Here is a 72,089-nt window from a genome sequence, read left to right as displayed (position 1 = left end):
ACATATACCACCATTCGATCTGAACTAAGGTGGAAACCAATAAACGCGCAGTTTCCCTCGAAGCTGCGCTCCCAGCCCCTTATACACACTTTCTTATTAATGCCCCACACAGATCACGCTGGTCTCACACAATTTTTCTAGTGAGATGGAAATTTACGGCAGATCTGAAGCAATTCCTCGGCGCACGTCTAAATCGCGCACGTGCACTGGCGGTACCTAGAAAGCATCTTTGAGTGGGATCTTTTGTGTAAGCGCAAAGACATCGCCTATTTTCCCGAGCTGAGAAGATTGAGTTTCTATCTACTACTTTCCTGTCGGGTTCCATAATTGAATAGCGTGTCGAGGAACGGATATTGCCTCGTTAAACGAGTATTGTCTCGGTAGGTGTAAATGCATGCATACCGTGCCTATTTACGCCTGCCACGAGGTTTGTCGAAGCGAGAAATGTACCGGCTTGTATCGGCTGGCTTCATTTCTTAGCGACTGTCTTCACGTTAGACAAATTAAGTAGCGTAAGGGTCTCATACCATAAATTAATAATCTTGTCCAGAACAGTGACAGTGTACGGCTTAGTGTTTCAAGCCAAGGGCGTAAGCTAGGAGACGCCTACAAGATGTCACCTAGCTTACGCGCTTGTACGGCAGCTTGATGCCAAAGGCATCGAGCTACCGTTTATGCCCCACAAGGTAATTTTATACCTGCATCCCTATAACAACCAACAACAACGCTTCCACATATAAAACGCATGTACGCCGGTACATACGCGCGCTCACAGATACATGCGAGCACACTAACACACACTCACCCACACATGAACATATGCACATGCACTCACCGACATAGAGCACGGTGATCCCTCGTCCAGCGACGCTAATGCCGCTGAGCGAGCCAATATTCACGCAGCAGAGATTAAGAGATGACTCGCATGACATTTCAGAATGAATGCGGGCGCGAGGCCCCGTTACCCCGACATAAGGCCGTCAAGGTATAGATGAAACCACGGGAACGTACAAGAACGTACACTAGAAAAATACACGGCTACTGGACAAAACCGGATACGCAACATGCGATTGGTGCACATCGGTTTGATTGGGCAACCAGGAGTCGACTAATTAAGCCCGACGTAAAGGTGAATACTTGGTATTGTGTTTTGCTTTAACTGCGTTTTGCTGTCGACTGGCATGTGTAAGAACCCGAGCAGAAGGATAGTAATCAGCAAAAGACACAAAATATGTGGTAGAAAACGGGATTGGAGACTGAGTATAGAGCCTCCCGAAAGCATTGTGGGATCTTACGCCATGGCCAGGGAAACTGGAAATAGCAAACAGAATCTGAATCTTGTTGCTTGCATCGAACAGATTTTTTTTGTTGATAACGGATAGGGTACAAAAAGCATTATAAAGCTTTTTCATTGTTTTATAAGCAACGTGCAACGTTCGCGCTAGAGAGCGTGTGTCAAGCGTTCAAGAGAAACTTTACGTCAGGCGTCACCTCTCGAGGAGTTTAAAACCAACATTTAAACTTACATTCTAGAAAGCCACAAGTGAATCCAGATCACTGTGAAATACGTAGCCTATCAGATTTTATTTATTGCTTTATTCCTAAATTTCGTAAACACAAAAAATAAGAAAATATAGCGGCCTCGAACTCTGTCCCTGCTTTCCTGGATTCGGATAAAAAGTTCGGTTAGAGTTCTGATATATTGAAACAAAAAAGAACAGTTGACCCAGTTACACGAGTCGTATAAAGCTGTAGATTTTCTCACTAGGGAGTACACCGACGACGCGCAAAACGCATTGCATCTTAGACGTGTTTAGTTTTGAATTCCCCGCGCTTCACACAGGGCAGTGCGGCTTGTCTAGTGACCGAGAACTTAGCACGACGTACTCGCTTTACCCATACTAAGACAGAATCATAATTAAAGCAGGCTGCACCTGCATTGCAACAAATGGTACGCTGGTCGAGTTGGTTAGAGTTCTTCCAGGCGTTTTACAGCTTCTTACAGTTTACATATTCTGTTCCTTCGAGTAAAAAGAATCAAAGCCACGTTTTCTAGTGAAAGATGGTTGAAACACGAAGATTTTTCTCATGCAACCTGAGTCAAAGTCAAAGCCAGAAATCCAAGCTACTTCGTCGGTGTCGGAATGGCGCATTGAACGGGAAGCCCGTTCAATATTGGAGTGTGTGTCTGATTCGGCAGAGCAGGTGGCCCTTATCCAAATTGACCTTTCAAAGGCATTTGATCGCGTTTCTCATGATTTTCTATTCGCACTATTGGCAGCGGTAAATCTAGGGGATGTGTTGTTAAAAGGCATTCAGCTTTGTTACAAACAGTGCACCACACAACTGGTCGTCAACCGCGTTCTGTCTAAGCCAGTTTCGATTAAGTCGTCTGTTAGACAGGGCTGCCCCCTTTCACCCTTGTTGTTTGCCTTATACCTCGAACCTCTGTGCCTTAGTATTCAGCAGAGTGAAAGAGTACGGGGCTTTTCATCGCTATCCTGTGAGGTTAAGGTCCTTGCTTACGCAGATGACATTGCCTATTTTTGTGCTGATAAAAAAAGCGTTCAAGAAGCCCTTAATCTCACCAGGCAGTTTTGTGGCGCGTCTGGAGCAGCTGTGAATATGGAAAAAACAAAGGGATTTTGGTTTGGTGAATGGGGTGCGAAACCGTCCTTATTTGGTGGCATTACTTGGGATAAGGACGCACTTCAATACCTAGGTGTACCTTTGCACCAAATACGAAACACCGGGCCTCATTGGTCATTGGCACTCCAAAAAGTCAAGCGAGCCTCTCAGGCATGGATGGGGCGAGAACTTTCTGTGTTTGCGCGTGCGCACGTTTGTAATGTCTTCCTTGTCGCAAAGCTTGTTTATGTGCTGCAAGTACTCCACTGTGCGCATTCTAAAGTGCAAGCTCTACATAGAGTTTTTGCAACATTTGTGTGGGGGTCCCAATGGGAACCTATGCGTAGGGACAATTTGTTTCTTCCATTAGTGTCTGGGGGTGCTGGGCTGATACATTTGTTTGTACACCAGCTTGTATCTCGCTTTTTCTTCTATAAGGTGACGCATCATCCACTTCTGCTCAACGTTATTCAACAGCGCATAAGTTTTCATTTACCGTTCTTGCTTGTCTCCACTGGTGAAGTCAGTACGAAACCGCCATGGGGGTTTTTAAAGGAGGTGGTTGACACCTTCAATTTCCTTACTGCGAGGTTTTCCCTGCAATATCTGTTTACCCTTTCCAGGAAGGCTTTGACGAACACTTTATTAGAAAGTCTGTTCCCAGTGCCGGTTTATCGCCAGCCTTACATTGGCCACCAGAAGGACAGTGTTTTGAAGCGGGTCACACGTATGTGTCTTCCTCCAAATGCAAAAACGTTTTTCTTTAAGCTGCATACATCAACACTCCCAGTGAAAACATGGTTGCGCGAGAAAGGAATGTCTATTCCTTGGTCTGACAATTGCCGTTTATGCAATCAACCTGAAACCATTGATCATTGTTTTGTTTTGTGCCGGGATGCGGTGTTTTTCTGGGATGTGTTGCAACGAACTCTTAAAAAGGACATGGACATTACCCCTTATACAATTCGGTTCTTGCCTTTTAGAGATGTTACTGGAGTGCCCTATGATATGTTTGTTGTCATCGGATTGTATAGCTTGTGGAAGTGCCGCATGACGGACAGGCACGCGGAACCCCCTCGCCCAACGAAGTCCATTTTTCGGGAGCAAACTGCGTTGGTGCGGAGCATTTATGCGGCGCAAAGTGACCCACCAGAATGGCTGCATCTGTTGGACGCGTGCGTCTGCTTGCCAGAGTTTTAACGGACGGTTTATTTTAGCTGCAATGGTGTGCATCTTCTTGGATGACTCCTAACTTTCGTAGGCTGTATTAAGGGAAGTTTTCCATGCAGTAAAAAAAAAAAAAAAAGTCGGAATGGCGCATTCGGATAGACGTCGGCTTCATAACGCGAGGGACGGAGGTTCGATTGCTAGCGCGGGAAGCGTTTTTTTTTTTTTTTTTTTTTTCTTGAAGCACTCGATGTGCCCTCGCTTGTCATCATCATCGTTTTGTGAAACCCATTGTGTAAAGTTGGCTTTCATGCAGTGCGTTTTACGCTATGAACTACGCCGTCAGTGAGGCATTGAAAACTTCGCTTTAATACGTGTTACGAGTCAACACCCGCCAGGTGTAGTTCGTCTCTGTCCGCCGGCATGTGCTGCTCTACTCCAATATCCAACTGCATTGTACGGAAGAAATAATCGCCAAGCTTGCCGCGCGGAATTTGGATACATCTAGTTCACTGCGCCGCAGAACCTGGATGTCACTTGTAGCCTGGAAAATATTTTCAAGGCAATCAATGCCACCTTTAAGGAAAGTTAATTCCGAAAAAAGGAACAAACACGGTTCGTGCTGCTCAGTGCACGGTCGTAGATTGGGTTTTAAGCCACCCCTACAGGGTTTCTTGAAGACGGCCGTGAATAGAAATCTCATTACAAAGTTTCGGTGGCATACAAACCTCGCCGTGTCATCTATATATATGTATACTAGCGCGTATTCCTATTTCGTGCAGGACGTACTCACATGAATTCGGATTTTCTCGCCTGAGAAGGACCGAGATATTTTTAATTACGCAATAAAGACGTGGAGCAGGAAATAAGGGAGAGAGAGCATAAAATAAGAGAAAATTTCTAACAATGTGAAAATGCATCAATTCAGCCAAATGACTGCGCGGAAGAAGAGCAGAAACGACGTACGTGGCTCAGCGAATCGATTTTTTTTGCGCAGTTCCGTCGATAAAAAGCGACGTAATTTATGCGTCACGTTGTTCTCAAAAGGCTAATGTCTGACAAAGCAGCCCGACTTTGAAGCGTGAAATTGCTGCCGTATGTGACGAGGCAACAATTTCAATTTTGCAGTCCCTTTTTTGTGTGTGTGCGCTGATATTCATGCGTCTTTGCAAATACGATAGCCTTTCTGGGTCTACCTAAACGCGAGAAAGTTGTCTGTCTGTCTGTCTGTCTGTCTGTCTGTCTGTCTGTCTGTCACCCTAATACTAATGGGAGCAGCCCACACTTAGACGAAGGAGTGAGATGTGCGTAATGACAGGTGCTGCTGTTCACATCTCTCCTTCGTCCTTCGTCTAATAGGCGCTGTTCACACTTCATCCACTCACGGGCCCTTTAAGGCCAACTGCACTCAGCCAAATTTACTTTGAACGTACAGTACGTGCAGTACGTACAGTACGTACAGTACGTACAGTACAGCCGGTAAAAGGCTTGTCTATAACACAGCGTTCGTACTCTCTGCCCTATCCTGCCCCGCCGGAGCGGCATTTGAATAAAACTACTGCGGAATTCTGAAGTCTTAGTCCTTCGCTTTTGCCTCCGGCATGTTTGGAACGAGTATGTTTCGGCAGTTTTCGGATGTAGCTGGTTGAAGTTGAAATCGCTGTTATAGACAAGCGTTTTACCGGCTGTACGTACGGTACGTACAGTACGTACAGTATGTACAGTATGTGCAGTACGTACAGCTCGACAAATGTCTTCCATTTGGTGGGAATTATGCTGAACACACATTGCAATTTTCTCACTCCTCCGTCCTCCCCGGTGGCTCACGCCATACTTACTCTCATTGATTTAGTCTCTCGATATTCTCTACATGGCGGTAACAACGATGTCTACATCTCCAGTACCTGCACTAAATGAAATTCTTAACAAGGCTACTGTCTTTCAATGGAACGCATGTGGTCTTCGCAGCCGCCTGTCAGACTTCCGGCAACCCGTCCAAAATCACCGTCTCCCATTTATAGCTATTTCAGAGTCCTGGCTGTCTTCCCAAATTCGCCTTTGTGGATACTCGATTTTCCAGTCCGCCACAGGCGCAGACCAAAGTAGGGTTGTACTTGCGATTCGGAACGACCGCACTTTCATGTCGCATCCTGTGCCCGAGGACTCGTCGATGAGTATGTCGTAGCAACGGTGCAAGATAAAAATATAACGTTCACCGTAATCGCAGGATATGTATCACCCAGTGCTAAGGTTTACTCCAAACGGCTTAGTACCCTACTCACGGTTACCCAGCCGCCACATGTGCTAACAGGCGACTTTAATGCTCATCACCCTGCTTGGCACAGGGACAAATTCACCGTGAGGGGTCGTCGCCTGCTGGACATGGCCAGTCAGGCAGGACTGGTGGTGGTTACCACTGGAACCCCGACACTCTTTCGTGGCCCGACCGCTAGTGCGTTGGACGTCACAATGGTCTCTTGCTTGTTGATGAACTCTGTAACCTGGTACGCCGACATTGAAACCCTTGGAAGTGACCATGTGCCAACATATATGCTTATCAAGGGTCTCGCGGGCGATCATTCCAATCCAAAGTTGCTAGGATAGATTCGAATGGCTTCAGGGCTCATTTAGAGTCTTCCAGCGACAAAATCACAGCTTACGGCGAGCTCGTGGAGGTTATAACAAAAACCGTTGCCGCAAGAACTGTTCAAGTTCAGCAATTGAAGTCGTGCTCTGTGGCGGACGCTGAATACGAACGACTCTTTGAGTCATCCGGCGCCAAGCAGAACGCCGTGTGCGAAGGACGTTATCACCGGACGATATCCGTGCTGCCCGGCTCAAACACATCGACAAGCTTGGCAAGTAGCAATGGAGGATGTTCTGCTCCCAGCTGGACTCACGCACCCTTTCTCGCACATCTGGCTTGTAGTCAGAAGCTTGAGGTCAGAGCCATGTCAGATGCGCCCATTTCCATCAGTGGCTCTACGTAGCGAACTCAGTGAGATTGAAGTGGCGGAAACGTACTTCAAAAAGATCATTTTTTCCTTCAACCTCCACTTTAGTGTCTATTCTCGCGATGGCTGGACTGTCTACGTCAAATGCTGTGATTTTCGACTGTCCTTTCAGCATGCGTGAGCTCCTTAATGCCTTAGCGTCTGTGAACCCATCGTTAGCACCAGGATCCGACACGATTACCTACTCCACCTTAGCCCAACATGGCGAGAAGGCCCTTCAGCAGTTACTCTCCATCTGCAATTTTTCCTGGAGCTCATGACACCTCGCAGCCAGCTGAAAGATCGGGCTTGTAAGACCAGTTTTCAAACCGGGCAAGTCATCAGCGGACGTGAACTCTTACCGACCAATAACACTTTTGAGCTGTGTTGGCAAGGTTATGGAAAATATGGTTTTCAAGCGCCTGGTCTAGGACCTTGAAAACAGGGCAATATATCCACCACAAATGTGGGCCTTCATGCGTGGAAAGAGTAGCATGGATAATGTTATTTTATCACGGGACGTAACCCAGCAAATGGCATTAAAGAACACTGCCGTAGCTGTCTTTCTAGACATCAAAGCTGCATTTGACAACCTCACCCATTATGCTATTTGCAGAGAAATGACGGCTGCAGACATCAGGGGACAGATTTTTACGTGGCTAAGTGCCTATCTCCAAGACAGGACGATATATATGACCGTTACTAGCGGAATTACTGCCCGCCACGCTATAAGACAAGGTGTTCCGCAAGGCGGTGTTCTTAGACCCGCTCTCTTTAACATCTGTCTTATTGGTCTCCCAAAAGTATTACCTTTTGGCGTGAATATATCATTGTATGCTGGGGACATATGTCTCTGGTGCTCAGGGAAAAACCGCCGAAGCATATGAGCAAAGCTGCAACTGGCGATCCAAAAATTGGCGCGAAACCTTAAAAAATGTGGTCTGGTTCTTTTGCCTGAAAATGTGCTGCGATGGCATTTACAAGACTCGACATGTCTCGTTATGCCCTGACTAGAGCAGGCTGCACCATACCGTATCTGCGATGCCATCGATTCTTGGGCATCGTATTTGACAGGTAAATGTCATGGACATATCATATTTGATGTCTCAAAGACAAACTACAGTCTTTCATGCACATCCTACGGATGCTTGCAGGCACCGCATGGGGTTGCTCGGTTGCTTCACTGCTACGACTCTACAACGCACTCTTTATTGGTCTGCTTCGCTACAGCCTGCCTGCCCTCGGTTCAGTGCCCAAGAGCAACGCCAAGCAACTAAATGCACTAGAGGCGCAAGCTCTGTGTATTTGCCTGGGACTCCCTAAGTGCACTTCAACGACGGGGACACTTTGTGAAGCGAGATGCCTCTCGGCCAGGGTACTATTAAATATCCGTATCTGCCTCCCCCATGTTAACGGTTCGTTTGCCCATCCTCTAGCTGATAGCTCCACAAGTCATACGCGGGAATTCCTTCCGCATTACTACCAACGTCCTACTAGACCCGAGTTACCGCCTTGGCAGTTTTCTACGTGATCAATAACAACAACAGTGCCTGGAGTCGGCAAAAAGTCAGCGATGCCCCCACCGGCATTGACCTACTACACACTTCAGCATATATCTCGCTGCTATGGTTGGTATACCCACGTATATGCTGATTGGTCTGTGACTTCCGAATCTTGGGCCATTGGTGTATGGGCACCATCTTCCGGAGCCTCTGTGAGCCAAAAGCTCAGTCCCAAGACTTAGGCTAAAAACTGAGATGGCAGCAGTAAGAGCTGCGCTGTAGATTGTGAAGGACTGCCTTCCAAAACACTGGGTAGTTTTTCTGGACTCCCGCTCTGCTCTACAAGTGCTTCTCAAGTGAGGGAGTATTCAAAGCCAACTGATTCAAAAAATCAACGTCATACACACGGAGGCACGGCGAAACGGACACACTATTTCGTTGCAGTGGTTACCAGGACACTGTGGCATTACGGGCAATGCTGCCTGATCGACTCGCGCGCGAGGGCTATTCCACGAGCTCACCAGCACAACTCGCTTTATCCAAGGAGAACGTAGACGGAATAGCCCCAACTCAAGGATGGCGCATGCAATTGCAGCACTGGCGCAACCCGGACCTGCAGTACGCCCCCCTTTACGCTCTCAAACAGCAGTGTACGTTTCGCATACCTCACGGTTTATCCAGGCAACATAGTGTTCTATACATTGACTGCGCCTCAAAGTAGTCCATACCAAAAGTTTGTTTGACAAAATCGACCGGGTGGCATCACCTCTGTGTCCGCTTTGCGGTGTACGAGAGGGCACTGAACAGCTGCTCTGTGTTTGTCCACGTTTGAACTTGGCGCGAATGACGGCGCGAGGTTTATTACGGGTGAAAACTCTCAACATGAAGGACTTTTTAGGCTCCTGGAACAGCGAAGATAGTGCGGTGCGGAGTTTTAAAGCTCTCGTGCGTTTTCTTAGAGACTCTGGACTCGACTCCAGCCTGTGACTGCCTCCGTCGCTTTTTTTTGCTTTTTTTTATGTGTGCCTGTGTGCATCTGGTCGATTTTCTTTCGTGTTTCCTTTTCTTAGTTGTATTGGTAAGGTTAGTATTTAAACATTATCCAGAAGCAAGCCCAGAATTATGCAGGGCTGACCTCTTCGGTCTCATTAAAGAATATTGTCTCTTTTTCTCTGATACGGTCAGCTCAGCGTTGTCGTTGATTTGGGCTCCCGTTGGTTAAGCGTGTGGCGTGATTAGCATGCCACCTGAGTGCTGACAGAGAATGCTTTCATCATAATCATCGTCGTCATCGTCGCTCAAGCGCACGACGCTAAACTACATTCCTCTACTACAACAAAGGAACCCATTACGCATGTGAAGACATCCCACTGTTTTTGCGGTGTTGGATTGATGTGCGCTATGTGGAAACCCATTGTGAAAAGCTGGCTTTCCCGCTGTGCTTTTATTACGATATAGCCGCAAATATGACATTGAAAGCTTCGCTTTAAAAAAGATGTAAAGGGGGAAAGTAGGATGACAGTTATGAGAGTACACATTCGGCGATTGGGCACTAATGTTTTCACAATCACTACGTCAAAACGAGGGCTCAGGTGTCCTGGGTAACTTGTGTGGTATTTACCTATGAAGTCAATTTAACCCAAGCTTCTACCTACGCGGTAATTCTTTTCCTTCTTCTGTAGCGCGCCTTATTTCTCACCTATTCCTCTTACGAACTACGCGCACTACACTCCATGCGCAAGTCACAGCCGGGCTCTATTTTCATAATTTCACCCAGCCCGCTGTCAGATAGACCGAAGGTTCCTGCATTCCAATATTCCTCGGTATTCGGGCCCGAACTTCCCACAGTGATACTCCCCAATCAATGTTTTTCCGTTAAGCTTGTGCTGCTATCCCGTTCCCCCAAATTTACGTTGCTGCCTGTTTACTGTCCTCAACAACGTTGTCACGCATGAGGATTCGGCCAGCATAAAGCAAAATAAAACATTCGTTCTTTAATACCGTCAGGTCGTTCAGGCTCATATCGCATTCCGGTGACGGCATCTGGTCCTCTTCAGGCAATATGTCAAAGGGCGGCAGTTGTCCTGCTCGCCCACAAAAAAAAAAAAAAAAAAAAAAAACAGCTCTCTTTATTCGATGCCCGCGAGACGCTTCCCAGGAGGTTGCAGGCAATGCGGGGCACGGCTGACCGCACCGCTACTTTAATCTTGTAACGATGGGGGCCTGGGCACAGGCCGAAAGCAAACTATATTGGTTCCGGGGAGACCGCGAGATTACTCCTTTGTGGTCAAAGTTTCGACCGATTCCAGTGTTGCAACGAGAAACGGAGAAATTGCAAAAGTCAATCCTTTTATGGCCTTCGCCTTCCTCTCGGCTTCGTCCAGGACGGCTGACAGAGGAACTGGGTCATAAAGCCGCTGTAGACGGACGAGCATGAAAAAAATTGGCGGTCAGCTTAACTTAGCCGGCTGAATTAGAAACCCTTGCATCGAGTGACTCGCTGAATTTAGTGGCGAGCACTGATATGCCTCATGGAACCTGACCGCCACGCTGTACAGCTCGCCCGAGTCGTGGAACAATGATTATAATCCGCAAACAAGCTCGAAATAAAATAAAACAGAGAACGTCCTAAGCTAGCAACCACTATAATTGTATACCCAGTTACGAAGTATACCAGCTTCTTAAGACACGAAAGCCATTATACGCTGCTATGTATACATTTGAGGATTAGGGTAAATTATAAACGCAAATTTATTTGTCAGCGATATTTACTGGAGCTGGCAAACATACATGGGTCAGATATACAAAATATTTAAGAGTGCAAATTGCATTGCAACCTTTTCTGGGTAGCTTAGATCACTCAATTTTGTTTTCTAATTTCTGGTTTTCTAATTTCTGCTCGAGACAATAAAACAGCGCACATTTGGTACCTTTCAAACTGGTTTCCTTTTTGCTATTCAAGTATTGTTGTATTATTTTCCTGGCGGTATTCTTCAATTTAACAATTTTATTTTGGAACTCACTGATAGCGGAATAAGTTGCTACAGTAGAACATGTAACTGCACTGCGGACGCCTCCCCGCGAAAAATAAACGGCAATATTATTTACATTAAGACAGGAATAAATGTGAACGAAGTTGTTTGCATACCGGGACTCGAAACGCGAATAAAATTTAGAGCAACAAGCAACACACGCCGATGGAATGGGAGCGCTACAATTGATATTTTTAAAAAGAAGAAATCTTCCCAAAAGTGCCGCCGCTTTAGTGTTATTTCCACGTTCATAGCATCCGCTGCGGCAGAGTTCCCGAGGATCTTTTGCGATCGATTCCACTGAGAGCATACGCAGAACATGAGCAAAGCACACCCCCAAAAGCAAAGCATACCACAGAATAAACATATTTGCGGTCTTGGTGGGCTTAATCGCATTCACAGCTTCGACAAAAGTATCGTCGCTGAACGAAGCGTGTGTGATCTGGCAAACACGCGCTTGTGGTTCCTTTCGGTCTCTTTTTTCAGCTTCGCCCCCGGAATGTGTTTAGGTATCACTGAAATGTTTCGATTGAAAAACGCCGAATATAGCGTTGCGGACGTTGTTGGGGGCGGTTGCCTATATATCTTCCTGAACTTTCATTTATTATTTGCTTTTTTTTAAGAAGAAGAAGAAGTTTATTAAAATGCAGTAGGGAAGTGTTTTCTTGCCTACTGCATTTCCTACTGCCTTGCCTACTGCCTACTTCACCTTTCTTCGGTTGCTTTATTTTGGGTTGGTAATGGTATCCTCTCCAAACAGCATTACACTTGCGTTAGCCGCGTTGTTCGACTCACTTAGTTCCACTGAAGAGAAGCGCAAGATGAGTTAAACGATAGCTCTAACTATCTGGCACAATGTTTCATTTCCTTGTAACAATATTTCTCTGGGGGGGATTTCAGCAACCATCTCAAAGGGTTCGTTATACATACTACACTTTATCTCCCAGTTATTGGTGACTATTATTGCAATACTTTGTTAAAAAGCAACATAAAATTCACAGCTAAAATCAGTTAAAGGAAGGCAAAAAAATTAGCAGTGGATTAGCTCGGCTATGCCAGGCTATGCGTAGCGTGAGCTAAGGTTCAGCTGGTTATTCAAAGCTTTCCTGGTGATCTAGGATTAGCTTGATTATCATGCTTACTGCTCCTTCAATGACACACACACGGTATACGCATAATGTGACACACGTATATTTACCAAGCGGCTCCGGCGCAGTGTCACCAATCGCCCCAGAGCTAAGCTGGTTCCATAGGCGCACGCCGGTGTTTCTGCGACGCACGAGCCATCGGTTCCAAACCCGGCCACCCCTCGCATGATCATCAAGTGGACCGGGCCGCCACATGCGGATAGTTCACAGCACCGACACACATGGGGGGTGGTGTGGCAGCGCAAACATCGGCCGTAACCTGGGTCGGCTCGGCTTGGTGCGCGACGAGCACAGATGCAGGCTTGCCTTGAAGCATCCCCACTATCTGCTGGGCACGCTGCTGCTGCTGAAGAATGTCCTTGTAGGAGGCCATGAGCCTCGCGAGGCTGCGGGAACGTCCAACGCGGCCCTGGGATGCCACAGCAGTGGGACGGCTGCGGGCCCACCTGGGCACGGACGTTGTCGTGTGCGGAGATTTTAACGCGCACAACTCAGCCTGGGGCAGGCCCCGCACCACCCGCAGGGGGCGAGAGTTACTCGATGCTACCACAGCCTGCGGCCTGCTCGTGGCCAACACAGGCAGCCCCACCTTCACCCGCCCTGGTCCCTTGGGCACGGTCCAGCTGTCTCACATTGACGTCACACTGGTGTCCCAGCGGTGTGCCTACACCTGGGAAACCGCCACCAGCACCTGGGGATCTGACCACTACCCCATCCTGGTCACCCCCAGGGGCGATCGCAGGCGGGCAGACACCAGGGTCTACGCCGTTACCAACTGGACCGCCTACCGCAAGGAGATGGCAGAGCGTCTGGAGGACCCAGAGCCCGATTTCCTGGCAGCTGTCGTGCAGAGCGCCAACAAGGCGACATTGCGGGGGGAGGTACCCCTCTACACGGCACTACCGGACCTGGAGCTCCTGAGACTCCGGGCTAGGCGCAACCAGCTGCAACGGCGGGCCATCCGGAGCAGGCGTCCGGAAGACTGGACGGCGTACCGGCGGGTGGATGCACAGTGCAGGAGGAGAGCCAAGCAGCGGCGGAGGCAGAGCTGGGAGTCGCTCTGCTTCTCCATGGACTCACGTAGAGATCCGGCCAAAGCTTGGAGAGTCTTCCGGGCCCTTCTCCAGCCTTCCGTCACCAACCGGCACCCCCTGCTGGCCTCCGCTATTTCCTTGCGCATCACTGAGGAGGCATTGGCAGAGCGGCTAGCCGACCAGTTCACCCCGGCTCTACCCGCCGCTGAAGTCCAGGTGCACGTGTTTCCGGTGGCTCCCCAGGACCCGCAAGTGGTGGCCATTTGTAGTGGTGACATCACACTCTGGGAACTGCGGGCCGCCCTGAATCGATGCCCCAAGCGGCGAAGCGCCCCTGGTTTTGACGGGGTGACATACCAAATGCTCCGGAACCTGGACATCACCCAGCTGCAGCCGCTGCTACAGCTCTTCAACCAGGTGTGGAGAGAGGGCAGCCTTCCACCTACTTGGCGGGTGGCCCTAGTCAGGCCGATGCTGAAGGTCGGTAGGCCGCCCACCGAGCCTGCATCGTACCGGCCGGTCTCCCTGACGTCCGCGGCGGGAAAGCTGATGGAGAACACGATCCTGGCCCGCCTCCAGTGGATTGCTGATCGTCGGGGCGTCTTCAAGGAGCAGCAAAGCGGTTTCAGGCGCCACCGCTGCACGGCTGACTCCCTGGGAGATGTGGTGTCTATGCTGGAGCAGGCCCGCCACGACAAGGAGGTGGCCTTCTTGCTCCTGCTGGACATGAAGTCGGCCTTCGACTCCGTCCCTCACATGGCCATCCTGGACGCCCTGGACAGCATGGGCGTTTCGGGGCACCTCCAAAGATACGTGAGGGCGTTCCTGACTAACCGGACCCTACGAGTCAGGGTGGGCCGAGCAACGAGCAGCCCAAGAGATGTCAGCTCGGGGGTTCCCCAGGGGAGTGTGCTCAGCCCATTCCTTTTCAACCTCGTCCTGGCTCCACTCCCGGACTGCATCCCAGCTGGGCTTGCATTTCCAGTGGGAATGGGAGTCTATGCTGACGACATCGCTATCTGGGCGCACGGACCAACGAGGCTACTCTCCAAGGTGAAGGCGTGTCTCCAGGGGGTGCTGTGGGCAGTCGCCGCCTTCCTGACAAGCCGTGGCCTGCAGCTCTCCGAGACGAAAACGCAGGCCATGATCTTCCACTCGAGGGGCTACAGAGCACGCAAGACGACACCGCCGCTCACCTTGAACGGTCAGACTCTTCCGTGGTGCACTAGCGCCAAGTATCTGGGGCTCCTGGTCGACTGCCAGTTGTCCGGGCTACCTGCGGTGAAGGCGCTTCGGAAACGCACAACGAGGGTCCACCAGGGCGTGCGGAAGCTGCTGGCGCATGGACAGGGCTGCACACACACCGTAGCCCTGAAGGTGTTCCACGGGATGGCATCGTCCGCCGTCCTCTATGCTCTGCCTTTAGTGGAACTAAAGCCGCGCCGGTGGGAGGAGCTGGAGGTGGATCAGCGCCGGGCTATCCGCCTCTGCTTGGGCCTTCCGAGCACATCTCCGGTGGCGGCGACATACACGGAGGCAGGCTTCTGGCCCATCCAGATGCGGGCCCTGCAGGTGGGTCTCCACCACATCCACCGCCTGCAGGGCACACCTGACGGCGTGGCACTCCTTGAGCGCTACCGCAGCCGGCTCAACTCTCGGATGGGCATGCTGCTCAGTACGTACGAGAGCCACATCGCGTTGCCGCAGCGGCCACGCCTGGAGCCACCACCCCCAGGCACGGGGCAGGCTCTACGCATTGTCACCACATTGCCGGGGGTCCGTAGTAAGAGGTCGACTCCACCCCAGGCCGTCCACCAAGAGGTGGCTGCCCTGATACAGGGCGACGCTGCCGGACATCTGCAAGTGTACACGGATGGATCTGTACAACAGTCGATGGGCAGAGCCGGAGCCTCCTGCACGGCCCTAGAACTCGGCATCAGCCAGGTGTGCAGCCTGCCCTTCCCTGCCTCATCCACCCACGCAGAGCTGGCTGGACTCCACTTGGCTGCAGATCTTCTTCTCAGGCAGGGCACCCAGGCCCGGGGGGCCATCATCCTGACTGACTCACGGTCTGCCCTCCTCCGTCTGCGTGCCGCCGAACAGCCAGCCAGCTCTAGCGGCTACGTTGAGCGATCGCTGGCGGCCAAGCTTCATGCGGTGGAAGCGCAGGGGTGTCCACTGCGACTTCACTGGCTGCCATCGCACGTGAACATAATCGGCAACGAGGTTGCAGACGCCTTGGCCAAAGGTGCTGCTCGCCAGGCAGGGGTTCCAGCCTCCCGGGATGTGGTGTCATTTGACGCTGCAAGGACTATCCTGGCACGAGTGGTGGAGGCCATGCATCCAGATTCCCGAGTAGTCAGTGGCCAGGCCCCACGGGTCTTGCCCGGACGCATTAGCAGAGACGCCCGGTCGCTCCTTCTTCGCCTGCGGCTCAATTGCTGCAACGTGGGAGCGCGCTTGCACCACCAAGGCCGCCGAGCATCCCCCACCTGCGCCGACTGCCCAGAGCCTGAGACGCTAGAGCACTTGCTGTGCTCTTGCCCGCAGCACGACACCGCAAGAGCACAACTCCGGGCCGAACTCCAGCGACTCGGTGCCCCAAGCCACAAGCTAGAAGACTTCCTGTTCCCCACGGGACCGGACGCCATCCGACGGGAGGTCTTCCAGCACGTAGTCAACTTCCTGGTTACAACAGGACTAGCGCTGCGTTTGTAGCCATCGAGTCATAGACTAAACGAACGCGATATAGACTATCTCCCAGTCTCCTACCGCTCTTCTCTTCCCCCTTGTCTCTTCCTATCCTTTGAAGCCCCAATCCCCTTCCCTGGACTGGGTCGTATGAGGGTGAACTCCCCGTTGAGTTCAACAATATCCCCAGGCCTTTTCTCTTCCCTCCTTGGTTAATAAATCACCCCCCCCCCCGCCACATGCGGAACGGAGGTCGGCGAAGACACCGGGCGCGTGGGGTGTGTGAGAGACGCCGGGCAGCGAGCAACGTTCTGTGCGCCGTGTGACGTCACTTCTCCTCGCGCATGCGCAGAACGTCTCTCCAGGAGCCACACAAAACTTCTCAACCTGGGCCAGTGTAGCTCACGCTACAAAAGAAAAGAATTGGTGCGTATTTACTTGCTCCACTGCAAATGTCGTCTTCAACGACCCTGTCCTCTCCTCTTCCAGTACCTCCCGCTCGTACCCTTCCATCTAGCTCTCCCATTAGGAATAAAACGGAGGTAGGTATCTGCGTTAAGATAGTGGCTTAGCATGCGGATTTAACTTTGCACCGACACCTTGTTTTTGCTGGAGTTTTAAGTGGCGTTTTGAAGGCTAGAAAGGGTGTTTTGATGCGCGGTTTCGCATGGTTGCGTCGATTATCCCGGTAGTATTTGTTTCGGCGTGAATTAATTCGGTGACAAACATTGAGACCATTTAGGCTTAGCTTAGATGAATTCAAAACGAGGAAATTTTAAGGAATTCTGTAAAATTCTTTGTACAAATTTTGAAGATTGAGGTGCCGTTGCCTTAAGAATTACGTCGCGGTAAATGCACGACTATAACATTTTAACGGCGGGGTTAGAGGGCGAAGTATGGTTTGTTTTCGTAGCAAACTTGTAGCCGGTTTGTTTTTAGTCAACTAAAAGTTAGATTGGAATAAAAGTCGACAGCAATGCTCCAGCCGGCAGCAGTAAAGCGCGCCACGCAGGCGCGGATATTGACAGATATTCTTATACAAGGAGTGATCATACTATATCGTTGTTGTTGCTGTTGTTGTTGTTGTTGTTGTTCTTCTTCTTCTTCTTCTTCTTGGGTAAGGCTCCTCTAGCCTTAAAAACACACCGGAAGTTTCTTCGTTCGTGTTGACATTGTGTAACTACCACCCCGAGCTGACTTTCGGTGAAAAGTTTTCATCGTCGCTGCGGCCGTTCCAGGATAGAGTCAGCCACCTCATAACCGATCCGCGTCCATTTCCGTCGGTATATTCACAAAGGGAAGCTACGGCAGAAGAACGGAAAGTTGGGCTAGTTGGTATGTGTTATTTGTATGTTTTTCAATAAACGAGTAGTTGCGAGTAAGCGCCGTGCTGTCTACTTCTTCCTTCGTCCTTGTTTGTTTGAGCGCTTCTGTATTCCACCAAAATGAAGCTACGCCATACTTTTGCGGAGTCCGGTAACCAGCGGGAACCAGCTTAACCTCCCTCTATTGTGAGCACCCAATTAAAACTAAATATTGACCCAGCAGACACGTCCCCTCAGACTCGAAAGTATCGGGGAAGTTTTCATAAAACTGCGCATTACATATTTTATGGTGTTTTTATTTACAGAACAAAAATAGTGAAGAGCAGAACGAGAAAGTTTCCTCCGTCGAGCTTTTATGTAAACAAAAAAAAAACGCATCCATATCGGTGCACTGTTTTTACAAAGGGTTAGTTAATGCGAGGAATAAAAAAAAAGAAAAAATCAAAGATTCATCAGAATCAACAAAAACTCACAACACATTAGCCGTTACCTTACAAGGCAGCTGATTAACACGGAATACGTTGACGTTCGTGTGTAAACAAGCACCGCTGTTTACATGCACTACCCGCCTGACTGAAATGGCTTTGCCCTTTCCCTTTAATGAAGCTACGCTCAAGCTATATGAAAATCAAGCTTCACCCACCTACGCTGCTACCTCCGCCATAAATAAGTTCCAACTTTTCTACAGGGCTTATGAGTCGCTTGGAGTATGATGACGTTAATATTCATTTCCTATATTCGAGCTCGTGGCTTAATTTGAGTCGGAGCGAACTTGTGCACTCGATGTTTTGTTTATTTTTTCGCGAAGTTAAGTGGCCGTTCTTACCAGTCGGAAGTCGCGCGGTATATTTTGATTGGACGGTAAAAGTCAGGGGCGGCGTGCCTTAATAAAATACAGCGCAAGAATAAAATGAATAAGACTTGGTAAAAAAAAAAAAAGAAACGAAAAACATGCCACTCTTCCGGGAAACTTCACTTATTTTTTGAAGGATGACATGCATGTTCTAACAGAGCCACATCCACTTCCACTTTCTTTTTAAATTCTCGCCAAAGGAACCGACAGGTGAGCAGCGAAGCTGCCCGTAATTAAGAGCGCATGTTGTCGCCGTACATTTCGCTTTTGATTTTCTTGTAAATATTGCAAAACAAAACAAAACACTGGCCGCGTATGAGCTTGCTCCGCTGCAAATTAAGTAGAAAGACGATGACGTCTCGTCCTTCCCTGCCACATAGCGCGTCCCCCTGCCTTCGCATTCACCAGTAATGGTCTTTCTCTGCCCTCTCCTTTACCTGAACCTCTCCTTGTCCATCCGCGGGTCCTCTTCGCTCCTCCCGTCGCAACCGTTCTCTTATTCCTACCTTCCACTTCATCTTCGTGCGGATTCTTTGATCGAATGTCAATGAAATAATCGGAAAACTTAGAAAATCGAGTGCGATTTCAACATGGAAGGAAAGTCCTCCTTTTTGAAGCACTGGGTTTGAAAACCGAGGAAAGCACCCGCCGCGGTGGCTCAGTGGCAGGACGTTGTGCTGCTGAGCCCAAGGACGCGGGTTCCATTCCCGGCCGCGGCGGCCGCTTTTCTGGTGGAGGCGAAAAGCAAAAACGCCCGTGTGTTCGAGATTTCAGCACACGCGAAAGATCCTCAGGCGGTCAAAATTAATCCAGAGCCCTACACTACGGCCCGCCTTATCGCCTGGGTAGGGTCGGCGCGTTACACTTCATATTGATTGATTGATTGATTGATTGATTGATTGATTGATTGATTGATTGATTGATTGATTGATTGATTGATTGATTGATTGATTGATTGATTGATTGTGGGGTTTAACGCGCCGACGCTGCACAGGCGATGAGGCGCGCCGTAGTTGAGGGTTCCGGATTAATTCTGACCACCTAGGGATCTTTAACGTGCGCCGAAAAAATTGAACGCGCGGGCGTTTTTGCTTTTCGCCTACATCAGAAAAGCGGCCGCCGCGGCCAGGAATGGAACCCGCTTCTTTGGCTCAGCAGCTCAACGCTATAGCCACTGAGCCGCCGGGGCGGGTTGAACCTCATAATCAATCAATCGACAACAGAGGAAAGCGTTAGCTGCTTTGCGGTGAAAATTTGTAAAGAGAGATTACAAGTACCTGGCTAAAAAAAATAGGCAGGAAACACGGTTACACAATCACCAGAACTATAGCTTCGGGGCAAAATCGAAAATTAATAATTGACTGTTGCTTCTTACCGCTTCCCTCTAAGGCTCAACTACTTACGCAGACGATATAGCATATACCATAACCCAAAATGTAACTTGACAGTTTTCAGCAGTTTGGCAGTGCACACTACCTAGTTTAGAAAAAAAAATGTACATGACGACATGACCCAAATAAAGCACGGCATTACTGATTTCTAGAAGATTACTCCAACAACCACGTGTTCTGCTGTTTTCGCACAGCCATATAACGTACTGTTTTGCGTCTTGACATGATCTCACAAACAACTCGCACATAGCGCCACCCTCTCAAGGTCGAAATCGGGTAGTTCGCAAAATCTCCTGTAACTTAAGGCACGAAAAATCAAGATTTGAGGCGCCTATAATAGGCACTGAGAAGTGCCATTTAGGCCAATATAGGTCCCAAATACTTTGTTTAGGCACACACAGGCTCAATTCGTATTTACTTCACTGGCGTATTTTATGACATTATGACAAAACAGCGGACAAGCGGACCGTGGGAAACTAATGTTATTTTGTTCGTGAAAATAATCCACACACTATTTGCTAATTTAAAACATTTACATGAAATGCAGGGCTATTCGATAAAAATTAAAGGCTTGAAAGCCATGAAAAACCATACCCATCTCAACGATTTGCTGCTTGAAGTTGTGGCTCGTTTCAGTTGGTGAACGCGCGAAAAAAAAAAAAAACACTAAACGTTCACTGAAGGCTATCGGCTTATACTTCGGGACGCTCCATGGCCTGCTTCCATTTGGAACATCCTAATGTTTGCTGCTCAGAGCCTACGCGAGTTCTTTAAGCACAGAAAATTCAGTTATTTTATGTCAGACAGAATTGCAGATTGTCAGACAGGAAGGGTTCTATCAGCAACCGGTCCTTCGGGGATGGTGGTGTATCTGTCATGGACCTTTGAAACGAGGTCAGCATTCTGGGTCATTGTGGCGGCCAAGCTCCCAGCTGTGGAAACGCTTTCTGCTCAGAGTCAGAAATAAGCACTCGAATGCGCCAAGGCACGTTAAATTGTAGCGGGGTGTAAATAATTTAGGCTGAGACGTTTTTGTCGACTGAAAACTGTTAATATACACGGCCGAGCGTTTTGCAGCAGTTTTCCGCATTTAGCCGAGTTTTTTTGGGTTAACAACGGGCTCTTGTGGGAAATGCACAATCGGTAACTGTTGGATGAAGACACAACTGTACCTTGAAGATCTTAACGGCAGATATTTATTCTTTTACAGGGCAAAACGACCTCCTCAGCTCTTCGCAGCACCGATGAATCCTGTGAATAGTACAGGGAAGTGCAATAACGCCGTACAAATTACTGAGCTATTCTGTTCTGCAGGAGCAGATGTCTAGGTAAGCTTCGGAAATAACACCAATCGGGAACCTTGCACTATATACCAATTATCAATATCAGACAGCACGCAAGATTCTTGGAAACTAATTTCCTCATTGATAGGCTTCCAAATGCTCTTGAAGGCTACCCGGCGCGGCAAATGACGGCTGTCACGATGAGAGTACTTGAAAAGTGTCCAGCCGCTCAATGATACAAGCTCCGTTTCTCGTTCCTTCTCAGTCCTACAATGGGCCTCCTCGACTGCCCGGGGCGCAATCCAGTGCTTGGTTTTCCCATGCACTTCTAAGGGACTCCCGGCTCAAACGCTGTCTCGGGCTACCCGCGGGCCATCCAGGACTGGTAAATCGAGGATGACATATCCTGCATCTTGCTGTCCGGTGGTGTTCCCGGGATCTGCACATGACTGTGCACGTGTTCGTTGCGTCACCTTAAAATTTTATATGACAGGTTTGCACGTGGTTTTTCCCCGGGGGGCGTTGTTGACCTACAGTGGCCGGTGAGCGGCTGTGTCGCGTTCATTTTCTTCCTTGCTTGCTTTTATTGCGTTAGAATTGAATAGGGCACATGAGCAAAAGTTTTCGCTGTAGGTCCGCGGACATAGCGCGTCAGAACAAAACGGCTCGTGTGGATAGCGCGGCGGCGTCGGGTTAGCGGTTGTGTCGCTGCGTACGGTCTCTGGCGGCTCGGTCGATGTGGCGAGGTCGAGGTGGCGGTGGCTCGTGCCGGGCTTTCCTTTTTCGGCGTTGTCGGCACGGCTCGCAGATTTGTCTCGCAAAATGGTGTGCTTCAAACACCCAGTTGCGGGCTTCTGAAGCGAGAACAGTCCTTGAGGAACAACGACTCGAAAAACGAAAAAAAGGGAGATATAACACAAAAAGGGCATTTGTGGGCGCTAAAAAGCCCACATAGGCCCATATAATCAAAAAGGCGCTAAAAAGCCTATGTAGTCCAAATAAGCACTTATAGGCACAACGAACTTTTTCTACCACCTCTTCCCTTGGTTCATGCTTATAAGTTAAATAGGCTTGATACGTACTCAAGGGGCAAATAGGCATTTTGCGTAAAGTTCCGGTCTCTACTCATGACACCATCCTTTTTCTTAATCTTAGGATTCTAACAAATGCGGACATTGTATCGCATCAAGTTGCCACCAGTAATTCGCGTATCTGTAATTCACGTATCTAAACACTTTGTAATGTTAGGATAAGACCATGGACACATTTCCTTAGTTTGTACAGTATAGGCATTGCAATGTTGGGATGAAGTTTTTTTGCGTGGAGAAAGAGAATGACTTTAATTGTGGTGACAATGTTAGCGGAGCAGTTGAGCCGATTTATTTAACTCATGCATCGTTCATTGTTAGCAGCTGCAAAAGGTTGGAAGTTTGGTTAGTTGGATAGCATTTACTTAAAAAACATCTTAAAAGAAACAAGACAGGTAGAAAACCCTAGCAAAAAATCGGTCGGCACCAGAATCCCGGGACGCTCGCCGCCGAGTCTGTACACAAAGCAGCCGCGTCGGCGGATTGCCTCGAAAGCGCGTCATCCCTATTTCATATTTGCCGCGCTTTTGAGGCGCTTTTTCAAAGAAAGTGCTACGAGTTGTGCCGCGCCTCCGCCAGATGGCGCCACGGGTCCCGCGACCGAGATAAGACGCAGTGAAACATCCCCCTCGCGAGGGGCACGATCAAATGCAGAGCATTTCCGGGGGCGCACGACGTCAAGTAGTTTGCGTTACGTTAATGTTGTTGCACTTGTGGCAACTGCTGAACAGAGAGCTCTCGTCAGCAGTAATTTGAATGAGTCAACGATATAAGGCGCGTTCGCAGCGTCCCATTCTGTGTCGGCTTTGTGGCGCAGTGGGTAGAGCACCATGTACATTGCGTTCCGCCCGCAGGGTCGAGGGAACGAAACCGGGCGCCGGATAGTATTTTTTTTATATAGTAGGGAGGGGTGCGGTGCGGACTACAGACGTCAACGCGGGTGACATCGTGAGTTACTGAAATGCTCTGCATTTAAAATGTTTTTTATGTATAAACGCTGGAAATTCGAGGAATCTTAAAAGCTACTAAGAGGAAGCTAGATATCGGCAAAGACAAAATGTACGCCCTCAGACACGAGTAGGGTAACATTACGCACAATAACCCGGACGAGATAATAAAAGTAGCAGAACCATTCTATACCAGGCTACAAGCCAGAGACGTTAGACGATGGGAAACTAGTGAGCGTAAAAGCTTAGCTTGCGACAGCCCACTAGTAACTAGAAAGGAAGTAGAAAAGGCTCTCCAGGGTATCGCTTTCCCCTCGACTTCGCGTGCTTTTTCATGACGCGTGGCTTCTTAAGATACCCCGACAGTGGAATGGCCAAACCTTGTTTCAACAGGGCCTCCCTGGACCAAAATGGTTGTTAGTTCACATTTCATGCTGTCTTCAGTGGTTATTACGGCGTCGAGCTTCACAACGGCTATGGATGTAATAAAGGGTAGAAGCCGAGCAAGTTGCACAGCGGGAAATATTTTTGTCTTCTAAGCGTTCCCCAAAAGTTAGTCCTATCTCTTAAGGCAGCGTTTAGTTACACTCTTGTCGCGGTCTCCCGTGAGACTGCCGCTGCTGCTGTAGCGTTCTTGCCGGATGGGTCGCTTGCTTTTATCTTACACCAGATAACGCCAGGTTCCGCGTATCGTGTTAACGGGAGCGGGAAAGTGACCGGTGGGGTTGGGGGAAGCGGCACCTGGGGAACTTATACACCAGAGAACGCTGAACTCCCCGTAGGACGCCCAAAGGGCCGGACGGAGAAGACTGGCGAATACAGTGCCGGAGGAAGCCCGATATCACACGCGTGTCACGTTCTCTGCGCTTGAAGCTGGTGGCGTCATCGCCAAAGAAATTGAGACGTTGAACGTTCCGCGCTGTGTCTCGTATTTCACGGTGCACTCGCCACTACTCAGCGTTATGAAAAAGTCAGCAAACACTCCAGACTCGAAAACGCTATAAAAAATGCCCCATGCAAGTTCATTTCAACCCAGGTACACCACGACGACAGCTTCGCGTTACGTCGATTTCCGCCCATGACTGCGATCCGCTTATTTTTCTAGAGTACTTTTCTCCTCTTCTCCTGTTAAAAACAAAAGACAAACAAGGTGACGAGCCAGGAACGTAATGTTTTATGCGGAGGCTACGCAGTTCAGAAACGCGACTTTCCACGCAAAAAAGTGCCTCAAATAATAATGTACTTCTTCGACCGGCTTGATCATAGCCTTGAAAATTTCAGGTGGGCCTTTCCGGAAGAGGTATCTGCACGGAAATATCAGAGACAACCAATTTGTAGAAGCGTCCTAGTTCTCAAGATGTACTTCGACCGCTGCGGCACGTGTAGCAGTGTCTGATCGGCTGTCGTATGCATGGACTCCGAAATTCCCGTTTCCTTTGGGGGTAATGGGGCAGCGCATAAATGGAGCTGCGGAAGGAGCAACCTGAAGGTAGTTTGCTGAGGATATGCTTTTTATTTACTCATAACTTCATAATTCAAGCTCGTACATTGTTCTGTTTTTTTTTAACACGAAAGTGTTTTATTCTGGGATACACAGATTTCACTGACGTCATATCCATCACGGAAATGATACCAGTACAACGAAGCAAAAGGCCTGTAGAAGGTGCACCCCTGCACACAGGGTCTTCTCGTGGGGAAGCAACCTTTAGGACTAAAGAGTACGTTATAATTAGGGTTGTTCGTTTTATATTGTAACACGAAAATGTTTTATGCCGGGAAACACCAAGATTTGCCTGACGTCATATCCATGACGGAAATGACGGCAGTACACATCTGCCGAAGCGACCCGTCAGAAGGACGCCGCTCGCCGAGCACATCCACAAAACAGCCGCCGACCCGCAAATCATGCTCAGCTACAGTTTTCGCTGCGCATTTCACTTTCGTGTTTTACCGATTCCTATGACAGAGGAATCAACCACAGTTTTTTCGTAGTCTTGTGTATTTGGTGGCATTCTTCTTGCTTATGATACTATCATAATATGTATGTAAGTGATCCATTTCTTCCTATAGCCTATGTCCCTGACAGTTGGCATAGCAGGAGGTCCCCAACTCCGGGACCTCCTCCTGAAATCGTGTATTGCGGACATTTTCGTCTAACGCCAACTGAGGTAAACGAAAAATGAAAAATGATAATGAAAGATACGCATGGCCAGCGGACACCAGAAAAAGACGTCTGAGTGCCCACGCGCCACTTGTCTTGTCCCTTTAAAACAAACACCGTCAGGAAAAAAAAAATTCAAGGGGCTTTAGCGTTCACATGATTTAGGCAAGTTTGCGCCACAGCCGCTGTGCTAGTAAATGCATTAGTAGTTTAAACCCAATTTGTGTACCTTCGTGAGAGCCCTCAACGATAGTCATTTTACTAAATTTTGTCTTTTCTGCCAACGAATTTAAATTCAGTTATCAAAAGTAGGCCGACCAAGCCGGGCGTAGTGCCCCCGGGTTATAGCAAAGTGCAACGGTGGACGTTCACAGCGTCCACTTCCGGTATGGCCCCAATTTGCCCCGATTGGGGAGTGGTCGTGCTTTGGTAGCTCGATAGGAAAGAGCGACTGGAACAGGACGAACAAAAACAAACGGGTTAAAACGGCACGTGTTACCCTTAGGCGCGTATCTAGCGCTTTCACATCCATTAAGGTCGGAACAACCGCTCAAGGAATGTCCTCCAGTGTCATGCTGGAGAATACTGGCATATGCTATATGCGATTAAGCGTCGTGTCTACAAGGTTCCCCATCTATCATGCACCAAGATTTAAAAAAAAGCAAAGGCGTTGCTCGAAGAAAATGTAATGCATAAGGTTTCCAGCACAGTGGAGAAGCGGAGAGTAATATTTCGTTAATGAGACCATTAATTACCTGTAATTAATGATCTAAATCTGGAAGTACTGCCTTGATCTTTACGTGTCGATGAGGCACTTGTACGTACCCACGAGAGGCATCAATCTGAAGAATTTTCAGCTACAAACTAATTGCGTACTCATTTATTCTGACTTATAAAGAAGCCCCGCGAAATATAAAAATACCACGTGACGGCGCTCCCGTGCGCATCATAAACCAGCGCCCTCAAATAAGCTGACTGAAGCTGCTCTGCCCGTCACACGTCCCAAACGACAGCGCATCATCTTGATAAGGGCATGCATGGAGCCATAAAGTTTTATGCAATAACAACTAGAGAGGAATCTGGCGCTGCCATCGTCCGCCGCGATGGGCGTGATGGGTAGTTCTGGATCCGGATGGACATTCTATCGCTTTCGGAAGTTATTATGGATTGAATCGTGGAGCTAGTTTCATTTTCGTTTTGGCGCATTTGCTTATGTTGGAAGTAGCGCTGAAAAATACCTTTCTCTTTGAACTGAATGTTGCAGGCGCACTGATGCCGCCCTGAGTGGAAATGTTTAGTAAATATAGTAGTTGCGAATCTGGTGGGCTTTGCATTCATTGCCCGCACTGCGAGCCCGAAAACACAAATGACGGCGCTGTGTGCGGCGAAGTTGTTTGCGAATTAGGAGTTTCGGCGCTGCTTGATTTTAGATTTTAGAAGCCGACGATGGTTGCGAACTGCTTGGAAGAGCCACACTTTTCGTGCGAATGCCGGCTCCTACGGCGTAGACCAGCAATACCGGCAGCTGATAGGAACGGATCTTGATGAATGTCACTAATTCAGGCTAGAATAACTCCTCCAAAGGTAATCCGTCTCGTTTCTTTTAGGAGCACAAAACATTTTTTTGGTATTAAAAACTACAAGCGCCGAAAATTTTGCAAATAGTTTTTAAAGAAGTCCGCGTCCTGCTTTAGTTGGCGGCAAATGGCAAACCTACTCCACAAACCTCCTCGACTCCGCGTGTGCTGTTTATTTAAACGCGCCATTTATTCCGTACAAAACCAGTTTTTTGTCACTAACTTTCTTGTTCGCCATGTAATTTGTAAACGGCGACCCGGGCAAGAAGTTTTTTCGTCGAAAAAAAAAAAACAATTTGCCCAGCCATAGGCCCGTTTCGGTACTACGCAATCCTGTTCCATAACTACCCATCATTCTCATCGAAGCGTAAGCGCCGTCTCGATGTTCGCGTTGACACTAGCCCCAGTTTCCCCTCTCTTGTATGAAACTCTATGGAACGAGCAGCAATAGCAAGTTTCGGGCGGTGCGTGTGGCAGATAAGGCACAAACTCGGTCACGATTTCTTCTTTCTTTCTTTTTTTATTTCGTTCTGGATAACTCAGACGCAGCCAGTTTGAGGGCGTTGCATTACGATGCGCGCGGGTGCACCGTCACGTGGTATTTTTCATATTTCGCGGGGTTTCTTTATAAGTCAGAGTAAATGAGCAACCAATTAGTTCGCCGCTGAAAATACTGAATATTGATGCCTCTCGTGGGTACCTACAAGGGTCTCGTTGACACGTCAATAATTCGTGCAGTACTTCTCGATTTAGATAATTATTATAATAAATTAGTTAAATATAAAAAAACTCAAAATCTAAAAAAATATAAAAACATTAATTAAAAAAAACTCCAGTGTACTGGAAACATGCGCTGGGTTTTCTTCGAGCAACCGATTGTTATTTTTTGAAGTCCTGGTGCATGATAGCTGTGACAGCCTGTATATCCCCGGTCCCTACGCACGCTGCTGAGTGCTTTTACCAATAAGGTGTAACGTGAAGGGTGCTGGGTAATCATTTATTAGCGGTACACTTCAGTGCGCTCTCGCGTACATAGCTGTTACCTCAGTTAGCATAATGTATGTCACACAGCAATGAGTTGCAAATAATTCAGCCGCTTAATGGCGCTTATAAATGTACGTATAAAACCGTTCACAGCAAACTTCTGCACGCATTAGGCAGCGGGCGCGCGCTACTCGAGGGGCTGGTGCCCGCTCACTCGAATTCAACCGCGACGCAGAGCGAATCGTTGGCGACGAAGCCGGTGAGCTCCAGCTGGTTCCAGCCCACTGGGCGTGCTCGCAACGGCACGTTGCTGCTCTCGGGCGACGGCTTCTTGACGCACTCGAAGCGGCCAGTGTCACCGGGGACCCACGCGGCCAGCGTCAGGCTCTTGCGCTCGTCCACAGGGTGCACCAGCGTCAGGATCACCTGCGGGTTCGATACGTGGTTAGCAATGTATAAAGACGCCGAAGATTAAAATAAACGATTGGAACAAGATTTGAAGGCAGCTTAAAAAGGCCCATGAGGATAGAATACAAGCTTGGTTCATTTTAAAACGACTGAATTGGTCCCGGTAACAATGATGCCAATTGCATCGCGAACTTATTAAAGAAAATGTATTTACCAGTGGCGACTCCCCCGCCACTTTGTGTCTCTCGTCGTTGTAATGCAGCTGGGAGTTGAATTACCAAAGCCTGGCTCGTTCAAACTGAACAAAGTTGTATTTTGTTTTTATATCCCCGTTAAAGAGACCCTGCGATGCTTTTTTGAACTTTTTTTTTCTCTAAATCTTAAATGCGTTCAGAGCGTAGTCCACAAACGTATGTAGTACTCAGAATAGATGGTCACGATGTACATGAGCCAAGGATTACTGCTTTATGCTCCTCAGATATCTTGGAAATCTGCTGAAAAAAAATTTATCTCTTTCCTGAGTATTGGAGTTCTTTGAGAGCTCGAACTACGTCATTACAGCAATGTAGCGGTTATTGGCCTGTTTTTTTTTTGTTGTTGTTGTTGTTGCTGTTGCAGCAATAAATGCATTCGATAGCTACTTTAGAAAGAACCCACAAAGCTAGGCAGAAACGGAAGGCGACGAGCAAATCACGCAGTGCCGCTCCGAGCTGTTGATGAATTTAGCTTTGAAAATGCTTCCAGACGCGCCGGAAAGAGTGAAAACATTTATCGGAAGCGTTGCAGAGTCCCTTTAAGACTGTTCACAAGGGTTCATTCGTATTCTAAAAGGGGTACACGCCAACGTGTCATATTTGCTCGTTTGTAGCCTTGTGGATCTGTGTCACTTGTGAAAATCCATAGACGATTGAAGATGGGATTCCCCGGAATCTGGCCGACGTCTATGTCTCGTGCGGGTTTTAGTTGCCGCTCTAAATGACCTCCCCCTTGACGCATGTTCCTTTATACGGGTCGTTTCGTCTATTAAAAATAACGGCTGCTCTCTTAGGCTGTCTTAGGAGGTATGCCAGCAACTACGTAATAACTGTCATTCATCCTGGTGCTGTATCTTATAGACGCCTCTGAGCCTTATGATAAATTGGAAGTGGCTACATTTTTTCTTTTCCTTAACTGGTGCTTTTTATGTTTGTCTGCTTGGTTTTATTCCCCGATTCTATGCTAAATTATTGGAAATCGTTTTGGTTGCCTCCACTCAAGTTGGGTGCACTCATTATAACTGCATTCGCAATTTCAGATTCGTTCTATGTTTGCTCAGCCTTTTATGCCCCCCCCCCCCCCCCCGAAGAAACATCTTTTGAAAAGCCGCTTAGATCAATTTAACGTCGGACGGATTTTTATCCCATGAGTCAATATAAGGTTATTATGACCGCTCTGTGCTACTGTGCGCCTGAGTTAAATAGGTGCCACCACAGGTCTTGTTTGGTGCACTTCGCTTTGTGCAGCTTCTGTAATGAAGTCGAGTCCGACAGGAACCACTTATTGTTCTGGCGACGATTTTCAAGCCTCGTACACTTGCTCCTTCACTTCGCAGTCTCGGGTTTTCCACCTCAAAGTTGGCTCTTTCATTCGGGGCTTTAGAGGCGGAATTGTGCCGCGGTGATGTTTGCTCTGCCCTCCTGAGATGCATTGAAAAGTCTAATTGGTTCCCGCTATAATTGATTTCTTTTATTGTTGCAACTTAAGGAATTCCTAATTATTCAGCTCATCTGGGCCCTTCTCTTTTTTTTTTTTTTTTGCTTCTTTACATTGGCCTAGAAAACGCTTCCGTATGTATCGTTATGTAGGCCCCTGCAGCCAATTAAGAACGTTTTTAACCGCTGTTGAATGGCCAATCCTCTATTTGGTATGTGTCTTTCACTAATAATTCTCAACATCAAAATCATCATCATCGTCGTCGTCGTCATCGCAATCACCACCAACATCATCATAGGCTGCGTTTCAATTCGCGGACAGCTTGGTAGAAAGATTACGAAGCAGCCTAATTAGACGTTTAAAGGAAACAGAATTGAAACGGCGCAGCGCTTACCGTAGAGTTTCATAATAATATATACTAGAGGGAAATCTGTCGCTGCAGTCGCGGGCCGCCGTGGGCGGCGCCATTACCGCTAGCGACGTTCCTCGCCTACTTGGCTTAGCTAGCCGTATGGCTTCTGTTTTGTCTTGAAGCCAAAATCAACAAACAAGGGTAACATTTTTTTCTTGTTCATGGTGCATTAAGCTTCTACATAATCACTGACAAATTAATCTTTTTGGATGTTCAATTTTATAATAACAAACCAAATTTGAGGAACGTTCTACAGTAATATTGTTGCTTTTTTGCAGCCAGAGCCAACTTTTCAGCGTCTTCATGAGCCATGCCAAGGACAAGTGGAACGTGCCTGCCCGTTACATGACGGAACGCTCGCTGAAGCGCGGCTCTCCTAGAAAGTGGCGCCTGATTACTTTCTAGTATATATTAGTATGAAACTCTCTGGCGCTTACCAACTCAGACGACAACTTTGTAGCAGACATGTTGAGGAACGCAAGCCGCAGGTTTCGTAAACAACATTACCGTTATTATTACAAACATCGTGTGATTTAAACACAAAACAAAAGCATCTTCCCCGCTAGAAAATTATAATAAATATTTCAATAAAATAACAAGTTAATTTTTCACAACATTGGTACACAAAAACGTGGCGCTTGCGCCACATAGTAGCTTAGGCATCGTTGCTGACTTCCATGCTCCCTTCGAAGCAGCCTTCGTTGACTGCTTCGTTCGAATCGGAACGGGGCTTAACAAGACGGACTGTCCGCGAAGACGGCAATGAAGCCGTCTAAAGGGGAAATTGGAACGCACCCATAGTCACCAACACCAACGCCATCATCATCATCACCGTAGTCGCCGTCGTAATCGTTCTCGTCATCATCATGTACTTCGAAAAGTATTACCTGGCTGACTCCCGGTTGACGGTAAAGTCAATTGCGTTTCTGAGGCCTGTCGTCAGGACGGCTAAAACCACGGGAATCGTCCTTATGTCCAAGCACCAGATCACGATTACCTACAACACGCCGATGACAGATGTCGGGCCGTATATCCCTCCATCCGATTTTTGCCCAAATCATTGCCTTAACCGAGGGCGGGGACGCCTCACTCGCGCCTCCAACATCCTTCCACCATCCAGTTCCTACAACGCAACCACATTTTCAATTTGTATGGCTGTACAAGCTGTCATTTTATTGCTGGATTGAACTTAGACTCGTTCGCATTCAGAACTTCTCTTGTCATGGTGTCCCGCTACCCAAACATTTAGGCCATCTTCTTTATCCGTTTGTTGGTTGTGCCTCATTGCCGTTTTTATAGCACCGCATACAAATATTTCTATAGATATTTCTTGTTTATTTTCTTCCGATTCAATACACGATTTTCTCACTCCATCATTCGTACACTCACTCACTCGCACACTCACTCCACATTCCGCTACACATTCCGCTACACCCATCGTTGTTTTTGGGTGACGATGCCATGGTTTCTGTGAAACGCGTTTTTAAGTATTTGTCAGATAAAGTTTTGTCAGATCAAAGTTACAAAACCTCATTTCCTATTATTCATAATTAAAACTGGCCCTATACACCTGCCATCACCATTGCCTTTTGTTGATATAACCATTTTTTTGGTTTACACGTTTTAATACCTACCTTTTTGTAGTGATCACTTTTGTTTCCGCTCTTTGCCCTAGCTGGCCTTGCGCCAACAACATCAACAGTCATCATCATCATCATCATCCACTCTCACTCATACACTCACTCACTCACTCACTCACTCACTCACTCACTCACTCACTCACTCACTCACTCACTCACTCACTCACTCACTCACTCTTGATTTCTGAAACCTCGTGCCGCAGCTTGTGATGCTCTCCCCCGTTACATCGTCTTGAGACCCCCCGTAACCTAACAACATCAGAGAAAGAAATGCTAAAAGTACAGAGGGCGAAAAGAAGGGCCAACTTCAGGAAATGCAAATTGCACCGCTTTATAAAAAGGCTCTGCAAACGACAATATTCAGACTTTTTTTTAGTGTGAAGTACGCGTCGACTATAGAAAGAAATTAACGCAAATTCCTTGGAAACAAGTGCAAAAAGCGCACGAGACAAAAACAAATAAATCACGAGGGAGATGCAAATTTCACCAGCTTCGAGCCCGCGCTGGAAACGACTATATGCGCCCCCTTTCTTCCCCACGTATACGCCGATTTTAAAAAGAAATTGGCTCAAATTTCTTGGAAACAGATGTTAAAAGCGCACAGGAGATAAAAAAAGAACAAACCTTAAAGGATAAGGAAATTGCGCTGTCTTGTAAAACGTGGAGTGTTAACGACAATATGCGCACTTCTTTTTGTCACTGGGTACGAAAACTGGGCTTTTTGTCACTGGGTAAGAAAAAATGCGCTCAAATTTCTTTGAAACGAATGCTAGAAGCACCCAGGAGGTAAAAAAAGAGCAAACCTCGAAGGAATTGCAAATGACACTGCCTAATAAAAAAACTAACTGAAAAGGACAGCATGCGCCTTCTTGAGAAAGAAATCCGCTCAACTTCTTTATAAACGAATGCTAAAAGCGCGCAAGAGGTACAAAAGAGCAAGCCTCAAAGGAAAAGCAAATTACGTGGCCTTGTAAACACGCGCAGCGGTGTATACCTGCACCAAGCTGTCGTTTCCCCGTAGCTGCGTGCCTCTTCGTGGAAAATCAAGCTCACGGCCTCGTGTCTGACCCCGGTCAACCTTGCGATTCGACCACGAAATGAAGCTCGGCGGTCGCTATTGGGATCTAAAGTAACCCACACGGGGTAATTTTATTAACATAGTATACGAGCGGCTCGGAAGACGGTGACGTCACTGTTTCCCCTGCGGGTAGGAGCAAAGGTACCACGCGTTATTTCAGCTGCCGTGTCTTGCCACATCTCAGAGTTACCTTAACGTAATTACAGGGTGGGATGTCGAGACGATTATTTTGACTGTGAAATGAAACAGACGTACGTACACTGGCGCCATCTATTCGGGAACTCGGGACGAAGAGGAACACGAAAGTAAAATGAAAACACAAACACCAGAGATACGGGGAATCCAGTCCAAACTTAGTTTTTAAGCCATGCGTGGGGGCGAAGCTGGTATACGGGTTCTAGGTATCTTACTGTTTCAGACTGGAATCGTTACCTACGCCGATGACGATCATCCGTGCATGCTCACGAGATGCGTAGTATGGAACAATGTACGGAAAGCAAGCACACACTATTGTTCCATACTACGCATTTCGCGATTTCATTTCTCCCTTCTTCTCCATACTTTGCTAACTCGTCTCTTTTCTGTACTACGTATTATTTCATTCATATTGTGCAAACAGCGCGAAGACACCGGACTTTACAAAGAAGAGGACAGGACGCGAGCTGAAGGCGTCGTCAAAGTCCGTCGTCTTGCGCTGTTCGCACAATATGAACCAATATTATGTTGCCCAAGTGTCAGTCCTGGGTTGTTTCATGTTCCGCAAGGCAAAATATTAGAGTTGAGAAAAACGAACTATGTCCCACATAACCTATTCTTGTTGCAGCTATCAAAAAGTCCTCGAAGACATCTAAGCACTTCTTATGAGTGGTACATGCGCTAGAATTAATGCCCAATTTAATTCCGCTGATAAGTCCTACGAGTTTAACTCTGCGAGTAACATTTTTTTACTTTCGAGAATGCACGGCTCCCGAATTCCCGAACGATTCCCGCACTCCCCCTCTCGCGGGGACGCGAACGCGCGCCCTGCGCGGGGGTCCATTCAGGGAGACGCGTCCAGAACGCCGAAGGCGTTGGCCGAAGGTATACGTGACGCTTTCTTTACCATCCGGCTGCCACTCTGTTGCGCCGGCGAAAGCCCACCAGCCCTCCCGGCTGCCTTCCCGTGCCTTAGGCTGCTCCTGTTGTCCCTACGCTTGCATATAGTAAGGCCGTACCTACCACTCGACGATCACGCCATGCGGTACGCGCCTGTGAGCGAAGGGACCGCGTCTCCTTCGCTGCTGCGAGCCGATCTGGCCAGCACGGCGATGCGCGCGCACAACAGTTGAGCCGCGCCCCCGGGTTTTTCCCTGACCGAAGAGCGGTCATGGCTCTGCGCTGACGACGCGCACACCTGCGCGTGGTGCCCCATCGCCCCGTTCACCTCAAGGGAAGTACGTACTTGTACTGTAAATTATGTAACTGGGACGTTGGTGTAAAATAAACATCTTCCCTCCGTACGCTGGGCATATTCCTCTGTCGCCCCTACTCCACCTGCCCAATAGAGGCGGTGTTGAGTTGGCGCGACGGCGTTTCAGTATCGTGAGCGTGCTCAGTTAGCTCGGACCCATGGTGGTTCCTCGCAGTGTGCATGAGTGCATGCCTTGTGCAATGCAAGGGTTGTGCATATTGTGAGGTAGAGAGAGACCACAACGCTCTTTTCTTTTATTCTTTTCGCACCATGGGCCATTTTAGGAGACGTTGCGCTGTTACAGCCGCCGCACGGCGGATTTCCCGCTCAATGAGCCATTTAGGACTTTCGCCTTGAAGGGTTCGCTTTTGGGTGTAACACGCCGCCGATCTACCTGGGTGCGGACAATTTCGGAATGACAACATGTGTCCTGAAATTAATGATTAAAAAGTCTTTTTGCGAGTTTTTAAGGGTTATGGCGTAGCTACTTTTGCATGTAATGTTCGCACAACAGTGTAAACCGTATCCAAAACTATATTGTTGAGACAATCACTTGCTCACTCACTCGTACACTCGCGCATACATACATGCTTACATACATACATACATACATACATACATACATACATACATACATACATACATACATGAATACGCACATACATACATGCAAACATGCATCTCAAATGCATACATACATACATACATACATAAGTACGCACATACATGCATGCAAACATGCATCTCAAATGCATACCTACATACATACATACATACATACATACATACATACATACATACATACATACATACATACATACATACATACATACATACATACATGCATACATACATACATGCATGCATACGCACATACATACATGCATACATGCCAACCGCACGTATGTAAGTACGTACGTACAAGCACGCAAGCATACACACGCATACTCACATTAACACCCCGTTTAGGTGGCTGCCTAAGTGCGTTCTACGCGTTCCTACCAATTACGGCGTGTGTTTTTCATAGCTACAGGATTTTTCGCGGTCGCATGCGGTGCTGCGTTTCAAGGTGCATGCATGCACCACGGGGAAGGAGAGGAAGGCTGCGAAGCGCCACTTCTACGCAGAGTGTTGTCACCTGCAGTCCGAAGGGCCAGGCCACGAAGCTGTCCCAGCTTCCGGCGCAGAAGGCCACTCCCAGCTCGAGATGGACGAGGTCGTCTTTCGTGACGAACTTGCTCTGCAGCTTGAAGGTGTAGCCGGCCAGGACGCACGCCGGCGATAGCTCGCTGGCAGACGCTGCGCCGCACAGTAGCGCCTTGCGCTTGTACACGCCGTCCAAGCACACGTACACCCGGTGGACGACGTTTCGGACCCCTCCTCCAGTGGCCCTCCCAGGCACAGCCGACGGAATGTGAACCTTGGCCAGCTGAGTGTTAGACACGCCTTTCTTCAGCGCCTCCTGCATCAGGGTGTAGCCCGCAGTATTGTTTGGCCTTCGGACACTGACTCGTACGTCTCCCTCCCTCCCTCCCTCTCAAATACACGCATACTAGTCTTATTAGCAAGTCCCATTACTTTTGTTGCTGGATCCATCCTAGTGTCCACTACAGGATGCACAGATTAGAGGCTCTAAAGCTGCAGCCCGATGGTGACGAGCATTATCGACGCCAGTAGTCCATCTCATTTCTATTTAAAAGCGTCTAGGGTAAACCCCTTTGATTTTGCCGTGCGTCAACTAAAGGAAATGACGCGTCAAAAAGCGGACACTGCCTTGCCTTTCTGTTTTTTTTGCCTGAAACCGGGAATCTGAAGTCGTTAGTGTTAGGCGCCAGATCAGGGGGATTCCGCCGACCCCACCGAAGTTACGCCAGGTCGCGTTCGCCATTCGTCCCATTATCCGGTCGCCGACACACGTCGTGCTTGCGCTGTTTACGAGTTCTTAATTAGCTTATGCTCGTCTTGGACTCATTAAATAGTGGACGATCGGTTCTTGCCTATCTTCTTTACCTAGCCGCTTGCGCAATTGTCACAAGTTGAGGGGTGTGCATGGCAGCATTTGACCTCGAATGACCCCCCCCCCCCCCCCCCCGCCCACCTACAACCATGGCTCAAAGGCCACTTGCTATGAGCGGGAGGTTTCTGATTCAAATTTAGCCCCACGATAATTGAAGTTCCAATGGCGATTAGATGCGAAGAGAAAACCGCGAACATGAAGCCTTTTCTTAAAAGTAACAGAACCGCGCTAGTGTTATACCAGTACTGCTAAGGGAGACGCAAAAAAAAGTTATATGCTATATGCAAGTCAGGATGACGCTGCATCCACAGCTGAATCTGTTTAAAGCTAAAAAATACACATACATTTTCTTTGCCTCCTTCCTCGCCTACTTCTCGTCTACCGAAAGTTACCAATAGTCTCGCACGCGTCCACGTCAACTAGTCACGAGACCATGTAACTTTTGAGCACTGAGGCTGGCACGTACCTTGATAGGGCGTGACGTACGTACTTGCACGATCCTAACGTACATATTTTTTTAAACAGCGAAGCTGTTTAGCAAATCGTTATTTTGCGTGTCCGCAGTTAAAAATAAAAAAAAGAAATTGCCGAGCGCAAGTGAGCACGGGCCCCGCGGCGACCGCCCGGCAGTTAAAAAACCAAAGAAAATGCCGAGCGCTCGTGTGTGCGTGCCTGGAGGTGACTGCCCAGCGCCCGCGGCGCACGTTTTGCGAGCCGAGCATGCCCACTTAGGGAGATTGGGCAAGGTAGGCAAAAAAAAAAAAAAAAAGAAAAAAAGACTCTAGAGTTTGCTGTAATCGTGGCACCAGTTGCTTGGAGCGAGAAAAACTCCAGCGTTCGCCGTAATCGTGCACCAACACTTTCTCTGAACGAGAAATACACGTCATAGCGTTCGACCCTCCAGGGTGGTGTCCAATGATTACCACTTCCAAAAAAATGAAGGATACTGACACTTATAGCGACAATAATCGAGCAAGGGTCGTTGCGGCAGAAAAGAAGCAGCAAATCGGCTGCAATCGTGAAGTTAACCTGTAGTGATGGTCGTGAAGATTGCGAACAGCTTCGCTGCATTCAAGTTTTACGCGTTAGTGTAAGCTTCCTTTATTTTTTGTTCGCTAAAAGTAGCCTTAAAATTTGCGTACGTGTTACAATCCAGCTCAAAACCGAAATGGGCTTTGAATGTTGCCCGCTTTAGCTTTAATGCGAGCAGGAGTCGGTTAAATAAGCTTACGAAGCACAAGGTATTTTGATGTCACAGTTGCGTGCATAAAAAAAAAACGTCTTCTGCCAGGCAACTGAGGTCATGTTCTTTACATCTGCGCGGTAGGATCAACTTCAAATTACGTTTTTGAATTTTCATAAGCAAGCACAACTGCGCGTTACGACTGGAGGCGCGTCAGACTCGTGCAGATAGGCTACGTTAGTACTGCAGCAAGTTACTTCCCTTGAAGAACGGTGGAAACCAGCCTTGAAGACGCGTACACAAGGAGAGAGCAGGACAGCACAAACGCTGTTCTTTTGTTTTTCTCCTGCTCTCTCCTTGCCCTCTCCTGCTCTCACCTTGTGTACGCTCTCTCGTGATCTCTCCTTGTGTACGTGTCTCCAAGGCTGGTTTCCGTCGTCCTTCAAAGTATGTACCAACAGGCCCGCGTGAGAGTCAGACGCGCAAGCGATGCGGTTTTCTTTCATGCAAGTATGTTCCGTACCTGCAATGCTTTCATTTCCTTCGCGTACCCATCGAAAGACTCGACGAGGTCGTTGACTTTGTCCTGGATGGCCGCCTTCTTGAGCGACATCCCGGACATGGCTGCTTCGACGTCCACCTTGATCTTTCTAAGCTCGTCCAGCACGGAGCCGGTCTCCGTGGGCCGCTGCATGAGCGTGCCGTCGAGGCACGAGCCCAGGCTGTGCTCCAGGATCCTCATCTGCGGCACTCCTCTGCCGCACTTGGGGCACGTCACCTCGAAGTAGTCGCAGTCGCTCTTGATGTGTTCCTGCGTACGTCGAGAAGGGCTGTAATGGGCTCCCATCTAACATTGGCCTGGCAGCCTAAAAAAGCTTCTCTGAACACACCTCCTCCTCCTCTATATCCAACACTGCGCTACACGGAGCGCTCCAGTTTCAGAAAAGGTAGTAACGATCCCAACTACATTTCTCTTTTTTACTTTGAACTAGAACAATCATTTTTAACAGCGAAGCTGTTCTTGGTCGAGGCTTTTATGGGACGAAATGTGGTAACGCGGTCGCAGCGTTGTGGAGAGGGCAAGAGCCAAGCATACATGCAGCAATTTAGAAGAATGCTTGAACGAGACGCTTATTTAGGCAAAGCTTTCCTCAACTACCATATCTTGCGGCAACGTTTATACTTGTCAACATGGCTGTGCAAAAAAAAAAAAAAAAAAAAAATCATTGAGCCCCTTTGAGGCAAGATATCAATACATAATTGACATTTGAGTAGTTCTCTTAATTAAAAATACACGGCTGCTTCATTTTCCGGATAGAGAATTTTAAAAATTATCATATTCATCATCATCAACAGCCTATTAGGTACACTGCAGGACGAAGGCCTACCCCATCCACCTCCAACCGCTCCTGTCCTGCGCTGCTCAAGCCCACTCTTTGCCTTCGAATTTCCGTATTTCTTCCCTCCATCGAGTTATTGAGCTTCCCTCCTCCTACACCCGTCTCTCGGTATATATTCTGTTACAATGGTGGTCCACCAGTTGTTATTTCGTCTCACTACGTGGCCAGCCATTTCGTTTTCTTCACTTTGTTTTCTTTACTTTAGCTTTGATATCCCCTACTAGAGTTTGTTCTCTGATCCACGAAGCTTTTTTTTTGTCGTCCTTAACGTTACTCCCACTATTCTTCTTTCCGTGGTCCGCTGAGCCAACCGAAGTTTGCTTTCAAGCTGTTTAGTAAGGCGCCAAGTTTCGCTCCACATGGCATCACCGCAGGACGCATTGGTTGCATATTCTTCTTTTCAGTGATAGAAGTAGCTTAGTTTCCGTTTCGTGAGAGTGCTTGCCGAGTGTACACCAGCCCATACCTGTTCGGCGCCGGATTTCTCTCTCGTGGTTGGTATCAGCACAGACAACCTGTCTGAGGTAGTTGTAATATTCTACTTCTTCTATTTTTTCGTTACATGAGCTAGCAAAGACGCTTTCGGCATGTTTATTTATCCTTACTTTAGATTTATTCATCTCTATTTTGAGCCCCACGGCCACGCTTTCTGATTGTAGTTGAAGAATTGTTCGCAGGTGTTCTGCAGACTCATATAGCAAGACTATGTCGTCTGCAAACCTCAAATGGCTGAATTATCTAGTGTAGTATCCGTTCATCCTTAATCCGGTGTTTTTTTTTTTTTTTAGTCACGCCACCTGAATACCACCTTCCGACATGCTGTGTACAGTTTCGCGAGATGGTACTTCCCTGTCGTACGCCCTTTCGAATGGGGAATTTGTCGCTTTGCTTGGGAAGAAGTATCATGCCCGTACATCTTTTCTATATGTCAGAAAGGAGTCTCATGTAGGCCCCCGCTATTCCCTGGTATTTCAGTGCTCCCAGCACTGCAGCGGTGCTAACTAAATAAGACGCTTTATCGTAGTGTATAAATGCTGTGTTAAAGGGGTTGTTATACTCTACAGATTTTTCTATTACTTGATTGACGCCTTAATACTGTTTCAAGTTCAAAAGTAACAAAAGGCTCCAGTAGGCGGCATGAGCAGTGGAACATGGCACAAATGAATTGGCGCGAACGGGAATCGATCTGCTGGCTTTGAGAAGCTCTAGGAAGCTTAGCCTTGCGATTAGGGAACCCCAGGCAGCTTCACAGGTAACATCAGTGATCACAGCGTTAAGTCAGTGAAGCTGGGCCAATTTTTTTTACTGGGCTGTCAGTTCACTGCGACGTGGTACTTATAACAGATCACTATTTTCTTGCAAACATACAAGCATAAAATGAGTTAAAACGTGTTTCTATTTCCGTCCTGCATGTCTCACGGCACCATCACTCCGTGATTTCACTTCTTTTTTCCGTAGTTGCGTTTTTATCAACACCGTTTTTTTGTGAGCTGCAGCAAACGCACAAAAGAAAAAAAAAAAATCCCGGGCCATCTCCACTACCGTGAAACCTGGGGAGGAGCGAAGCATGCAGTGTGTTAGTATTCTTGGCACCTTGGCGTTTTTGCAAGCAGAGATGAAACCGTTGGGGGGTAGAGGTATACAGCTTTACTGTAAAAGTTTCTTGTCTTAGAAGCACAAAGCTCTCCAGCGCGAGGCGTAAGAGTGTCTCGATGTTTTTTTAAAGACGATTGTCTTTCTTGGGCTACTTAAACACAGAAATCTTGGTCTGTCTGTATGTCTTTCTGTCCGTCTGTCTGTCTGTGACTCGATTCAGCCTCCCGGCCAAAGTGAAATTGTTATTGCGCAATAGCCCATGCAGCACAGGACTGTTCGGCCTAAAACAGGCCGGTGTACTTTGGCCGGTGATTTTCTGTCCGGCCGTTTTCCGGCAGCCATGTTCGGCCCATGTCCAAATGTGGGCCTTTTGGCCGTATACGGCCGTACTCCCATGGCTGTCCAACGGCCAGTGTCCGTCGGCCAGTCGACCGGCTTACGGTCATACGGCCAGATTCCAGCCGTAGGGCTCCGGCCATTCCAAAGCCACCCGTGTACGGCCGAAGTACGTCCGCCGGAGGACAGCCGAGATGCGGTCGTCAGACTCCAGCCGGACTACAGCTACCGGAAATACGGCCGTGCTACGGGCATTGGAGTTCAGCCACAGTACGTCAGCTGTACTGAGGCCGGTCACTGCATGTCGCGCAAGCAGATCACTCATTCGCGCAGTGCAGAAACAGCACAAACCCAGCATTAGGGTACAATGCAGCCACATCAAAGTGAGCTCGCGCGCAACCACCAGCCGTCAAGCTTTCAGCGCAGCCTTGCTTAATTACCAGCCTCAGTTGACAGCAAAATTCATTTATTAAACAGTGCTCACAAATTGTCGTTCCTTTAATTGCTGTGCCTCATTTACTGCCGAACACAGAAAATATTCAGTTCTTTGTAGAGCTTGAATAGATGTATTGTCCAGGTCCTGATATCCTCTGTGGGGCGGTTTACCTGTAATAAACGGGGAAAGAGGAGGGGGGGGGGGGGGGAGGGCGCATACTTTAGTGGGTTGAATTTCAGAGAGACAAATTGCGCCGCTTTTAGCCAATTTCTTTTAGGGCAATATTCCGGAACACTTTCATGCTATGACTACATAAACTATTTTTATAACAGTTGCTTGACCAATTTTGATGTATATAAAACCGGCGTGAATGCCTTTCCGAAGCGTTTTGGTTCTCAAAAAAACACTCAGGAGCATTTAATATAACTCCTTCACAAAAAAGTATGTCCAGTTTTTGCCCATTTTTCTTGCAAAGACATTTTCTACTCGATCAACTTTTCTGAAGATCTTGCGCTGGGCTGATCCTAAGAAGGAGCGAACAGGTACTTTCAATTTCAATCTATTTTAATGTTGTTTTCATGAGTATACGTCCACACCACTTAATAGTCCAAAAGAGCTTAATTTTCTTCTAATGTCTAACTACGTTCAAAAAATTCTAGACGCGTTGCGAATGACGCCCTGCTTCAGGTGGCTGCAGTTGTATCCCTTTGTGTTCACGCAAGGAAAGGCGTAAAACTAGAGTTACATAATTTGTTTCGAAACCAATAACATAGCAATGGTAGCATGTATAGAGGAAGCCTTGCATACTGCAACGAATGGGGCAATAAATATTTTATTGGTCAAGGTTGAATGCGTAGGGTTCTCAACCCGTCGGAGGCAAACTTGCGCCTCTGGAAGTTTATTTATTTATTTATTTATTTATTTATTTATTTATTTATTTATTTATTTATTTATTTATTTGTTTATTTATTTATTTGATGGCTGCTTGCCTTTGCATGCATTACAGAAGGGAGATACATAACACTAAGCATTAAATATGAGACAAAATAACAAAATAATTCTACAAAGCGCGCTGAAAATCGTCAATATAAACAGTTAATGCAATCATACGTCGAAGATAATTACACTGCAGTATTGATGTAAAATAAAATGAATCGCGCAAGGCGTCACCTTTAAAGGAAAGTTAATAATTTGCTTTAAGCTAGCGGTCCCACTTAGCGATATGTAGAATGGCGCTTGGACATACTTCTCCCCTTCTACAACAGTTTTCGAATGATAGATATTACTAAAAAAGTTAAACCTGTGGTTTCGTCTGTGATCTTTCACGTCCTGCCATTTCAGTTTACTTTTACTTTCTGTCATGCTAGGTTGAGCGCGCCAATTACCTAATACGAATCGCACTGACATATTCTGTATGTTTTCGAGCGTATCAACGAGCTCTTTGGTGTAGGGATCCACGAAAACACATGCGTACTCCAAGATTGAGCGCACATGAGTGAAATACGGTTGTTCTTTTCAGTTAGATGGAGGTTCACTGAAATTTCTTCTCAGAAAGCCAAAAACATATGCAGCCGTGACTTTTATGGTGTGAACCTGCCTATTTAACCTCTAACCACTCCCTAAATAAACTCCTAGGTATTTATATTCCTCGGCCGTTGTCACAGCAGCTTAATTTACGGTATACGTACCCAATTGGAATGAAGGTTTTCTTGTAAAGGTGCCGTTAACACACTGTTTAACATCCAAAAACTTTTCTGAACCAGCACACCAGGATGTTATTAAATGCGAATAAGGCTGCAGGTATACGGAATCACGTTCATTCGCTATAGTCCGGTTAACTACACAGTACTTTTGAACAAAGCTGTAAGGCCAATAGTAATAACAATGCAAAAACCGATTCATTCAGTTCATAGGATGAAATCTACTACGCAGAAGGTGATATGCAACACCATCATTTGCTTTTCTGCAGTCCAAGAATATACAGTCAAGCACTTTAAGCTTATCTATTGCAAGAGCCAAATCGTGCGTGAACTCAACAATCTGCGTTGAGCAAGAAAATCCTGACAAAATCCGTGTTTGCTAGGATGCTGGCGATTATGTTTAACCAAATGAGTCATGTCCCAAGAGTAGCTAAGCTCACCTTCAAACATCGGAACTAAATTAACAGCTAGGCTTCGTCAGTGACAAGGCTCTGTTGTTATCGCAAATTTAAAATAATTTTTTTTTTCTAAATAGGCAGTCGTAAAATCCCCTGAAGTAACATAGTGCAGGGCATGAAGTTGATCCTACCAATGCACGAGCGAGTCTCTTCTACGTTTATCACCAACAACATGGTGCAACATTGCTTGTCGCAGTTTAATTGTAAGCAGAATAACTTCCGCTTTTGCTCGCACCTGCCTTTCTTTGGTGGGGAGTCCTTGACATGGTGCGGTTTAGCTCCTGCGTGGTTGCCGCTTGCTCGACGCCCTTGAAGGCCAGTTATTTTGGTGAACCATCTCCATCTCGGATCGGACATCTCTGGCGGATCGATGTCTCCAATGCTCTCCATTTCTTGAGCGGGCGAATAGCCTCGAGATGATGCGTCGACGAAGCCGGCGGCAGAAGCGTGGTAGCGGCGATGACTGGCGAGGCTTAGCTCACCCGTCGGTGTGGCACAGTCTTCTTGTGGCAATAAATGACATTTCGATGGCCTAAAAGGTTCCTGCTAATGTCCAGTGAGTCCTTGCACCTTGCCCGTTCACCGAGAACACTCATTACTGTTTGACAAACGATGTTTGTTCATTTAAAACGTAGAAACACGGAGCGGATGAAAAACGCGTCCCCGTCGTTCGGCTCCCTAACGGCTTTTTGTCCCCCCAGGAAAAAACCGGTCGGTCTCCTTCCAAACACGTCTGTGCATGAATTCTCGGCGCCCAGGCGCGAGCCGTTGTTCGGCTGGATGCCGTTTGCCGAAAAAAGGACGTATAACCAGATAACTTAGGTAGGCCGGTCTCCTCTTGAACACCGGTTGCCAAATATTCTGTGGCTATTCGCTTGCCGTAATTCGGCCGAGGACAGCTAACCGAATGCAAAACGTATATTCTGGGGCCGTACGTCCGCCGGACGCGCGCTTCACCGTTGAAACAACGAATGCACGGCAGCCGCGCTCCGGCCGGTCTCCTTTCGAACACCAACTGCCGCAAGAATACGCATATTCTGTGGCCGGTCGCTTTCCGTGCTTCGGCCGATTACCGCTTCCCGAAGAAAAAACGGATGCCCTAAGGCCGTACTTCGGCCGTTCTCTTTCTCAACATCGGCAGCCGTAAGAGAACTGAATATCTCGCAGCCGGTTAGCTGCCGTTGTGCGTCCGGACACGGGTGGACGGAAAAATGCCGAAGCGCTGGTTGCCGAATGTTGGCCGTTCAACGCATGATCAGTGGCTGCCAGAACCTGGATGCTGGCCGGACATGCCAGAAAGCGGCCATAGACGGGCCGGTCTTGGGGCACACTTTCTGTGCCGCCTGGGAGTCATATACTCACAGCCACATGTAAACGTCTAAGCCCGGTTTATATGTTCATACTTGTCAACTTTGTTTAACAAGAACAAGACATTACGCAAATATAAGACAAGAAATTAGTACACAAGGGATATTTACAGTGTTCCTTTATTAAAAAAATTATGGATGCTTGGTTTTTCGATAGCAAATTATATTCTACATCTACTGGAGAAAACCGCCGCCTCCTGGCGGCATATGAAAAATCACGCGGCAACAGCAACGAAAGGCTCTACTAGCTAGGTCCCACGTTCTGCTTGGAACGCACGTGGAGCACGGCCACGCGGCTCTATAAACCTTCTAGTCGGCCGCCTCCATTCACGCGCGTCTCCGGCGTACTGCAGCGCTCGCATCGAGGAACCCGACCTGTAGCAGTGGAACGCGGTAAATTCAAATCGCCTTGCGCAAACGTGTAGTGTGTTTACCTTGGAATGAGCGCGACGGTACAGGAACAGCATGAGAGGTGAGCGGGAAAGCAAAGGGGGGCATTTCCTTGGCAAATGTCTACAAAGACTATCGTCTTTTGACGACATTTGCAACGAAAGGAGCAGATACGCGGCCAATTTTTTAGTACGCGTTACGTTGTAGCGCGAAACGTAAACGAGTTTCCCGGAGTTTTAGTGCCATCACTAGATGAAACGACGATTACGACGACGACAAGAGGCGCCAGCAGCCCCAGCCCCTAAAAAAAGAAAGCAACTGCATTATTGCACTTATAATTTTGGCGTCCGCTTGCCGTACATGGCAGCCACTAGAAATTCCGTTATATCTATAAATACATGCAAATTTCGTTATATCTACTAATTAACGAATATACTTTATGGACGTTTTAATTTTCGACTTTCCAGCCTGCCTGCGTGCGAGCTTCAGAATGAATTAAAAAGAGAGCAAAATTGTCCCGGCGCTGGAGGGGAAATTACTTCACCCCTGCATCAACAGTGAATAAAAGGAAACTGATCGACTGTGACCTCACTATCTTCCACTTCACAGGCAACAGAAAGCGTGTGGTGCCGGCCGTAAATGATGAGATTGAAAGCTGCACACTGCCGAAAGAAGGAAAGAAAGACGAGCGAATTTGTGGAGCACAATGACAGCGCTCACGATTCATCATAGAAGCCGGGGACAACGTCATAGTCACGGTTTTTGGAAGCAGTTTCGCTTTGGAGGGAGGTGCAGTGTTGAACTCACTCATCGTGTGGCTCCCGCAACAATTTAATTTTAGTTTATTTTACTGTGAGGTTGGTTGGCCCGTGTGGAGGTAGGAGCACCAGTATCGGAGTTGCGGCTTGTAGCTGTATGGCCATTGCAATGAAGCCTACCTTTCCCCAGTTTTCTAACAGCATCCTTTCAAGCTGAAATCATGGGCAAACTCTCAAGGAAGAAGAACCCTGTGTAGCTGGTCGGTGAGTGACAATAAAAGTTACTGAAATTTTTAACATCGTGACTAGGCATAGATTCAGAGTGTGCCGGAAATATTCAGCTGACGTTTACTTTTATAAAAGGCGTCATTCAAACACCGATTAACCAAACAAACTCAGAACGAATCCTCGATCTTAGTATTTTTGTCCTAAAGTAAAGACAAGCTATGTGAATCGAGGAAAACTGATTCGGGATATGCCGAAAAGACTTAAGGTGTCCGAACGTTTGAAATCTGCAGTAAACAGATATTCAATCCAGCTCAAGATATGCGACGTTGTTTTTCTAAGTGGGTGGTATTAGATATTTTCGTAAGAACAAGACTGAGACCCTAATAGAAAATTATAATTAAACGTGCATCGTATTATTTTTCTATTTTAGCTTTGCACAAGCAACAGATATCACGCAGGTTGGCCGCGACCCCATGTCAACCTCTGCGCGTTCCTTCTGCGGAGTGTCGACGCCAGAGCGACCCCCCAACGAACAACGTCATTATCACCATCAACAGCCCACTAGGTCCCCTGCAGGACGAAGGACTCTCCTGTCGACCTCCAACCGCTCCTGTCCCGCAGCGCTCGAGTCCATTCTTTGCCCCAAAATTTCCATATTTCTTCCCTTCATCGAGTAATTGGCCTCCCTCGTTTTCCACCCACCTCTCGGCATCCACTGCGTCACCCTTGTATTCCACCTGTTGGCGTCTCGTCTAACTACGTGGCCAGCCCAATACCTGCCGGCAAATCCGCGCACTAGACTCATCGCTAGCGGGCGAACATTGCGCTGTACGTACCATGAAGTCGACAAGCTTTCCCATGAAGGTGCAACCGCGGCTGGAGTTGACGCACAGGACCACGCGGTCATTCAGCTGGCCTTCGGTGAGCTCCAACTCCAGCACTTGGTCCTCAACGAAGGCTTTCTTGTCAACAGGGCAGGTGCTGTCCTTCAGTTTTAGCTGGCCAAAGCAGCTCTTGCAGAAGACGTGCGAGCAGGGCAGCAGCTTGCTGAAGCGCGATACCACGCCGCAAAGGTTGCAGATCCGGATGTCCGGAAGGTGTTCCACGAACTCCAGAGGCCTCCAGTCCAGGACCGTCCCGAAGCCGCATAAGTAGCGAGCCGTCGCCATGGTCTCCCGAGAAGCAAGGATTGTATTCGCTAGCCGTGTACAGGTGACCTGTACGTGTGGACCAAAACTTCGTTTGAGTACTTCGCGTCCTAGCAAACCACGTGAGGCGACCAAGAAAAAGATAGTCCAGCTTTTAAACAAGAGCAGGATACTTTAGTACATACCTCAATCTGCCCGCGAAATTATCGTTTAATTTCAAAAGGCAAACTGTCTGGTGTCTTCGACTATTCGGATCTCAAGACTCCTGGCCTCGCATGCGATGTCTGTTCAACGAAGAGCAGAGCGATATATGAACCATACTGCGCTTCAAAACAACTATTTCAATCTCTTACTCTCTCCTCTATCGCTCCTGAGAAAAACAATATCGGTTTTCATGACGTCGAATCAACAATGGTGTTCTGTGGCCACAGCATGGAAGAAGACGCCACAGGAAGCACGGTGGAAAAACGGCAAAGGAAGTTCTGCCAGCCCGCTCCCTTCTCTCTGCGCTCTTAGATAGCCCTACGCAGGTAGCTCATAGACGCCTGACCGGAATTCGCAAGGCAAGCATGTGAACAAGACACCCAAACGCCGATTGCCGGTCACCGGACCTACTGCAGGTGCCGAACAATTCCCCTCCCCCCCCCCACTAAAGAAAACAGCGCCGGCCTCCGCGCTCACTTACAGCCTTAGAGGGCGAAGTTGATTGCCTCTCCCGTGGCTGCTGCAAGCGTCGCATTGTCTGGGAGCTTGGCGTCTCACCGGTGGTTCCGTGTGTGCGAGCGCGAATTTCATCCTACCAAAAAGAATTCTCCCACCCTCGATAAAAATGTCCATTACCACCACCATCTCCCTCCGTCCCCGCCTCCCTCCCACGCCATTACACGACCGCAAGCACGAGCGGTCAGTTTCGGATCAAGCCATGTTCACCCCCTGCGTTCGTGATGAGGGCTGTGATATGTGGAGAACAGGATGTCATATCTGAGCCGTTGTAGACAGCTTGCTTCACCTAATTATGCGGCACTAAACAGGACTTTGAGGGAAATTGTCAAAGACAAAAATTTACCAATCCTTGGCACTCACATGCACTGCGTTTGCTTCATTTCTTGGGATTACATTATATCGTTCGCCAAATATAAACTTACGCAATTATTTTGGCGAGTATGCTCTATCTAGTATAAATCTGCACAACGCGACATCGAACCCAGAGGGAGAAAATAACTTTACAACGAGTATCCAAATAAGAGAGGAAGGGGGTCCTCAATTCAAGACTTCATTGAAGACTGCTTGAACGGCCCTTTCCATCATTCTAAGCAGCTGGGTTCGCGTGGCATAAAAATAAGAATTACATACCTTTTTCAACTTCCAAGGCAGGCCGAAGCATAAAATACTTCGTGGTTGGGGAAGCGCTAGGTCACTTTAAACCCTACAGGAAAGATTTTCGTCAACGCATAAATTACTACTACAGCTTTTCTTGGCGATTTTTTCTTTCAGTGCGCAAGAAAGGAGAGGGGGGGTGGGTTGCCTCTTTCCCCATGACCCCCATTCGTCGAGACGCTGCTCGTGAGAAATCATGTTGAGTTGCTTGGGTCTGTCGTTGTTCGTCACTAACTTTCGCTCTGACCTCCTGCGCAGCCCACTTCGGCGCTGATTTGTCAGCGCCGTCTTCCACGCTCACGGCGGCATTACCACATTCCCCGGGCTCCATTCAGTTTCGCTTTCCGCTCAAACCCCTCTCCTGCCTGCAGTCACACGTGGTAAAAACCGAGAGGCGGAACCTAGAGTTCCTCTATATAGCTCCCTCGGGGAGCTAAGAGTTGCGCGACCCTTTTCCACGCGCCGCCGTGGTGAAGTCACTCCGGCTATCCATGCCGCGCAGAGAAGCCCCCACTACGGCTGCGCCGCAGCCGCCGACGCGGGCGGCAACGCGCCCCGCCCAGGAACTGCAGCAGCAGCAGCGTGAGCGACATCGCAGGAATCCAGAGTATACTCGGTTACAACTTACTTAATACGAGAGCTTCGCCGCTGCGACATTAAAAAAGACACAATAAAAACAACGTGAGTCTACTCTCGCTACCAGACCACTGCTCGGTGGTGATCTCTGCGCCCTCAAGCGTACTTTTTTTTTTTTTCATCCTTTATTTTGTCTCTCCCGAGATGGCGGCTTTGTTGTAGCGTATAACGACAACGGAAGTTGCCGCAGTGCCTCATCACCGCATCCGGATGTTACTCCCCGCAGCGCAAGTAGTGCGTTACTGTGAGTATTTCGAACATGGCACGAGCTGTATCCCTAATTTTATGTATTGATATGCTTATAAACTCCTGCAGTGACGACAAATAAACTATGCGAGAAAAAGCAGGCAATATCACGCATTCATAGCAACCTCCTTTCAAAACGCGTGCGCCCGTTGACATCTGGGTCCGTCGCTTTGGCGGAGTGATACCATGCATCTTAACTTGACATAAGACCTTATGCAAAAGTGCCGCCATCTACCGGGAAAAAAAATGAAACCAGCACCCGACGCCATGTTGGGGGATGGCGGTCTCGGGATTGCTTGGTACGGAGCGTGTGAGCGGCTTTCTGGGCTTGGCGATCCTTTTTATATTCAGATTTAAGCGCAGCAAAATGAGCGACGAATGATCTGTGGACCTTTCTCTGTTTCCCACATTTGCGAGCGACTTCGTAAATACGCATTATGCATCGAAAAAGCAGTCAGGGAGGCACCGGCAAGGAAGCTTTTGGAGGCTGTCGCGTTTCTTCTACTTTTTTTTTTGTTTGTTTGTTTGGCTTTGAGAACGCGAACATTGAAAGTACATCCGTGTTTGTTCGCATCCTGCGTGTTTCTCAGGAGGCCATTCCTGAAACGCTCCGATGCTGGCTGCGCTGAGGTTGAAATAGAGGAGGGGGTTGAAATGCGTTCGCGCCATTACGGTGTTCGCGCCAAACGGGATGGTAGCTGTGCGGTTCTAAAGATAGGTGCAGAGAAAATGCATTTCACGGACTGATTTAGGCTAATTGTAAACGTGCAATGATTTCATTGTACCGCAGGCACCATGCTCGACGAAATAGGTTTACGGAAGTAGAAGTATTCTGATGAGGAATAATCGGAAGTGTGCGTGCCCAGTATTGGACTGCTGAAGCTGGCCATGCGGAACTGCCTTCCTGCGTAGTCCTTATTCTCTAATTCTACGTTGCATAAATAAAAACAAAAACAAATTTGAGCGTACGTAAAGCAAAACGACCTAAATTAATATTTATTTGTTTTGTATTGCACAACTAAACTTGGACTCAGTTAACTTAGGCTGTGAAACAAGTCGGAACTACCGTGCGGATTGTTGTTTTATTTTTGTGAGTTATCGTGACTGTAGATACGGCAAGGCGCGGCAGCTGCTTTTTTTTTTGTTTGTTTCAGGTTGCCGGGCGCTGCGATATAAAAAAAACGGTGTGCATTTGACAATCGACTCAACGACAAATAATTTCCTATCTAGTTTTTGTTCTCGCTTTGCTTTATATGTTCTCCGTGCTTTCCCAGGTATAACTGCCAAGGATGGGGAGGAAATTAATGCACGGACATTTCTGAACACCTGTTGACAGTTTCTGTTGTACAAACTTGGGCCCGTAACAGGGAACACTGGGGCCGAGAAACCGCACGACAGAAAGGAAATCCAGCATACAACTTTATTAACAATAGTAAGCTCAAATATTTACGCAAGAATAACACGCCAAACCTACACTGCGAAGAAGGCTATATATGAAGATTTCATGCAATATTTGTTCTACAGAATAGCTGCTGAGGAACGGCAGCTATTCTGGTTGGGCTGCTTTATTGTTTTCTAGTTTCCCTTTGTTTCTTCTGTCCAAATATCTATTTTTGTGCACATACAAAGCGTTTATTTCTGTCTTCATTTTGTGGTGGTGTATATGGGAATGGGCAAGCGGGGGGGGCATCGAAGATTCATATTTTTCTTTCGTTACTTAAACCATATATTTTTGCCTTTCCCTTTCTATTGATTTTTTGCTTTTAAGAATGCTCTTCCACCAATTACCTCTATTCACGTCATTATAACGATTGAATGTGACAACTCCGTCAATTACGCTGTTTTGTGCAAATCGTGTGCAGGCAGCTACATGGGTCGTCCGTCTTTAAAAATTTTTTATTCGTGTTTCCGCCGTTATTTCGGAGGCTTCTTTATTTCTCCCTTTGCCTTGGGGAGGATATGTAAAGGCGTACATTTTTGGTTTTAAAAGCTCCTTTTTATATGTACATACGACTCTCAATAATTAGAAGTCGTTTAGTTCGAATTTTCCGTTTATCGGAAGCGATGTGCTGGTCCCGGCGATTTGGCACGCAATCCTATAGAAGAGATTGCTCAATAATTGGAAGCTGAAACCCATTATATCGATTAATTGGAATTTATTACGAAAGAAAGAAACGTTGAGGTGGCCGCCATTTCTCGATAAAATTCAAAATTTTAAGCGCCAAAACACCGTCGTGCTGCGCACTATGTGCCCTGACTGTGCGCTGCCATCGCAAATGGGGCAGCGCACACTTGCTAAAGCGGCAGGTCAGCTTAGACTCGCGCCAGCATACGCATCCCTCTATTTTCAGGTCGTAAACCTTGTTTGTTGCGCTAAACGCCGTGTGAGCTGTTTGTGCGGCGGGCGCTGCAGAATGATTTTAGCGGTAAGTCTAAACTATCATGGAAGCCCGTGTCGTCCGCTCGACTTGGCGACAAAAGGCGATATTCTGAACAAAATCAAGAAGGAAGACGTGTTGCAGACGAATAACACTGTGGCGCTTGTGATTTTTGTTTAATTTCAAGTTCGGTTTGGCAGTCCCCATGTTTTACCCTCCTCGTGGACTTCGTAATAACGGGAGTCGCCTCTATGTATATTTTAGTTTTCCCTAGTTTTTTTGCGTATTTGTTGCTGGGACCGATTATCTCCGTTTACGATATGCTAACTCCGCCAGTTATGCAGTTTTCTACAAATGCAGGTCCTTACAGGGTTGGGGATGGTGACTCTGCAAAGAAGGCTACGGATTTAAAAAAAAAAGTTGGCAGTGAAGATTAGACTTGGCAGACTCGCGATAGAAACGGCTGGAAGTCTTCGGGAGAGGCCTTCATCCTGCAGTGGACACCAACTTTATGATGGTAATGATGATGCAGCATCTTATCTCACTTAAGAAAGCGAAAAACAGCGCAAAGAAACGGCACGGGAGACGAGAAAGAGACAAACACGGGCGCTGACTAACAACTTGTTAGTCAACACCCGTGTTTGTCTCTTTCTCGTGTTTCGTGCCGTTTCTTTGCGCTGTTTTTTGCCTTCAGTATGAACCAACTAACCCGTCTTCACACTCTCACTTTAGACATCGGCAAAGCCTGTGACACTATTTCATATTAATCCGAGCGACTTAGTTACTATTACGAACGGCAAAAAGTTCAAAGAAAAGATTTACGCAAAAGTGGTGAAGCGATCTTGTCCCTCGGTCTTGCGCCAAACTCGTTGCTTCCGACAAAGCGCGGCGTCCGCCGCACTCCCTCCCTTCGCTGACCAACGCCCGCTCTCCGCTCCGGGAATTTCTCCACTCCAGACGGCGACTCAACAAATTACGTTTAACGCTGGGTATCACTCGCTGCGGTGGCTCTTTGATTAGTGCCCGATGGCGACACAGAACACGCACTGTTTATTGTTGGTAGGCACCGCAGAGTCCTGGGAAAAGCGTCTGGAGGACTGCGGTGACCCATTCGAAATCTAGGGGATATTTTGCATCCCGTTACCAGCGGACATTGCGTCCGCACTAAATCTCTGGCGCTCCTTATTCCCCGGGTATCAGTTTTATGCGAAAAAAATAAAACAACACTAGACTTTCGCGAAATGCAGGGCTTCCGAGAATGTCTTTTCTTTGCTCTAGAAACTAATACGGCATCGTCTCCTCCGTGGCTTAAATTTTCTGTTGACAAAACCGTGAAACACTTGTCAACAAAAAGTTGGTTAGTTGTTTGAGTTAATCAAGGATGTAATTTGAGTATTTCTCACAATTACTGGCGTCCACTTAAGCTGACTACTTCCTCTTGAAGGATGGTTTCTTCAGAAGCTTACCTCTAGGAATTTTCTAATGTGTTCGCTGAATCATCCTTTACACAACGTTTCTTTTATTGCGTTATAATTCTTCAAACTGGGTGGTAAAATCGTCAAAATCGTAAAGGGAAACATGGAGTAAAGTAGTAGTGTTACTGTGTTTTAGCAATTAAAGTAATATTTTTATCAATTACAAAAATTTGTTCAGCCGCATTATTGTGTTCAATGCGCGAAAAGCTTTGTTCCAAGTAGTGCATACGTTAACGAGCTCGCGTGAAAACGTCAAGCTCCCACGATGTCTACAGGCGCATACAGAATTTGTCTCTTACGCCGCTAGGAGACGCTGCAATTTCTAATGAAGAGTATACGCTACACCATGGATTACAATGAAATCGTGCCTATTTTTAGCAGTTCTCTTCATGCAAGCCCAAGTAAACTTTCAATCCAGCGTTCATGGGCCGTCGCAGAAGAAAACAAAAGTTGGTGGCAGCAAGTGATTTCCTATGAGCCTATTTTGGTCTTAGTTCAGAGTAATTGCGCGACTTTACGTACTCTCTGGAATTGCATGTTTACAGTCCTGTTCAGCAGTATTAAAATTATGTTGATAGGGGATTTTACCACAGAAATCGTGCATGGCTAACTAAATATTCCAAAGCGTTGATTAGGAGACGTTCTAAATATTGTCTTCACGGAAATAAAGGCAAACATACAATCAATGATCAATGTACACCAACAAATACAATCAGACAGGAAATCTGCAGCGAACACGTTCCTCGTAGTGGAGCTCTCAACAGTCTCGCAACCGGCCAGTGAAACCACGACCAAGCAAACATGTGTCAGGGGCTGCGCAGAATTCGTTCAGTGCTACGAATAAAACAAATAGAAATACAAATCTGCAGCCGTCCGAGAAAACGACGCTTGGAGCACGTTCTACCACCCGGAGCCCTCCAAGCATAAACCACCGCCCAGTGGCGCCCCAGGGCGCCGCGAGTGTTTGTACGAGAGCGCAGTTCGTGTTTCTTACTCACTTGAGTAGACCCTGTTCTTTGTTCGGAAAGAAAGCCGCTATCTCCCCGCTTCGCACTACAAAACGCTAACAGTAGGCTCTGATAGTAAAACAATGCAAACATATGCAATGAAGTCTGTTCCTGTTCACTGAACTAATTATAATTCAAACATATTCATTGACACATACTTGTCGTTCCATGTAATGTTTCCGTGAAGTAGCTCTCTCTCTTTTGGTGCTCTGTGGCCTGGACGCAAGAAGTGCCGGTGCAAGTTTTCGAAACTTCAGAAAGACGACAAAACTGCAGTGACAGGGTTATAATGTACTGCGGTTATCTACAAATTAATACGCTAGCTTTATGACCAATTCGGTGAATTGGGTGACTCTTATTTCACGGGACTTTTATTTCAACTCTCTGAATGAAACAATTCAAACAGCGACTAAAGGTGGAGAGAGAGAGAGAGAGAGAGAGAGAGAGAGAGAGAGAGAGAGAGAGAGAGAGAGAGAGAGAGAGAGAGAGAGAGAGAGAGAGAGAGAGGGGAGAGAGAGAGAGAGAGAGATAGAGAGAGAGACAAAAGTTTACTACTGAAGGGAGAAGCGATCGGCCCGAGCAACTGATCTTGGGCGTGCTACTTCCCACTGGGGCGAGAGTACTGGGGACAAAAAGAGACAGGGATGAATTTTAAAGTATGCAATTGATTGATTGAAAAACATTTATTAAGACACGAAGACCAGAGGTACGAGCGTGGTAAGCGAAGAAAAGAGGGAAATGAAAGCCAATCACCTCAGCACGCACTTGTCCACATTGATGTCTCGATGAAGTCCAATAGTTGAGACAGCCATACGCCGGAGTCTGAATTGTGTCCGTTGCTGAATAGTCCCAGCCCGACAGTCACCGATGACGCTCTTATACCAGTCGTGCTAGGCCACTCTTTAGAGAATACGTCGCTATTTGTGCGAGTAAGAACGTGTCCAATATAGTTGGGTCTGGTTGAGGGTTCGGGGCGGTGAAAGTACGGTGGCGATTGAAGGCTGGAGATGGTCTTAAGGCTTCTTAAGGCTTAAGGCTTAAGGCTTCTTATAAGATGATTGTGGAATGGTCCCCAACTCTGAAGCACCATTTTTGTGTCTTCATTCACTTTGATGGATTCACCGATCGTTGCCGCTCCCAGTATACTGTCATCGAAAAATTGTCATCTGTAGCTTTTCGGTTGTTCTTGTAAATTCGGTATTCATTTCTTTCAAATAGTGCTTGACCGTTGCCGAAAGTAAAAATGGGCTCACTGTGGTTCCGAATATCCCTCTTCCCATTCTCCATGTTTGAATTTCATCCGTTATCCTTCCCTGGTCGTCGTGTTTCCGCCATCGAAATCGCAGAGTCTCTGTCTTCTACGTTTATGTTTATCAGCAAAATAGCATTTTCCACATCTCTGGTTAGCGCTATCTTTTCTTTCCGGAAGTTTAAAAGCATGAATAATACGTCTTCGTTGAAGTTTGGTCCTGCCTCTAAGTTGTCGTTGAGCGATCTGTCTTTTATCGAGCTTGACGACGCGTCAAAAACGACTCTAACTTTTGTTGTCGCTCGGTCATCTCGAATTACTGCGTGGTGAGGCATATAGTAGGAAATATAGTTCGCTTGTCCTGTTTCCTCTTTGACTGTTTCGGCTACTTCAGAGGTGAAATATTCCGATAACGCCTCGTCCTATCTCCTGATAGAATCACTCTTTTTAAGCGTGGTTGTTAGCTCTAATAGCCTTTTCGTTGCAGTTTTTGTCCAGGTTCATGTTTTCTTTCCATGGAAGACCTACCGAGTAGCGACCAATCTCTATTGTTATTTGTTCCTCGAACCACTCCAGTATTTTTGTTCTTAACTCGGTTGACCATGTTTCATTGCGATGCCTACTGACTCCAAACTCCAACATTTCTGCAATTTGTCCTGAATTCTTTTGTCAGTAGCTTGGACGTGAAGTACCATGACTTCCGCCTGGCCTTTTTGTTATTCCCAGCTTGCTTTGTTGGCATGGTCCTTGATCCAGTCGTTGTCTCCGCAGCCATTAGCTTGTCACCTAATCGTTTTATTTGTCCCGTGAAAAGCTCCCAATAAAAATCAGAGCCAATTAGCAAGCCTATCGATCTCGGCGTTCTTGTTCTGCGTGGCTCGTCGGCAATCTCCATATGTAGTTTCTTCATTTTTTCGCTGATTCCTTCTGGGGGTCCTGGCAGGAAATTGCGGGATATGACGACCACTTTCAGAGCTGCAATAACGGTGGCTTGGATTCTGGTTCGATGCCCTACAGTGACTTGTACCACTTCCATGATCTTCATCGTTTCATTACCGCCGAACGAGGCAATCGTCAACTTTTCTTGTTCGATGATCTTAGCTCCTATTGTTTCCGCTAATCCGGCTGCAATGAATGATCTTTGGATGCCGCTGTCAAGTAACAGTCGGGCATAGTTGCCTGAGGAGTCTCCTTCTATCCAAACCACATCAGTTTGTAGAAGCACGCATTGCTTTCTGCTTTTGCTCCCTCGTTTCGTCCGACACATTGACGTCGCGTGCCTTCCTTTGCATTGTTTGCATCGCACATTTACTCTGCAAACACGTGCTGTGTGGCTCGGCCGCATACCCCTGAAGCATGCTCTGCTGGCTGCGAGCGCTGCCTTTTTCTCTTCCATCAGCAAGCTGCGCCAACAATCTACCGTCGCATGGTTGTTTTGTTTGCAAAAAGATGCACACCCTTTCTGATGAAGTGTAAAAACTCGCTGTTGTTGGAAACTGTCTCGTACTTTCTCTTGTCTGTTTCTCAGTCCCCGATCTTTGCTCCTTTTCTGTCTCCTCTTTCAAGTGTACTTGATGCCGAAGAAATTCAAGCAGTCGTGTTAGGGCTTCCGCACTTGTTTTTCCTGCTGACTTGCTTTCCTGTCCTTCTTCCCTTTCTCTGCCCTGCCTACTCCGAGCCATCTCCTTCAACTTGAACTCCACCGACAACTCTGATGGAATAACTCTTTTCAGCACTTGCATGAGCATTGGGGCATAGGGTTTTATATTCAGTGAATCGAGGGCGAGCCTGTTCACACGTACGGCTTGGAATAGCTTTCTTAGCTCTTCGACATCCCTCGCTGATTTTACCTTTGGAAGGTTCAGCAGTTCGCTCACGTGCAGATCCACTGATCTTGCATGCCTTCCGAATGTGTCCTTCAATAACTGTATTGCGTGGTAATAGTTCTTCTCAGCGGAAAACTGCGGTTTTTCTATCGTAACCGCTGCCTTTCCAGTTAATGCAGCCGTCAAGTAGTTGAACTTCTGGGCTTTAGTCATGTTAGGCCTGTCGTGAACTGATTATTTGTATTGATTCCAAAATCTGTTCCTCTCTAGCTAATTTCCATAGAATTTTATAAACTCTTGCTTCGGTAGCTTGACCAGCTCCATGTCATCTTGCCTGGCGTTCAGCTGAGTGCTTGGTGCTAACGTCTCTATGTTATCCAGGGCATTTACGCGGCTTGGGATGGAGTCTGCAATGCTTATCTCAAGCTTCGATAGGATTGCCAATATCTTCATGTCGCATTCAACTATTCTCTCAAATTCAGTGTCTGCAACTTTGTCCGTTAAATATTGCTCCATTTCTTTGTTTGCTTCTTTTAGTCGCGCTTCGAGCTCCTTGTTCTGTGCTTGCGTTGAGCAAAGCGCCATTCTTTCGGCTCCTTCTATTTGCTGTTCGACTGCGTTGATGAGCGTCGTTATTTGCGACCGTAAAGCGTTCCTCTTTACAATCTCGTTGCTCATCTTGGAAGGTGGCTGTCTGAAGCTCGCTTACGTTTCAGTCAGCTCGTCGGATTTCGTTTATTTCCGCGGTAGCCTCCTCGTTGTCTGGACCAGGTCGATCAGCTGCTCCGACGCCACCGTCTTCTCCGCTGCTCCAAGGCAGGTTGTTAGCGTTCATTGCGTGGAGGTAGAAATCCTGGTCATGGCACCACTTGTAAACACGAGAGAGGCCGGGGAACCGTTTTCATTTTCTCTAATGGCTGACAGAAACCAACCGACAGAAACAGATCGCGCGCTCGCGCTGCGAGGAGATGGTCTTCTTCCTCTTAAGCATAGATGATGCTGATATTTATTAAGTGATTGGCTAGGGAAAGACGGGGGAAAGTGAGGTAGAAAGGGAAGGGAATAAGGGAGTGAGAGCAAGGAGAAGAGGATTGGACAGACAGTGTAGCGGAGGCAGGACGGAAAGAGGAGGGGCCTGAAGGGAATCGGAAAATGGTGGAGGAGGCATGCGATTTGTGAGGGGGTTATGAGTAGCGGAGGGAAACTGCATAAAGGTTACCTTATACGACCAGGAGCACGCTAACCCCCTCCTTGCAACTACAAATCTCTGCTTTCAGCACAACAACCGTGTGGTCACTCTTCCTATCGAGGTCAAACACTCCCCCAACCGTGCGAATACTTCACGTGGAGTCATCACAGTGGAACCTGGAGACTCAAATGAAACAATTTTGAATTGGATTTGCCGTGAGCAAGCTGACGTCTTGGCGGCGCAACGGATAGGCAAAACGAATCGAGCTGTTCTAACCTTTGCCTCTCCAACGAGGGAGAAGAGGAAAATGGACGATGGTAAGTGGAATGAGAGCTAGGGGGAAAAGGTGGGGAAGTGCGTGAGGGAAGGAAGGGTGACACAGAGAGGGGGGAGGACAGACCTACGAGGAAAATAGGGATCGGGAAAGTAGGAGGGAAACAGAGAAGTTCCTGCGAAGGGAGCAAGATAAATGGAGCTAGAGGGGAGGGGGGGGGGGGTGCATTGAAGGGAAAAGTAGAAGAATGGGAAACAAGAGAGGTGAAGGAATTCGTTATCGAGACAGGGGCGGTGAAATGAGGAGGGACATATAGAGGAGAACGGGAGGTGGATGAAAGGGATGACGGAGAGGGAAAGAATTATTTATTGGAGCCTTTAGCACCAACCTAAAGAGGTGCTGACTACAAACTTTGGAATAATTAAACGGCACGATGGTTGTCTTAATGCAACCACGAGGTCACAAGAATTATATTTCGGAGGGAAATGGCTGAAAGATCATATGCGCGCTCAGTAATAGACTACTTGCTATGTATAGTGAGTACAGAAGTAACACGCCAATATCAAGTATTCGCATATATACCGCAGTATAACCTACATGGTTCTTTACAACAGTGCAATATAAAACACGCTATATACAACTACATACAAACAATAAAAAATGTCAGGATGCGATGCATATACCTTAACCTATGCACCGTACAGCTCATAACAGCTCATCCAGAAGAATGTGCATGCATTTAGTACTGTTCGCGCATCTTCGTCGCTTGAAAGAACTCCTTTAGGGCAGGAAGGCTTTGTTTTGGCTGCGTAGAATGTCCCACGGACCCAACAGTTTCTGCAAACAAAGCGATGTCCGAGATAGCAGACTAAGCGTGTCCTTTCATTTCTTGAAGGATGTGAAAGAAGGGACATAGCGTTATTACATGGCAGGGGCGGCAGAAACGCCGTCATCTTTCGACGTCATTTGTAGAGAAGCAAGACGATACGCGGCCACTTGTATTGATGTCCGCCCTTTCCTTTCTTCGGAGCAGGTTTTTGAACGAGCCGAACTAACGGAGCAAATATACACGCGATTGCGTGGACACTTTAAAATAGGACAAATCACGCCTCAGATTATAGTTTTCTTACAGCCATTGAAACAGCATTTTGAGTTTATGAAATAACCCACAAATGTTTCCTGTTATATTCCCAGTGTATTTACTTTCTTTGGTGGCTGGTGTTTACGTTAGGTAATGTACTGCTGCTTTTGTTGTAATTATGTGCTCTCTACGTTCCTTACAACGGCCTGCTGTAAATGTTTAGATTTTGGGTGTATGCTGCTGTGTATAACTGTTCTTCGGCTATGATTTGCTGTTTTTTTTTCTTTCTTTATTGTAACCCCCGTAAAATAATGCCCAATGGGCGATGTGGTACTCTAATAAATAAATAAATAAATAAAAAAAAATAAATAAATAAATAAATAAATAAATAAACACCCACAGGTGATCGTGGCTCGTTTTGAAAAGCAAAAACAAGTACGCTTCGATGCCTCGAGGTGAGATTCCTGTCTATCCAAGGGCTATGCACCTTAGCGTCTGCAGAAATGCTGTGTCTACAGAGATCAACCCCTGTGGTGGGTTTTCGTCTCAGGCGCGCAGCAAGCGCAGTTCGGGGTAACAGTCGTGTTAGAGTCTCCCATTTTCGTAAATTTCGGAATAAACATCTGGCAGGTAATTTATGCATAGACGTCGTCATTGCTATTTGTGTTCCAGGCATGAGAAAATTAAAGTAGAAAGTTATCAAACTATCTTGCATATTTACATGGCAGTGTTAAATAGTAAATGACCGATTCAGAATGTGAATGGGATCTCGATGCCCCTCAGTCATGCAAACTGCGGCCTTTTTGTTCGTTTTTATTCCCGGGGTCCCTACATGCTGGGAAAATAATGCACATTGTCCAATGAGAAGGCGAAACTTCCACAAGAATCACGTGCATGGTGTATACCTTTCGCACAGAACACACACCCCCTGCGGGGCCGCAAACATTCGAGGGAGAGGAGGGTGCACCTTCATCATCGCGCGTGCGGGTGCTGTCGCGATGCGCTTGTCACGTGAAACTTCAAGGGCTCGCCGGGCGCCAAGTCGGCGGCGCCAGCCTTTTTGCCGCCGGCTTCTACAGCAGCCCGTTAACGCGGAGGGAATCCAACACCCAAGCCCCAACACTCATTTAGGTTCCGCTGGAATACTGCCGGCACCATTCGGCGCCTCGAGGCTGCTGCTCTCCCGCCTGGGCGGCGCCACGAAGACGTGCGCGGTGTCGAAAACAACTGCTCTGTAGAGCGCAATTCGATATTTCACTGTGGCCTCCCTGCTCCCGGATCGGAGCCCAGGTCGAATTCGGTAAATCGATAGCACCACATCTTAGCACCACATATCTTCGCAATCCTGTAATTTCTTCCTGGACCCAGAGAAGTCGCAGTATCTGAAACACCGCTGGGGCACTTCGAGATGACAATAACGAGATTTGAAATATATTCGCGTCAAATAGATTGCCATCACTAAAAATATAGTCCCCCATTCACCCCCTACCGGAGGAATAAATTAAACTTTTCCACCAGTAACGTTCAGTGTGCGCGTACGCACGCACGCACGCACGCACGCACGCACGCACACGCACGCACGCGCGCACATACCTGAACGTAAGCACGCATGACAGCTTACATGTGCACCCGGAAAAGCATACACAAGCGCAGCCATTGAAACTTTCGATTTGTGCTTTGGCAGCCGCCATTTTCGCCGCGGTTACCGTTCTGAAACCCAAGGACGTACACAACAGGGAGCTTCGGTCGTGCTCAGAAAGTTCCGGCAGCGTAGTTGAATCGCTTCCGGGCAATGGAGGGTTTTTGAACGAGAATCTGTTCCATTTTCGAAACACGGGATGAAATTTCGCGTGCGCGCAAAAGCGCTGATTCGATTTTCTGTTCAATTTCTTGCGCTCCGCATTGTCACGAACGGAACGAAAATAGAAGGAGATGCACGCGTTTAAAAATAGGCATAAGAAGGCATGCAGGGAAACGCAACGGGAAACTGAATGCACGGAAGCGCACGGTCGTCGCCGCATCCGTGCGTTCATGTATTCTCCTCCGGGGATAATCGACTTCGTGAGGGCTCTGCTTCCCTCTCTTCGATTGAGTGTGGTGAGAGAAAGCAAGCTGGAGAGTTGTAGTGATTGAAAAAAAAATTACGCAAACACATTAATACGCAAGAGGAACACTCTTAAAATAACGGCAATGGCCTTTACTAACAGAAGGCCAGCTAGTTGCTTGTCCCAGCATCCAGTACGTACTTGGTGCTTCTACTAACTGACCATGCATAACCTAGTAAAAAGCTACGCGTGACAATGTGCATCGGCTGAGCGCGAAACACGACACAGAGACACATTCGAAAGCCACATGTGGCACTTAGACAACAAATAAATTGAGAAAGAAAACCAACGAATCGATGCAAGGGGAGAGCGAGTATAACCTATAGTTACCTTGGAAATAGATTTCCTCTTGCTTTTATATCCAGCAGCAGCAAGTCCTCTGATAGAGTCGGTGGGCTTGTCGCAATAATGAAAATTTTAGCGATAACTTTAGAATTATGCATTTTAATGTGACCACATGCAAGTGAGCATGTGGATTTGCAAGAACCGTTTAATCGTGAGGCGGAGTGGGAAAATTGGTGTAGTTATTATGGTCAATAACTCATATATTTTTTTTCATCAATAAATGTTAGCATCATACAAGCAGGAGTTACTAAGTGCATGGTCTAAACTAGTAACGATAGCATTTAGAGTCCATACTTAGTGGCAGGACTTGCTTACTGTTTTGTGGAGTAGTAAAGTTGTTAAGGAGGTAGTAAATACAATCCTTTACTACCTTTTTACTAGCCTTTTTGTTGAGAATGAAGGAGGTCACAAGCATGGCACGGTTTTTTTTTCTGCTTTACGTACATTAGTTTGCTGCTGCAAAGGAGTGGCCTACTCTAACCTTTATCGTGCGGGAAAGATACGTCGGGCAGCAGTGCTGTCCGCAGACTACCCGCGGGGCCTAAAAAGACTAAGGTAGCATGGTTACAATGTGCCCTAAACAGTTAGTGAGAATTTAAGCATACATTACCGGAACTGTGTATGCTCGCCATGCTTTGATCAGACCCCGTGTTATCTGCGAGAAAGCGACGAAACTGCACGTTAACTCGTTTAGGCGCCGGAGATCAGCGTGGCGTCTATTGCACTGTCCATTCCCTGAATGCGGTGTGAGGAAGGGGCAACCACAGGCAATAGCAACCTACACGTCTCGTTGCTGTGAAAGCTGTCTTTCTAAAGTGTTGTTTTCATTGATTGATTGATTGATTGATTGTGAGGTTTACGCGCCGAGGATGCACAGGCGATGAGGGGCGCCGTAGTGCAGGGCTCCGGACCAATTTTGACCACCTTGGGACCTTTAACGTGCACCAAAATCTCAAACATACGGATGTTTTAGCTTTTGGTAGTGTTGTTATCATGGATTTCATGTTTTGTGTTTTCATGATGTATTTTGCTACTTTTCATCTCTAGTTCGTTAGACGGTGCTCCTTGCTGCTTTGGCGAAGGCCGAGCGGAAGGCCGTCCTTCAAAACAAAATTCCGGAAGACCGCAACACGTTGCCGCCCGGATACGGCCGATGGGCAACAGTGCGGCTAAGGCGTATAAGAACGGGCACGGCCCTTACGCCTAGTACGGCTCACTATTTCTTCGGGCGTGGAAACACGTGCAGCTCTCCGAACTGCCGGAAATGTGGTACCGGTGCCCTGTGCAGTGCTCGACACCTCCTGTGGGAATGTTCGGCACTCAGTGTTCCTAGAGAACGCTGCCTAAAGACACTTGACCACTACGACCGGCAGACTACGAACTTTGGGTTAACCCAGTTGGAGCCCCACCTCACAGAAAGCACCTGCTGGACATTCTGCTGATTTTCATCAGAGAAGCCGGCATTGAAGACTGCTTTTAGATACCTTTCTTGCCCTGTACTCCCCACTCCTTACTTCCCATCCTTTTACGACTCTTGACCGAGGCCTCCGGTCATGTCAAGGGGACTTCTCTCCTTCTCTATTTTTTTCTTTCGATAAATGTGTGTTCATTCATTCTAATTCGTTAGTGCTAACGTGAGTGTTTATAATGGGTCTAAAACAATTTACTTCCAGTTGTAAGTAAAAAATTGGCCGCGTATCTGCTTCTTTCGTTGCAAATGTTGTCAAAAGACGATAGTCTTTATGGACTTTTGCCAAGTAAATGCCTCCCTTCGCTTTCCCGCTCACCTCTAATGTTGTTCCTCTTGCGTCGCGCTAGTCCCAAGGTAAAGACGCCAAAGGTTTGCTTAAATCATTTTAAATTTCCCGCGTTCCACTGCTCCAAACCGGGTGTCTCGATGCCAACGCCGCCGTACGGCGAAGACGCGCGTGAATCGCGACGCCCTACTTCAACGTTTGTAGAACCGCGTTTCCCTACTCCACGTGCGTTGCAAGCAGAACGTGGAACCTATCTAGTGGAACCTTTCGTAACTGTTGCCGATTGATTCCTTAAAATGCCGCAAGAAGCTACAGTGGCGCAGGCGACAGCTAGTGGAACCTTTCGTAACTGCTGCCCGTTGATTTCTTAAAATGCCGCAAGAAGCTATAGTGGCGCGGGCGACAGCAGGCGACGGCAAAGTGAATTTTTTTTCTAGAGTTGATGAAGTATTTAATTTCGCCTAAGTCAAGCATGTATGATTTTTTATAAAGGAAGACGGCAAACATCACTTCTGTATTAATTTGTTCTCTTATATTTGCGTAATGTCTTGTTGTTCTTCAACAATGTTGACAGGTATGAACATTACACCGGACTTAGACGGGTATATTTAGCTGTGACTATATAAGACTATATAAGACTGATGCGCCGGCATTGTTTTAGTTTGGCCGGGTGGCTGAATCGAGTCACAGACAGACAGACGGACAGGTAGACAAACTTCTGGGTTTAAGTAGCCCAAGAAAGACTATCGTCTTTAAAAAAACAACGCCGTGTTTCTGTACTCCTTTCTCTAATGTACCGCGTCCGCTCGCGCGGTTTTCCACATACGGCACATCAATAGGCTCAAGCTTCCAGCCTTACAATCTGGAGAGATGCATGAGCATTGAGTCATCATTGTAATCACTATCAAAAGTCTGATCATGCAATCTTATCTGGGGCGGTATTCTCGTAACTGTCCCTTTTGAAAACGTCCCTTTTGCGTCCCTTTCATCGTGACGTACTTCCGGTTAAGCAGTGGACGTGGGCAGCATAAAGAAAAGTTGGCAGTAGGTTTGCCGCGCTCGGGTTACGTCACTTCCGGTTGTTTGCGTTTAGCCAATCAGGGATCGTCAAAAGGGACACTTTTGAAAGGGACGCAAAAGGGACAAAACTCGAGAATACCGCCCCTGGACTAAACACAACCCGGAAACGGTTGGCGTAATGGTTGTTTTTATTTTGCATCCTTATTACCGATTGATTGATTGATTGATTGATTGATTGATTGATTGATTGATTGATTGATTGATTGATTGATTGATTGATTGATTGATTGATTGATTGTAGGGTTTAACGCGCCGACGCAATGCAGCCGATGAGGCGCGCCGTAGTGGAGGGCTCCGGATTAATTTTGACCACGTGGGGATCTTTAACGTGCACCGAAATCTCGTACACACGGGCGTTTCCGCTTCATCAGAAAAGCGGCCGCCGCGGCAGGGAATCGAACCCGCGACCTTGTGCTCAGCAACGCAACGTCTTAGCCACTGAGCCACGCGGAAGTGCATTTGTGTATCCTTGTCCGCTCCAGCGATATGTTTTCGTTACTATTAGGATGTACTATCAGCGTCAAATGAAACGCGAACACGAAAATATGAACCTGAACGCACAATAGCGCGATTTGTTTTCGTGCAAGCCAAAATGACGCGTGGCTTAGTAACAAAAACAAAGTTGGGAAAAGTGGATTTCCAAATATACCAATAGCGTGCCATTATATGAACTCTCCGAACAGTATTTTTAAATTTTGCACGTTCTGGTTCATATTTTCGTGTTCGCGTTTCATTTGACGCCGATATAGTACCTCTATATCGCGGAATCCTTCCAGACCTAAGTATCGCGTTACCGTTATTCCGTGAAATGACCTCCTTCCACGGACTGTTCGAATGCCATTCACCTAATACCCCCATCGCTTTGTATGGGAACGCCGCGACCATTCAGATCCCACTCTTTCAGAATCCCCGAAGCAATAAAATTCAGTCTGACCAGCGCCCGGATCGGGGATAAGGTAAGAATTAATCTCCCGGGCTAGGGCAGCGGCTGCTGCCTGCCGCTTTGCGGACTAGGAAGATGCCACCCACATTACTTTCCTTTTCCTTTCTTCCCTTCTATTTTCTTTTCTTCCAGCTCCACTAAACGTTAATCCACAACGACCACCAGCTTACTTATTTTTACCGCGGGAAACGTACACGACCTCGGCCGGCATTTCCGACAACGGAAATAGTTTTATCCTCTTTTGTTTTGAGAACGACCGATTTTAGCCTTGTCTCGGCGGTCTTTCATTACATTCATAATCCTATATGAAAGATAGCACCGTGATCCAGAGCTCTGAACCACATGGTGGTACTTACTCGAAAGGACACGACCTAAGCGGGTCCGCAGCTGCATATAGAAAGACTTCTTGAGCCCCGCTAAAGCTAGCGTTGTCGGGAAAAAAAGAACCCTTTCACGAAGGGAGTGCTTCTGAAGGGAAAGTATGCACCGTCATCGACAGGAAATCTTGCTTATACAACAGTGATGCGTATATAGGTGGGGAATTCCCTGGTGTTTGTTAGTTTCCCGTAAGTTTCACATTTTCCCGGAAGTTCACCTAGCCCTAATTATTTTGACAAGGCTATCCGATACAGTTTTGAATGGATTTACAGCAGTTACCCCAAGATATCCAATTACGCCAACAAGAAGTGTATCTCAGTATTTTTATTTTAACACCGAAGCTGTTTAGTAGTTAAAATGACAAGTGTCCGCAGTTAAAAATGACAAGAAATTTCCCAGCGGCTGCAAGATAGCGTGGGCCTGGCGGTGACCGCCCGGCAGTTAACAAAACCAGGAAAACGTCTCGCGCTCGTGTGTGCGTGCCTCGCGACGACCACCCAGCATCCTCTGCGTACGTTTGTCAAGCCAAGTATACCCTCTTAAGGTGATTGGCCAAGTTTGGCCAAAAAAATAAAACTGCAACTTGCGCCGTAATCGTGGCAACACTTTCTCGGAACGAGAATGACACGTTTTGGCGTACGCCCCTCTAAGGTGATGTCGAATGATTATCACTTCCAGCAAAATGAAAGATGCTCACACTTATAGCAACAATGATGACGTAATTAAAGGTCGTTGCGGCAGCGAAGAAGAAGCAAATCGGCTGCTATCGTGGACCTTCATGATGTTCGTGAAGGTTGCGTACAGCTTCGCTACCTTCAACTGTTACACGTTGTGAGCTTCCTTCATTTTTTTTTCTTAGGCCAGTTTTCAAACAAAGACGTCCGCGTTTCATGGTTAAGGATCAGATAACGCTTTGGGAACAAGAAAAAAATATAATCATCAAGAGAGAGAGAGAGAGAGAGAACCACTTTATTTTACGGCTGGGTCAAGGGGGAGGAGGTGGCGGGGGCCCAGATGGTCTCCGCGACCTGTTGGGCACTGGAGACAAGGGTGGTCTGGGTCTCCAGGGTCGAGCTCCTCAGGGCCTACTCCCAGTGGATGGGTGTGGGGAAATGGGGAAAAGAGGAGCGCGAGCAGTCACAGAGAGAGTGTAGTTGAGAGTCCCGGGCGCCGCAGAGTGGGCAGAGTGAGGAGGGGAACAGGGAAGGGTGTGAGTGGGAGATGGAGGCTCTGCAGGGGAAGGAGTGCGTTTGGAGGAGGCGCCAGGTTCTGGCCTCCTCCTGTGTGAGGCTGGGGTGCGGGGGGGAGGGGGGGGGGATAGTGGCGGCGGAGGAGGCGGTAATGTTGTGTGATCTCCCGGTACGAGATGAGGACGTCCCGGGAGCTGGGAAGGCCGTGGTTGGTCCCCAACGAAGGGCCTGCTGGGGTAGTCATAGTTCGAGCTTCTCAGTTGGCCGCCTCGTTGGCACCTATTCCCGTATGGGCGGGGACCCACAACAAGACCACGGGATGGGGAAGTGGTTTTCGGGGTAGAATTTGGAGAGCAATTTTGGATATCCGGCCAGCTTGAAAATTTATGATTCCGAATTGTGAATCTGACAGGATGGTGTCTGGACAGGGGTCTTCTTGGGCTAGGGCGAGGGATATGGCCATCTCCTCCGCCGCTGTGGCTGAACTCGTGAGGACAGTGAGGGAGTCCTGAGGTGTGCTATCCTCGGAGAGGGCTACTATGGAGAATACAGCTCGGGAGGGGTAGCTAGCAGCGTCTACGTAGATGGTACGAGGTGAGGGGGGTTGCAGGCGTTGCAGGTTCGCTGCGCGTGCAGCACGTCTGGTCGCATGTAATGTGGCGTGACAGTTGCGAGGTAGTGGCTTAATTCTGATGAGTTGGCGAAATTCTCGGGGGATGGGGACGGAGGATGGGAGGAGGATAGGGGTTGAGATGGAAAGTCGAGCTAGTATGGAACGCCCAGTGTGGGTGCGCGCCAGTCGGTGGATTTGGGCCGTGCGGTGGGCTTCGATGAGTTCATACGTGGTGTTATGTACGCCAAGCTGAAGGAGGCGGTCGGTAGGGGCATGTGGTGGCAGCAAAATAGCAGCCCTATAGACTTTGCGAAGAAGGCAGTCCGATTTGGCTTCAAAACACAAGATACACAGTAAACGCTCGTTATCGCGAACTCCTCGGGACAGCAAATTGGAGCAATACTTTGTTAAAAGCGTAGATGATTTACTCTATATGTACTGCACTTGGCACCATGAAACATTTCGAATGACGAGGGATATTGAATAATGCGATTTCTTTCTCTAACGATGGCTTCTTGTGCGCACGGAGTAACGACAGCAATCGCCCTCAACTAACCCTGTATAAAACAGGAAGAGGGTGTTTTCAAGGCACTGTAGACGTTTCTTTTTTTTTTTTTTTTGAGGGGGAAGATTAATTGTCCTTCCTCTGCAAAACTCATCAAGAGCGCTAAACGCAAAAATGAGCATCGCAACTGCGCGCAAGCAAACAAGCCTGACATGTCGCACGCACATTCTATTCATTCTTGGTCAATACCCCAGCGTGCATTTAAGCCACATGTGCGTGGGTTTGGGGCAGATGATTATCGTGATCCATCAGCAAGCGATTGGTCTTGTACTATTTTTTGACAGTCGTCCGCTTTTGTATGTGTCATGAGAGAGTCTGCAGACACCAGTACACGGAGTAGGAACGACATGTTCCTTAACCGCTGCCGTTTCCATTCGATGAGACGCTTGAAAGTTCGATTGGCAAAGCTTTCGAACTGGTAAAAGCTTTTTTTTTTTTTTACAACGTACGCTATCAGGCAGGCATGAATATAAATTTTAAAATGGTTTCTTAACGTCAAAGGCACGTTATGCTTCAAGAAAGTTTCAGTGGCTGAAGGACATCCATGAGAACGCGAAAGCGTGCGAGTGATTGAACTTCGGACGATTAACACCTTGCAGCGTTGACAGCGGCGCCACTCCTATCATACGATAATTTCTATAACTCAGGTTCGAACTACGCGCCCTAGGCCAGCTTGCACCATCTTGTGAATCGCCAGCGAGGTAGCGCCGAACCGCGTCCAGAGTGCAGTGTTTTTATACCTGAGGTTGGAACAAGAGGCGCATGCCTCTTCTTTATGTCATCTCACACGGCCTGAGGCACGTGCTACGGAGACATTCCGGAACACTTTAGTTCATATCTAACTATCATAAACGCTACATGTGTTCCGCTTCGCGTCAGCGGGGAGTAGTTGTTACGTCACTTTTTTTAGTGTGATTGAGCGCATCTTGGTTGAAGTCATGTCTGTTACATGTTCCCTTTACAGTACCTAATGATGTTATTTGTGTGCGGTAGACGTGTCGGCTTATGTGGACGTCAGTTGGCTGCCAACCTTCCCAAGTCACTTTTTCACGACTACGAGAACTACACGAATGTCGTTCTTGCAGGTGCTTTAAACGGCAAGGTGCGCATTAGATGCAAAGAAATATGGTTCGTAATTCAAGAACAAAAACATCGGGTTATTTCTAAAATTTCTGGGTTTGTGGACCAGTAATTCGGAGGGAAGCAATAAACGCGTCTAGTCAACGCCACCCTGGAGAGGGTTTCAAGGCCGGGTTTTTTGGGGGGCCACGTCACCACCCGTCAGAGATAGTGGGCTGGCTTCTTCCGCCGCACGACTGCCGCCACGGGGGGAACGGTCATTGAACCGAACTCGTGAATGCAAGATAACGAGTTTGACCACGGCAGGCACGGACACGCACAGTTCGCGTCGGTGACGGGGAGAACATGCCGAGCGTCTTTCCTTATTTCAGCACGCTTTAGAATCGAATTTGCTAGCTAAAGCGCGTAGTCTGTGCTGAGAGCGTGCTGTGTGTAGTACTACGTGAAGTGCTATGTGATGCGAAGTGCACCGTGGAAAATGTGCAAATGCTATGTGCCTCGCTGCAACGAAGCTACGATTCGGGACCAAACGTGCACGTTTTTGCCTTTCGTAAAAGTGAGCCGGCGTAATAACGATAGACACGGGCCATACCTAGGGATAGCCTGTCCATATCAGAACACTCAAAGGTAAGCAAATTTTGGTGTGTCTTCCGGACCTATTTGAGCATTGCGATTCGGGCTTGATTGCAGGAGACGTAATTGGCGTGTTATTACTGCACGCCGTAAATACTGCAGCAGAAGGAACTCTTACTTAGGTTAGTGCACATACTTTGATGTGCGTGCAAGCGGCATTTCAACACGAACGACAATCTGTGTGAAGCCAGTCATGTCGACGAGGTAACACAAGGAACAGTCACAGCGCCAATTTCCGTAGTACCACTTCGGGAAGCCCAGCGTCTCAGTCATATCCGAGCTACCTGTGCAAAAACAAGACGAGAGAACGCTGCCGCAAAACGAAAACAATTAGAAATTGCTTCTCGAACCGCTCGCCCGGTTAGTTCTGACAGCCTGTAAAGAGGGGGAAGCCGAGAACATTCGTTGCGCAAATAATATTGTTCTGTGCGTCAGAACCTTGCAATTTAATTTCCGGTTCGATATCGAAAAGAAGGACAGCATAATTTTGCTGCACACTACTGACGATGAAGTGCCCACCATCAAATACTAAGTTGTCATGAAGCCAGATATGAGAGTCTACAGACGACTGCGGTGTAACTTGCTTGTCCCAGCGATTACGCAGCAGGCTACGCAGTTTACCTTGCCCTGAAGCGGGTGAGTGCGAAAGCTGCAAAGATGCTCTGACCATAAAGAAAATCAGCTCGGTTTCGTCAACAGATTCCTAGTATGGCATTTTTAACGGCATTGACAGGGGTGAGCGCTCTGCCCACAGCTATTATTGTCGTTCCGGGACATTATGAACGAGCCGAATCTTTAAGTGTACCGAACCAGCAACAGCTCGTCACTGTATGTGTTAATGATAGAACTGTTGCTGGACGACGAATCGCCCCATTTCAACGTGTTCGAGCAAGTGCGTAAAAGCGAAATGTTTTTGAAGCATGTGCTTTGTTGTAGCATCAAATTTTGGGCCCAAGAACTACACTTGTACTTAACGCGTTACAACTAGTTGTAATACTTCAATTACTTCCTTTTAAAACTGAAGAGCCTTGTAATTAAATTACGTTTTTCCGGTTATCGCTTAACGAATTGCACATTACAATATTTCTCGACTCAGAAGCTTTTTTCTTATTACTCACAGAAGCGGAGTGGTGCTTTGAAATCTGACACGGTAGCGCGCAC

General features: G+C 47.5%; 1 protein-coding gene across 2 annotated transcripts; it reads right to left on the bottom strand.

The window, feature by feature from the left end:
- Window positions 1-27,774: 27,774 nt before the first annotated feature.
- Window positions 27,775-53,078, bottom strand: LOC144180368 (uncharacterized). 2 transcript variants are annotated; one of them, XM_077708729.1, is made up of 5 exons: window positions 47,687-47,775; window positions 47,190-47,570; window positions 38,208-38,495; window positions 35,623-35,946; window positions 27,775-28,230 (listed from the first exon to the last, which is right to left on the bottom strand). In XM_077708729.1, exons 2-5 carry the CDS (start codon window positions 47,520-47,522, stop codon window positions 28,015-28,017), a joined length of 1,161 nt encoding a protein of 386 aa, XP_077564855.1. In that variant the 5' UTR covers window positions 47,523-47,570; window positions 47,687-47,775; the 3' UTR covers window positions 27,775-28,014. The 2 variants fall into 2 exon arrangements, with proteins under 2 accessions (XP_077564855.1, XP_077564856.1); XM_077708730.1 differs by lacking the exon at window positions 47,687-47,775 and adding an exon at window positions 52,961-53,078 and having other exon boundaries at window positions 27,776-28,230.
- Window positions 53,079-72,089: the final 19,011 nt, after the last annotated feature.

Source organism: Haemaphysalis longicornis, unplaced genomic scaffold (genome assembly GCF_048455015.1).
Source record: "Haemaphysalis longicornis isolate Haplotype H1 unplaced genomic scaffold, Haemaphysalis longicornis Haplotype H1 scaffold_4, whole genome shotgun sequence".
Lineage (NCBI taxonomy): Eukaryota > Metazoa > Arthropoda > Arachnida > Ixodida > Ixodidae > Haemaphysalis > Haemaphysalis longicornis.
This window is presented reverse-complemented; position numbering and strand designations above follow the sequence as displayed.

Coding starts and splice junctions, on each gene's coding strand:
- LOC144180368 (XM_077708730.1), bottom strand. CDS start 47,522: ATGGCGACGGCTCGCTACTTATGCGGCTTCGGGACGGTCCTGGACTGG. Junction 38,496..47,189: donor GAAAGCTTGTCGACTTCATG/GTACGTACAGCG, acceptor CGACGTACGCAG/GAACACATCAAGAGCGACTG. Junction 28,231..35,622: donor CCTGGCCCTTCGGACTGCAG/GTGACAACACTC, acceptor TCGAACCCGCAG/GTGATCCTGACGCTGGTGCA.